The 60,948-nt window shown below is 43.0% G+C and overlaps 3 protein-coding genes across 12 annotated transcripts in view; 1 reads left to right on the plus strand and 2 right to left on the minus strand.

Moving 5' to 3' along the window:
- The window catches only part of bicdl2 (BICD family like cargo adaptor 2), a 23,100-nt gene extending 13,342 nt beyond the window's left edge, over window positions 1-9,758 (minus strand). Inside the window, exons 1-6 of one of the 4 annotated variants that reach the window (XM_036968077.2) lie at window positions 9,482-9,758; window positions 4,954-5,469; window positions 3,918-4,133; window positions 2,819-2,935; window positions 2,555-2,701; window positions 1,138-1,290 (exon numbers count right to left, since the gene is read on the minus strand). In XM_036968077.2, coding sequence (XP_036823972.2) covers window positions 1,138-1,290; window positions 2,555-2,701; window positions 2,819-2,935; window positions 3,918-4,133; window positions 4,954-5,235 — 915 coding nt within the window. In that variant the 5' untranslated portion in view covers window positions 5,236-5,469; window positions 9,482-9,758. Of the gene's footprint in view, window positions 1-1,137; window positions 1,291-2,554; window positions 2,702-2,818; window positions 2,936-3,917; window positions 4,134-4,953; window positions 5,470-9,459 lie in introns of all 4 variants that reach the window. The other 3 variants (XM_036968076.2, XM_090226288.1, XM_036968079.2) reach the window with 3 other exon arrangements.
- Window positions 9,759-31,589: 21,831 nt separating this feature from the next.
- hspb2 (heat shock protein family B (small) member 2) lies at window positions 31,590-47,505 on the minus strand. 2 transcript variants are annotated; one of them, XM_090226291.1, is made up of 4 exons: window positions 47,377-47,505; window positions 37,099-37,205; window positions 35,708-35,898; window positions 31,590-34,106 (listed from the first exon to the last, which is right to left on the minus strand). In XM_090226291.1, the coding sequence occupies exons 2-4, from the start codon at window positions 37,193-37,195 to the stop codon at window positions 33,891-33,893; spliced, it is 504 nt and encodes a 167-aa protein (XP_090082417.1). In that variant the 5' UTR covers window positions 37,196-37,205; window positions 47,377-47,505; the 3' UTR covers window positions 31,590-33,890. The 2 variants fall into 2 exon arrangements, with proteins under 2 accessions (XP_090082417.1, XP_036824089.1); XM_036968194.2 differs by lacking the exon at window positions 47,377-47,505 and having other exon boundaries at window positions 37,099-37,284.
- On the plus strand, window positions 46,275-60,287 carry fdxacb1 (ferredoxin-fold anticodon binding domain containing 1). Of its 6 annotated transcripts, XM_036968191.2 has the most exons (8): window positions 46,352-46,591; window positions 46,838-47,002; window positions 49,661-49,737; window positions 50,076-50,353; window positions 51,287-51,443; window positions 51,516-51,719; window positions 54,777-54,938; window positions 58,365-60,287. In XM_036968191.2, the coding sequence occupies exons 4-8, from the start codon at window positions 50,080-50,082 to the stop codon at window positions 59,731-59,733; spliced, it is 2,166 nt and encodes a 721-aa protein (XP_036824086.1). In that variant the 5' UTR covers window positions 46,352-46,591; window positions 46,838-47,002; window positions 49,661-49,737; window positions 50,076-50,079; the 3' UTR covers window positions 59,734-60,287. The 6 variants fall into 6 exon arrangements, with proteins under 6 accessions (XP_036824084.2, XP_036824086.1, XP_036824083.2 ...); XM_036968189.2 differs by lacking the exon at window positions 49,661-49,737 and having other exon boundaries at window positions 46,275-46,591; XM_036968190.2 differs by having other exon boundaries at window positions 46,364-47,002.
- The last annotated feature ends 661 nt before the right edge of the window (window positions 60,288-60,948 follow it).

Here is a 60,948-nt window from a genome sequence, read left to right on the forward strand (position 1 = left end):
TGTGAGTACCTGAGTCTGCTGTATCTCACTGGGCAGGGACAGAAGGGGTGTGTGTGAGTACCTGAGTCTGCTGTATCTCACTGAGCAGGGACAGAGGGTGTGTGAGTACCTGAGTCTGCTGTATCTCACTGAGCAGGGACAGAGGGTGTGTGAGTACCTGAGTCTGCTGTATCTCACTGAGCAGGGACAGAGGGTGTGTGAGTACCTGAGTCTGCTGTATCTCACTGAGCAGGGACAGAAGGGGGGTGTGTGAGTACCTGAATCTGCTGTATCTCACTGAGCAGGGACAGAGGGTGTGTGAGTACCTGAGTCTGCTGTATCTCACTGGGCATGGACAGAAGGGGTGTGTGTGAGTACCTGAGTCTGCTGTATCTCACTGAGCGGGGACAGAGGGTGTGCGAGTACCCGAGTCTGCTGTATCTCACTGAGCAGGGACAGAGGGTGTGTGAGTACCTGAGTCTGCTGTATCTCACTGAGCAGGGACAGAAGGTGTGTGAGTACCTGAGTCTGCTGTATCTCACTGAGCAGGGCCAGAGGGTGTGTGAGTACCTGAGTCTGCTGTATCTCACTGAGCAGGGACAGAGGGTGTGTGAGTACCTGAGTCTGCTGTATCTCACTGAGCAGGGACAGAGGGTGTGTGAGTACCTGAGTCTGGTGTATCTCACTGAGCAGGGACAGAGGGTGTGTTTTTTGTACCTGAGTCTGCTGTATCTCACTGAGCAGGGCCAGAGGGTGTGTGAGTACCTGAGTCTGCTGTATCTCACTGAGCAGGGACAGAGGGTGTGTGAGTACCTGAGTCTGGTGTATCTCACTGAGCAGGGACAGAGGGTGTGTTTTTTGTACCTGAGTCTGCTGTATCTCACTGAGCAGGGACAGAAGGGGTGTGTGTGAGTACCTGAGTCTGCTGTATCTCACTGAGCTGGGACAGAGGGTGTGTGAGTACCTGAGTCTGCTGTATCTCACTGAGCTGGGACAGAGGGTGTGTGAGTATCTGAGTCTGCTCTATCTCACTGAGCAGGGACAGAGGGTGTGTGAGTACCTGAGTCTGCTGTATCTCACTGAGCAGGGACAGAGGGTGTGTGAGTACCTGAGTCTGCTGTATCTCACTGAGCAGGGACAGAGGGTGTGTGTGAGTACCTGTGTCTGCTGTATCTCACTGAGCAGGGACAGAGGGTGTGTGTAAGTGTGTGTGTCGTCCAGACTGGTGTCCTCTTCCAGCCTCTGGACTCTCCGCTCTAGAGAACGGCTCAGTGTCCGCAACTCAAACACCACACTCTGTTCCAGCTCCAACTACACACACACACACACACACACACACACACACACACACACACACACACACACACACACACACACACACACACACACACACACACACACACACAGGCTTGGGTTAGCAGGGTTAGTTCCTCCCCCCACCCCCCCCATCCTACTCCCTGTCTCTTTCCCCAATGTCCCTCCCACCCCCCCCACCCTACTCCCTGTCTCTATCCCCAATGTCCCTCCCAATCCCCCACCCTACTCCCTGTCTCTTTCCCCAATGTCCCTCCCACCCCCCCACCCTACTCCCTGTCTCTATCCCCAATGTTCCTCCCACCCCCCTACCCTACTCATGTCTCTATCCCCAATGTTCCTTCCACCCCCCCACCCTACTCCATGTCTCTATCCCCAATGTCGTCCCCCCCACCTACCCATCCTACTCCCTGTCTCTATCCCCAATGTCCCTCTATCCCCAATGTCACACCCCCACCCTACTCCATGTCTCTATCCCCAATGCCCCTCCCACCCCCCCACCCTACTTCCTGTCTCTATCCCCAATGTCCCTCACACCCCCCACCCTACTCCCTGTCTCTATCCCCAATGTCCCTCCCACCCCCCCACCCTACTCCCTGTCTCTATCCCCAATGTCCCTCCCACCCCCCCACCCTACACCACACTCTGTTCCTGCTCCAACTACACACACACACACACACACACACACACACACACACACACACACACACACACACACACACACACAGGCTTGGGTTAGCAGGGTTAGTTCCTCCCACCCCCCCCCCCCCACCCTACTCCCTGTCTCTATCCCCAATGCCCCCCCACCCCCCCCACCCTACTCCCTGTCTCTATCCCCAATGTCCCTCTATCCCCAATGTCACCCCCCCACCCTACTCCATGTCTCTATCCCCAATGCCCCTCCCACCCTACTTCCTGTCTCTATCCCCAATGTCCCTCACACCCCCCACCCTACTTCCCTGTCTCTATCCCCAATGTCCCTCCCACCCCCCCACCCTACTCCCTGTCTCTATCCCCAATGTCCCTCCCACCCCCCCACCCTACACCACACTCTGTTCCTGCTCCAACTACACACACACACACACACACACACACACACACACACACACACACACACACACACACACACACACACACAGGCTTGGGTTAGCAGGGTTAGTTCCACCCCCCCCCCCTACTCCCTGTCTCTATCCCCAATGTCCCTCCACCTACATCCAAATTAAGCAATCCACCCAGTCCCTCCAAGACCCTGTGTTCTCACCTGGGCTTCTCTCTCTCTCAGATTGGTCTGTAGATCTGTCAGCCTGTCTCTCTGCCTCTCCCTCTCTCCTCTCAGCCTATCACAGTCCTCCTGCCACAGCCTCAACTGTTCCTCCATATTACCCAGCCTCTCCTTCAACACCCTGTTCTGAAGAGGAGAGGAGAGAGGGATGAAAGGAGAGGAGAGAGGGAGGAGTGTGTGTGTGTGTGTGTGTGTGTGTGTGTGTGTGTGTGCGTGCGTGCGTGCGTGCGTGCGTGTGTGTACCTCTGCTTGTGTGTTGTCTAGTTGTGTAGAACTAATGGTTTTGCTGAGGGAGGAGTCTTCCATCTCTTCTCGGAGTGAACGGAGTTCCACACGCAATGAGTGTTCTACTGACACCGCCTGGGGGAGTAGAACAGGATGGGGAGGGGGAGGACAGGGAGGGAGGGGGTGGGAGGAGCGGAGGGGGAGGGAGGGAGGAGAGGAGGGAGGGGGAGGACAGGGTGGGAGGAGAGGAGGGAGGGAGGGGGGAGGACAGGGAGAGGGGAGGACAGGGAGGAAGGAGAGGAGGGAGGGGGGAGGACAGGGAGGGAGGAGAGGAGGGAGGGGGGAGGACAGGGTGGGAGGAGAGGAGGGAGGGGGGAGGACAGGGAGGGAGGAGAGGAGGGAGGGGGAGGACAGGGAGGGAGGAGAGGAGGGAGGGGGGAGGACAGGGAGGGAGGGGGAGGGAGGGAAGAGAGGAGGGAGGGGGGAGGACAGGGAGGGAGGAGAGGAGGGAGGGGGGAGGACAGGGAGGAAGGAGAGGAGGGAGGGGGGAGGACAGGGAGGGAGGAGAGGAGGGAGGGGGGAGGACAGGGTGGGAGGAGAGGAGGGAGGGGGAGGACAGGGAGGGAGGAGAGGAGGGAGGGGGGAGGACAGGGAGGGAGGGGGAGGGAGGAGCGGAGGGGGAGGGAGGGAAGAGAGGGAGGGAGGGGGAGGGAGGAGCGGAGGGGGAGGGAGGGAAGAGAGGAGGGAGGGGGGAGGACAGGGAGGGAGAGAGGGAGGAGAGGCGAGAACGAGTTATATTGTGTTGTCTGTCTGACGTGTGATTAATGTAGGTGTGGTTGATTCAGCTGGCTGGTCTACATTCCATTCCACAGACCGTGGTCGAGTTCCTGTCTGACTACATTGAAGAAGTTGCATTGCATCAACCAATTGTGTGCCGCGCCACAGTTTGAAGCTTTTGAAGACATCTCCCAATGTCCTTGTGACCTGGACGAACGTCGACTATTCCATTGGATCTGGTGTGGCCACCCTGGTTAAACACCTTTCCAGGAGTTGAGATCTAGCAGGCGTCTACAATGTAGTCAGCCTGGAACTCATCTATGTGTGTGTTTGTCTGTACCTCTGCCAACTCTTCCACCAGGCGGTGGTTGTGATTGGCCAGCTCAGTCAGCTGTGTGTTCTCCTCCCGCTTCTGGCCCTGCCCCCGGCTGTGATGTCGGTCCAGCTCGGCCAGTAAGGAGGAGAGTTCAGAGGTTAGCTCCGCCTCTCTCTGTTGTGACGACAGCTCACATACCTCCAATCTCCTCCGGAGAACATGCTTCTCCTGCTGCAGGACCTGACACACACACACAACCACACACGCACACACATGCACACACATACACACACAACCACACACACACACACACACACATGCACACACATACACACACAACCACAAAAAACACTACATCTATACATCGTTGCTCCTAAAACACTGGTTCTCTCTTAGCTGTCTGTCTCTCTGTGTCAGTTATCTGCTCTCTGTCAGTTGTCTCTCCTCTACCTGTCTGTGTCAGTTGTCTCTCCTCTACCTGTCTGTGTCAGTTATCTCTCCTCTACCTGTCTGTGTCAGTTATCTCTCCTCTACCTGTCTGTGTCAGTTATCTCTCCTCTACCTGTCTGTGTCAGTTATCGCTCCTCTACCTGTCTGTGTCAGTTATCTCTCCTCTACCTGTCTGTGTCAGTTATCTCTCCTCTACCTGTCTGTGTCAGTTATCGCTCCTCTACCTGTCTGTGTCAGTTATCTCTCCTCTACCTGTCTGTGTCAGTTATCTCTCTTCTACCTGTCTGTGTCAGTTGTCTCTCCTCTACCTGTCTGTGTCAGTTGTCTATCCTCTACCTGTCTGTGTCAGTTGTCTCACCTCTACCTGTCTGTGTCAGTTGTCTCTCCTCTACCTGTCTGTGTCAGTTATCTCTCCTCTACCTGTCTGTGTCAGTTATCTCTCCTCTACCTGTCTGTGTCAGTTGTCTCTCCTCTACCTGTCTGTATCAGTTGTCTATCCTCTACCTGTCTGTGTCAGTTATCTCTCCTCTACCTGTCTGTGTCAGTTATCTCTCCTCTACCTGTCTGTGTCAGTTGTCTCTCCTCTACCTGTCTGTGTCAGTTGTCTCACCTCTACATGTCTGTCTCTCTGTGTCAGTGCCTCGGCCAGCTCCACATTCCTCTCCAACAGAGCCTGGCCCAACTCAGCAGCCAGGATCAGATCTGTCTCTAGACCCGCCTCCAGCTCTGCCTTTAACCCCGCCTTCCCCATGGAGCCACTCCCACCCTGGCAGCAGGAGGAGGAACTGGAGGAGGGATAAGCGAGAGAGAGAGAATGGGAGGAGGTGGAGGAGAGGGGGAAGAAGGAGTCTTCCAAGCTGGGGGAGGGAAGGCTGTCCTTTCTGGAGAACATCGGAGGAGCCACAGGGGTTGGAGGTTACACCACCTTGTTAGTGTCCGGGGTCAGAGAGCCCTACCCCTCATCTCTCAGTCCGCTACGCCTTAAACAACTTGATCGGGACTGGTCTGGTCTGGTTTGAACTGGTTTCGTTCTGGTCTGGGTCTGGTTCTGATCTGGACTGGTCTGATCTGGTCTGGGATAGGGTGGAGAGGTGAAGGCCCCCCTGGATTGGTTGGCTCTCTGAAACTAAAACAAACAGAAACAGTCCCTGATTGGCTGAATGGTGATGATGTGAAAGCTGATTGGCTGAATGGTGATGATGTGAAAGCTGATTGGCTGAATGGTGATGACGTGAAAGCTGATTGGTTAAATGGGGATGATGTGAAAGCTGATTGGCTGAATGGTGATGATGTGAAAGCTGATTGGATGAATGGTGATGATGTGAAAGCTGATTGGATGAATGGTGATGATATGAATTGTAAGACGTTATTACGTTTACTTAATACAATACTACCCCTATACTACCACTATACTACAATATTACCACAATACTGCTGTCATGTATTGTCATGTTGTGTCCTGTTCCTGTTCTTTCTCTTCACCCTGTCTCCCTCTGCTGGTCGTATTAGGTTACCTTTTCTTCCCCTCTTTCCCCCAGCTGTTCCTTGTCTTCTCTAACTACCTCGTTCACCCCTTTTCCCACCTGTTCCCTTTTTCCCTCTGATTAGGTCTCTATATCTCTCTCTGTTTCTGCTTCTGTCTTTGTCGGATTCTCGTTTGTGTTTCTCATGCCTGAACCAGACTATCGTCGTGTTTGCTGCAACCTTGTCCTGTCCTGTCGGAATCTGCCTGTTCATCTAACCTTGTCCTGTCCTGTCGGAATCTGCCTGTCCATCTGAGCCTACGTGTGTTTCGTCATTAAAGAAACTCTGTTTTGTTAATTCGCTTTTGGGTCCTCATTCACGCACCTGACAACTGCTGCTATACTACCACGAAACTACCACTATACTACAATATCTACACTATACTGCTACAATACTAACAGTATACTACAATATGATCACAATACTACTCCCTGCTACCACTATACTACGGTACTGCCACTATTCTACTACATTGCCACCACTATACTACAACACTACCGCTAATACACCACAATACTAACACTATTCTACTACAACACTACCACTATACTATTATACCAACACTATACTACTATGCTGACACTATACTACTATGCTGACACTATACTACAGCACTAACACTATACTACTATACTGACACTATACTAAAATACTGCCACTATGCTATTATACTGACACTATACTACAACACTACCACTACACTACTACACTGACACTATACTACAACACTACCACTACACTACAATACTACAACACTACCACTACACTACAACACTACCACTACACTACAACACTAACACTATACTACTACGCTGACACTCTACTACAGCATTACCACTACACTACAACACTACCACTATACTACAACACTACCACTACACTACAGCACTACCACTATACTACAACACTACCACTATACTACAACACTACCACTATACTACAACACTATCACTATACTACAACACTACCACTATACTACAACACTACCACTACACTACAGCACTACCACTACACTACAACACTACCACTACACTACAACACTACCACTATACTACAACACTACCACTACACTACAGCACTACCACTATACTACAACACTATGACTACACTACAGCACTACCACTACACTACAACACTACCACTATACTACAACACTACCACTACACTACAACACTACCACTACACTACAACACTACCACTATACTACTGCGCTGACACTATACTACAGCACTAACACTATACTACAGCACTACCACTATACTACACCACTACCACTATACTACAGCACTACCACTATACTACAACACTACCACAATACCACAACACAACCACTACACTACAACACTACCACTATACCACAACACTGCCACTATACTACAACACTACCACTATACTACAACACTACCACTATACTACAACACTACCACTATACTACAACACTGCCACTATACTACAACACTACCACTATGCTACAGCACTACCACTATACTAAAACACTACCACTATACTACAACACTACCACTATACTACAGCACTACCACTACACTACAACACTACCACTATACTACACCACTACCACTATACTACAGCACTACCACTATACTACAACACTACCACAATACCACGACACAACCACTACACTACAACACTACCACTATACTACAACACTACCACTATACTACAACATTACCACTATACTACAACACTACCAGTATACTACAACACTGCCACTATACTGCAACACTACCACTATGCTACAGCACTACCACTATACTACAACACTACCACTATACTACAACACTACCACTATACTACAACACTACCACTATACTACAACACTGCCACTATACTACACCACTACCACTATGCTACAGCACTACCACTATACTAAAACACTACCACTATACTAAAACACTACCACTATACTACACCACTACCACTATACTACAACACTACCACTATACTACACCACTACCACTCTACTACAACACTGCCACTATACTACTATGCTAACACTATACTACAACACTAGCACTATACTACAACACTACCACTATACTACAACACTACCACTATACTACTACGCTGACACTATACTACAGCACTACCACTATCCTACTACGCTGACACTATACTACAGCACTACCACTATACTACTATGCTGACACTATACTACAGTACTACCACTATACTGCTACACTAACACTATACTACAACACTACCACTATACTACAACACTACCACTATACTACTACAGCACTACCACTATACTACAACACTACCACTATACTACAACACTATGACTACACTACAACACTACCACTATAATACAGCACTACCACTATACTACAACACTACCACTATACTACAACACTACTGCTATACTACAACACAACCACTATACTACAACACTACCACTATACTACAACACTACTGCTATACTACAACACTACCACTATACTACAACATTACCACTATACTACTACACTGACACTATACTACAGCACTACCGCTATACTACAACACTACTGCTATACTACAACACTACCACTATACTACAACATTACCACTATACTACTACGCTGACACTATACTACAGCACTACCACTATACTACAACACTATCACTATACTACTACACTGACACTATACTACAACACATCGCTATACTACAACACTACCACTATACTACAACACATCGCTATACTACTGTGCTGACACTATACTATTATACTACTACAACGCTGCTGCAGTAATGCTGCAATACTACCACTATACTACTATGCTGACACTATACTATTATACTACCACAATACTACCACTATACTGCTGCAATACTACCACTATACTACTATGCTGACACTATACTATTATACTACCACAATACTACCACTATACTGCTGCAATACTACCACTATACTACTATGCTGACACTATACTATTATACTGCCACAATACTACCACTATACTGCTGCAATACTACCACTATACTACTATGCTGACACTATACTATTACACTACTACATTACTACCACTATACTGCTGCAATACTACCACTATACTACTATGCTGACACTATACTATTATACGGCTATAATACTACCACTATACGGCTGCAATACTACCACTATACTACTGCATTACTATAAATAGCAGTTTCAGTGGCATACCCTATCCACCTCCCCATTCCACAGTCACACCGATACACACCCTTCTCTAAAAGCTGGTTTGGGTTGCATAAGCAGACAGTATGGAACAGAGAGAACTGTACTGTCCTCTACACACACACTAACCGTTAACATCAAACACTAACCGTTAACACCAAACACTAACCGTTAACACCAAACACTAACCGTTAACACCAAGCACTAACCGTTAACACCAAACACTAACCGTTAACACCAAACACTAACCGTTAACACCAAACACTAACCGTTAACACCAAACACTAACCGTTAACACCAAACACTAACCGTTAACACCAAGCACTAACCGTTAACACCAAACACTAACCGTTAACACCAAGCACTAACCGTTAACACCAAACACTAACCGTTAACACCAAACACGAACTATTAACACCAAACACTAACCTGTGTGTGTTGTGTCTCCTACCTGCTCCTGCTGCTGTTGCTGCCAAACAACTTCTACTGCTCTTCCTGTTTGCCTCCTCAGGTGTGTGTGATTCATCGGGTTTCTGTGGGGCTGCCCCTCACCCTCTGCATACTAGTAGGTGGGAGTGGGATGTATGATGGGGGGTTACTCCACGTATTCATGTATTTATGTGGAAGTAGCAGCACTCTCTGATGTCCTAGTCAATTTTCACCATTGCGGACCAGAAAATATATATCATATCATATCTGCGTCTAAGGGAGCGGGGCATATGCAAATGAGGCTGGAAGCTCCACCTACAAGTGACACACAGAACAGTCAGTGATTGTTCTCTCTCTCTCTCTCTCTCTCTCTCTCTCTCTCTCTCTCTCTTTCTATGTCTTTCTCTCTCTCTCTCTCTCTCTCTCTCTCTCTCTCTCTCTCTACCTTCCTCTCCCTCTCTATACCTTCCTCCCTCTCTCTCTCTCTCTCTCTCTCTCTCTCTCTCTCTCTCTCTCTCTCTCTTTCTTTCTCCAACTCTCCTCTCTCTCTTTTCACATATCTCTCTCTCTGATGTTACCTCTCTCTCTCGCCCTCTCACCCCTTGATCACAATCTTGAGTTCAGAGATTGAGTTCTCTATCTCTCTCTCTGACTCTCTCACTCTCCCTCTCTCTCCTTTCTCTCTCCTTTCTCTCTCTCTCTCTCTCTCTCTCTCTCTCTCTGTGTCTTTCTCTCTACCTCCCCCCCTCTCTCTCTCGCTCTCTCGCTCTCCCGCTCTCTCTCTCTCTCTCTTTCTGTCTCTATGTTTCTGTCTTTCTCTCTGTCTTTCTCTCTACCTCCCTATCTCTCTCTCTGACTCTCTCGCTCTCTCTCTCTCTCTCTCTCTCTCTCTCTCTCCTTTCTCTCTCTCTCTCTCTCTCTCTCTCTCTCTCTTTCTTTCTCCAACTCTCCTCTCTCTCTTTTCACATATCTCTCTCTCTGATGTTACCTCTCTCTCTCTCCCTCTCACCCCTTGATCACAATCTTGAGTTCAGATTGCTTTATTGGCATGTAATACAAAGTGTAGATAATGGCAAAGCAGCATAGTGGTACAGCTCTTTCTGTCTCTCCTCACCTGTAGTGGTACAGCTCTCTCTGTCTCTCCTCACCTGTAGTGGTACAGCTCTCTATGTCTCTCCACACCTGTCCGCTCTGTCTCTCCTCACCTGTAGTGGTACAGCTCTCTCTGTCTCTCCTCACCTGTAGTGGTACAGCTCTCCCTGTCTCTCCTCACCTGTCCTCTATGTCTCTCCTCACCTGTAGTGGTACAGCTTTCTCTGTCTCTCCTCAATGGAACCATCATCATGTTGTTGTATATAACTGACAGTAATACACAGTGGAACCATCATCATGTTGTATATAACTGACAGTAATACATAGTGGAACCATCATCATGTTGTTGTATATAACTGACAGTAATACACAGTGGAACCATCATCATGTTGTTGTATATAACTGACAGTAATACACAGTGGAACCATCATCATGTTGTTGTATATAACTGACAGTAATACACAGTGGAACCATCATCATGTTGTTGTATATAACTGACAGTAATACACAGTGGAACCATCATCATGTTGTTGTATATAACTGACAGTAATACACAGTGGAACCATCATCATGTTGTTGTATATAACTGACAGTAATACATCGTGGAACCATCATCATGTTGTTGTATATAACTGACAGTAATACACAGTGGAGCCATCATCATGTTGTATATAACTGACAGTAATACACAGTGGAACCATCATCATGTTGTTGTATATAACTGACAGTAATACACAGTGGAACCATCATCATGTTGTTGTATATAACTGACAGTAATACACAGTGGAACCATCATCATGTTGTATATAACTGACAGTAATACACAGTGGAGCCATCATCATGTTGTTTATAACTGACAGTAATACACAGTGGAACCATCATCATGTTGTTGTATATAACTGACAGTAATACATAGTGGAACCATCATCATCAGGTTGTATATAACTGACAGTAATACATAGTGGAACCATCATCATGTTGTATATAACTGACAGTAATACATCGTGGAACCATCATCATGTTGTTGTATATAACTGACAGTAATACACAGTGGAGCCATCATCATGTTGTTTATAACTGACAGTAATACACAGTGGAACCATCATCATGTTGTTGTATATAACTGACAGTAATACACAGTGGAACCATCATCATGTTGTATATAACTGACAGTAATACACAGTGGGACCATCATCATGTTGTTGTATATAACTGACAGTAATACACAGTGGAACCATCATCATGTTGTTGTATATAACTGACAGTAATACACAGTGGAACCATCATCATGTTGTTGTATATAACTGACAATAATACACAGTGGAACCATCATCATGTTGTATATAACTGACAGTAATACACAGTGGGACCATCATCATGTTGTTGTATATAACTGACAGTAATACACAGTGGAACCATCATCATGTTGTTGTATATAACTGACAGTAATACACAGTGGAACCACCATCATGTTGTTGTATATAACTGACAATAATACACAGTGGAACCATCATCATGTTGTTGTATATAACTGACAGTAATACACAGTAGAACCATCATCATCATGTTGTTTATAACTGACAGTAATACACAGTGGAACCATCATCATGTTGTTGTATATAACTGACAGTAATACACAGTGGAACCATCATCATGTTGTATATAACTGACAGTAATACACAGTGGGACCATCATCATGTTGTTGTATATAACTGACAGTAATACACAGTGGAACCATCATCATGTTGTTGTATATAACTGACAGTAATACACAGTGGAACCATCATCATGTTGTTGTATATAACTGACAATAATACACAGTGGAACCATCATCATGTTGTTGTATATAACTGACAGTAATACACAGTGGAACCACCATCATGTTGTTGTATATAACTGACAATAATACACAGTGGAACCATCATCATGTTGTTGTATATAACTGACAGTAATACACAGTAGAACCATCATCATCATGTTGTTGTTTATAACTGACAGTAATACATAGTGGAACCATCATCATGTTGTTGTTTATAACTGACAGTAATACACAGTGGAACCATCATCATGTTGTTGTTTATAACTGACAGTAATACATAGTGGAACCATCATCATGTTGTTGTATATAACTGACAGTAATACACAGTAGAACCATCATCATCATGTTGTTGTATATAACTGACAGTAATACACAGTGGAACCATCATCATGTTGTGTATAACTGACAGTAATACACAGTGGAACCATCATCATGTTGTTGTATATAACTGACAGTAATACACAGTAGAACCATCATCATCATGTTGTTGTTTATAACTGACAGTAATACACAGTGGAACCATCATCATGTTGTTGTATATAACTGACAATAATACACAGTGGAACCATCATCATGTTGTTGTATATAACTGACAGTAATACACAGTGGAACCATCACCATGTTGTTGTATATAACTGACAGTAATACATAGTGGAACCATCATCATGTTGTTGTATATAACTGACAGTAATACACAGTGGAACCATCATCATGTTGTATATAACTGACAGTAATACACAGTGGAACCATCATCATGTTGTATATAACTGACAGTAATACACAGTGGAGCCATCATCATGTTGTTTATAACTGACAGTAATACACAGTGGAACCATCATCATGTTGTTGTATATAACTGACAGTAATACATAGTGGAACCATCATCATCAGGTTGTATATAACTGACAGTAATACATAGTGGAACCATCATCATGTTGTATATAACTGACAGTAATACATCGTGGAACCATCATCATGTTGTTGTATATAACTGACAGTAATACACAGTGGAACCATCATCATGTTGTATATAACTGACAGTAATACACAGTGGAACCATCATCATGTTGTTGTATATAACTGACAATAATACACAGTGGAACCATCATCATGTTGTTGTATATAACTGACAGTAATACACAGTGGAACCATCACCATGTTGTTGTATATAACTGACAGTAATACATAGTGGAACCATCATCATGTTGTTGTATATAACTGACAGTAATACACAGTGGAACCATCATCATGTTGTATATAACTGACAGTAATACACAGTGGAACCATCATCATGTTGTATATAACTGACAGTAATACACAGTGGAGCCATCATCATGTTGTTTATAACTTACAGTAATACACAGTGGAACCATCATCATGTTGTTGTATATAACTGACAGTAATACATAGTGGAACCATCATCATCAGGTTGTATATAACTGACAGTAATACATAGTGGAACCATCATCATGTTGTATATAACTGACAGTAATACATCGTGGAACCATCATCATGTTGTTGTATATAACTGACAGTAATACACAGTGGAACCATCATCATGTTGTATATAACTGACAGTAATACACAGTGGGACCATCATCATGTTGTTGTATATAACTGACAGTAATACACAGTGGAACCATCATCATGTTGTTGTATATAACTGACAGTAATACACAGTGGAACCATCATCATGTTGTTGAATATAACTGACAATAATACACAGTGGAACCATCATCATGTTGTTGTATATAACTGACAGTAATACACAGTGGAACCACCATCATGTTGTTGTATATAACTGACAATAATACACAGTGGAACCATCATCATGTTGTTGTATATAACTGACAGTAATACACAGTAGAACCATCATCATCATGTTGTTTATAACTGACAGTAATACACAGTGGAACCATCATCATGTTGTTGTATATAACTGACAGTAATACACAGTGGAACCATCATCATGTTGTATATAACTGACAGTAATACACAGTGGGACCATCATCATGTTGTTGTATATAACTGACAGTAATACACAGTGGAACCATCATCATGTTGTTGTATATAACTGACAGTAATACACAGTGGAACCATCATCATGTTGTTGTATATAACTGACAATAATACACAGTGGAACCACCATCATGTTGTTGTATATAACTGACAATAATACACAGTGGAACCATCATCATGTTGTTGTATATAACTGACAGTAATACACAGTAGAACCATCATCATCATGTTGTTGTTTATAACTGACAGTAATACATAGTGGAACCATCATCATGTTGTTGTTTATAACTGACAGTAATACACAGTGGAACCATCATCATGTTGTTGTTTATAACTGACAGTAATACATAGTGGAACCATCATCATGTTGTTGTTTATAACTGACAGTAATACACAGTGGAACCATCATCATGTTGTTGTTTATAACTGACAGTAATACACAGTGGAACCATCATCATGTTGTTGTATATAACTGACAGTAATACACAGTAGAACCATCATCATCATGTTGTTGTATATAACTGACAGTAATACACAGTGGAACCATCATCATGTTGTGTATAACTGACAGTAATACACAGTGGAACCATCATCATGTTGTTGTATATAACTGACAGTAATACACAGTGGAACCATCATCATGTTGTTGTATATAACTGACAGTAATACACAGTAGAACCATCATCATCATGTTGTTGTTTATAACTGACAGTAATACACAGTGGAACCATCATCATGTTGATGTATATAACTGACAGTAATACACAGTGGAACCATCATCATGTTGTATATAACTGACAGTAATACACAGTGGGACCATCATCATGTTGTTGTATATAACTGACAATAATACACAGTGGAACCATCATCATGTTGTTGTATATAACTGACAGTAATACACAGTGGAACCATCACCATGTTGTTGTATATAACTGACAGTAATACATAGTGGAACCATCATCATGTTGTTGTATATAACTGACAGTAATACACAGTGGAACCATCATCATGTTGTATATAACTGACAGTAATACACAGTGGAACCATCATCATGTTGTATATAACTGACAGTAATACACAGTGGAGCCATCATCATGTTGTTTATAACTGACAGTAATACACAGTGGAACCATCATCATGTTGTTGTATATAACTGACAGTAATACATAGTGGAACCATCATCATCAGGTTGTATATAACTGACAGTAATACATAGTGGAACCATCATCATGTTGTATATAACTGACAGTAATACATCGTGGAACCATCATCATGTTGTTGTATATAACTGACAGTAATACACAGTGGAACCATCATCATGTTGTATATAACTGACAGTAATACACAGTGGGACCATCATCATGTTGTTGTATATAACTGACAGTAATACACAGTGGAACCATCATCATGTTGTTGTATATAACTGACAGTAATACACAGTGGAACCATCATCATGTTGTTGTATATAACTGACAATAATACACAGTGGAACCATCATCATGTTGTTGTATATAACTGACAGTAATACACAGTGGAACCACCATCATGTTGTTGTATATAACTGACAATAATACACAGTGGAACCATCATCATGTTGTTGTATATAACTGACAGTAATACACAGTAGAACCATCATCATCATGTTGTTTATAACTGACAGTAATACACAGTGGAACCATCATCATGTTGTTGTATATAACTGACAGTAATACACAGTGGAACCATCATCATGTTGTATATAACTGACAGTAATACACAGTGGGACCATCATCATGTTGTTGTATATAACTGACAGTAATACACAGTGGAACCATCATCATGTTGTTGTATATAACTGACAGTAATACACAGTGGAACCATCATCATGTTGTTGTATATAACTGACAATAATACACAGTGGAACCATCATCATGTTGTTGTATATAACTGACAGTAATACACAGTGGAACCACCATCATGTTGTTGTATATAACTGACAATAATACACAGTGGAACCATCATCATGTTGTTGTATATAACTGACAGTAATACACAGTAGAACCATCATCATCATGTTGTTGTTTATAACTGACAGTAATACATAGTGGAACCATCATCATGTTGTTGTTTATAACTGACAGTAATACACAGTGGAACCATCATCATGTTGTTGTTTATAACTGACAGTAATACATAGTGGAACCATCATCATGTTGTTGTTTATAACTGACAGTAATACACAGTGGAACCATCATCATGTTGTTGTTTATAACTGACAGTAATACACAGTGGAACCATCATCATGTTGTTGTATATAACTGACAGTAATACACAGTAGAACCATCATCATCATGTTGTTGTATATAACTGACAGTAATACACAGTGGAACCATCATCATGTTCTGTATAACTGACAGTAATACACAGTGGAACCATCATCATGTTGTTGTATATAACTGACAGTAATACACAGTGGAACCATCATCATGTTGTTGTATATAACTGACAGTAATACACAGTAGAACCATCATCATCATGTTGTTGTATATAACTGACAGTAATACACAGTGGAACCATCATCATGTTGTTGTATATAACTGACAGTAATACACAGTAGAACCATCATCATCATGTTGTTGTTTATAACTGACAGTAATACACAGTGGAACCATCATCATGTTGTTGTATATAACTGACAGTAATACACAGTGGAACCATCATCATGTTGTATATAACTGACAGTAATACACAGTGGGACCATCATCATGTTGTTGTATATAACTGACAATAATACACAGTGGAACCATCATCATGTTGTTGTATATAACTGACAGTAATACACAGTGGAACCATCATCATGTTGTTGTTTATAACTGACAGTAATACATAGTGGAACCATCATCATGTTGTTGTATATAACTGACAATAATACACAGTGGAACAATCATCATGTTGTTTATAACTGACAGTAATACACAGTGGAACCATCACCATGTTGTTGTATATAACTGACAGTAATACATAGTGGAACCATCATCATGTTGTTGTATATAACTGACAGTAATACACAGTGGAACCATCATCATGTTGTATATAACTGACAGTAATACACAGTGGAACCATCATCATGTTGTATATAACTGACAGTAATACACAGTGGAGCCATCATCATGTTGTTTATAACTGACAGTAATACACAGTGGAACCATCATCATGTTGTTGTATATAACTGACAGTAATACATAGTGGAACCATCATCATCAGGTTGTATATAACTGACAGTAATACATAGTGGAACCATCATCATGTTGTATATAACTGACAGTAATACATCGTGGAACGATCATCATGTTGTTGTATATAACTGACAGTAATACACAGTGGAACCATCATCATGTTGTATATAACTGACAGTAATACACAGTGGGACCATCATCATGTTGTTGTATATAACTGACAGTAATACACAGTGGAACCATCATCATGTTGTTGTATATAACTGACAGTAATACACAGTGGAACCATCATCATGTTGTTGTATATAACTGACAATAATACACAGTGGAACCATCATCATGTTGTTGTATATAACTGACAGTAATACACAGTGGAACCATCATCATGTTGTATATAACTGACAGTAATACACAGTGGGACCATCATCATGTTGTTGTATATAACTGACAGTAATACACAGTGGAACCATCATCATGTTGTTGTATATAACTGACAGTAATACACAGTGGAACCATCATCATGTTGTTGTATATAACTGACAATAATACACAGTGGAACCATCATCATGTTGTTGTATATAACTGACAGTAATACACAGTGGAACCACCATCATGTTGTTGTATATAACTGACAATAATACACAGTGGAACCATCATCATGTTGTTGTATATAACTGACAGTAATACACAGTAGAACCATCATCATCATGTTGTTGTTTATAACTGACAGTAATACATAGTGGAACCATCATCATGTTGTTGTTTATAACTGACAGTAATACACAGTGGAACCATCATCATGTTGTTGTTTATAACTGACAGTAATACATAGTGGAACCATCATCATGTTGTTGTTTATAACTGACAGTAATACACAGTGGAACCATCATCATGTTGTTGTTTATAACTGACAGTAATACACAGTGGAACCATCATCATGTTGTTGTATATAACTGACAGTAATACACAGTAGAACCATCATCATCATGTTGTTGTATATAACTGACAGTAATACACAGTGGAACCATCATCATGTTGTGTATAACTGACAGTAATACACAGTGGAACCATCATCATGTTGTTGTATATAACTGACAGTAATACACAGTGGAACCATCATCATGTTGTTGTATATAACTGACAGTAATACACAGTAGAACCATCATCATCATGTTGTTGTTTATAACTGACAGTAATACACAGTGGAACCATCATCATGTTGTTGTATATAACTGACAATAATACACAGTGGAACCATCATCATGTTGTTGTATATAACTGACAGTAATACACAGTGGAACCATCACCATGTTGTTGTATATAACTGACAGTAATACATAGTGGAACCATCATCATGTTGTTGTATATAACTGACAGTAATACACAGTGGAACCATCATCATGTTGTATATAACTGACAGTAATACACAGTGGAACCATCATCATGTTGTATATAACTGACAGTAATACACAGTGGAACCATCATCATGTTGTTGTATATAACTGACAGTAATACATAGTGGAACCATCATCATGTTGTATATAACTGACAGTAATACACAGTGGAACCATCATCATGTTGTATATAACTGACAGTAATACACAGTGGAACCATCATCATGTTGTTGTATATAACTGACAGTAATAAACAGTGGTACCATCATCATGTTGTTGTATATAACTGACAGTAATACACAGTGGAACCATCATCATGTTGTATATAACTGACAGTAATACACAGTGGAACCATCATCATGTTGTTGTATATAACTGACAGTAATAAACAGTGGAACCATCATCATGTTGTTGTATATAACTGACAGTAATACACAGTGGAACCATCATCATGTTGTATATAACTGACAGTAATACACAGTGGAACCATCATCATGTTGTTGTATATAACTGACAGTAATACACAGTGGAACCATCATCATGTTGTATATAACTGACAGTAATACACAGTGGAACCATCATCATGTTGTTGTATATAACTGACAGTAATACATAGTGGAACCATCATCATCAGGTTGTATATAACTGACAGTAATACATAGTGGAACCATCATCATGTTGTATATAACTGACAGTAATACATCGTGGAACCATCATCATGTTGTTGTATATAACTGACAGTAATACACAGTGGAGCCATCATCATGTTGTTTATAACTGACAGTAATACACAGTGGAACCATCATCATGTTGTTGTATATAACTGACAGTAATACACAGTGGAACCATCATCATGTTGTTGTATATAACTGACAATAATACACAGTGGAACCATCATCATGTTGTTGTATATAACTGACAGTAATACACAGTGGAACCACCATCATGTTGTTGTATATAACTGACAATAATACACAGTGGAACCATCATCATGTTGTTGTATATAACTGACAGTAATACACAGTAGAACCATCATCATCATGTTGTTTATAACTGACAGTAATACACAGTGGAACCATCATCATGTTGTTGTATATAACTGACAGTAATACACAGTGGAACCATCATCATGTTGTATATAACTGACAGTAATACACAGTGGGACCATCATCATGTTGTTGTATATAACTGACAGTAATACACAGTGGAACCATCATCATGTTGTTGTATATAACTGACAGTAATACACAGTGGAACCATCATCATGTTGTTGTATATAACTGACAATAATACACAGTGGAACCATCATCATGTTGTTGTATATAACTGACAGTAATACATAGTGGAACCATCATCATGTTGTTGTTTATAACTGACAGTAATACACAGTGGAACCATCATCATGTTGTTGTTTATAACTGACAGTAATACACAGTGGAACCATCATCATGTTGTTGTATATAACTGACAGTAATACACAGTAGAACCATCATCATCATGTTGTTGTATATAACTGACAGTAATACACAGTGGAACCATCATCATGTTGTGTATAACTGACAGTAATACACAGTGGAACCATCATCATGTTGTTGTATATAACTGACAGTAATACACAGTGGAACCATCATCATGTTGTTGTATATAACTGACAGTAATACACAGTAGAACCATCATCATCATGTTGTTGTTTATAACTGACAGTAATACACAGTGGAACCATCATCATGTTGTTGTATATAACTGACAATAATACACAGTGGAACCATCATCATGTTGTTGTATATAACTGACAGTAATACACAGTGGAACCATCATCATGTTGTTGTATATAACTGACAGTAATACACAGTAGAACCATCATCATCATGTTGTTGTTTATAACTGACAGTAATACACAGTGGAACCATCATCATGTTGTTGTATATAACTGACAGTAATACACAGTGGAACCATCATCATGTTGTTGTATATAACTGACAGTAATACATAGTGGAACCATCATCATGTTGTACATAACTGACAGTAATACACAGTGGAACCATCATCATGTTGTATATAACTGACAGTAATACACAGTGGAACCATCATCATGTTGTATATAACTGACAGTAATACACAGTGGAACCATCATCATGTTGTTGTTTATAACTGACAGTAATACACAGTGGAACCATCATCATGTTGTTGTTTATAACTGACAGTAATACACAGTGGAACCATCATCATGTTGTTGTATATAACTGACAGTAATACACAGTAGAACCATCATCATCATGTTGTTGTATATAACTGACAGTAATACACAGTGGAACCATCATCATGTTGTGTATAACTGACAGTAATACACAGTGGAACCATCATCATGTTGTTGTATATAACTGACAGTAATACACAGTGGAACCATCATCATGTTGTTGTATATAACTGACAGTAATACACAGTAGAACCATCATCATCATGTTGTTGTTTATAACTGACAGTAATACACAGTGGAACCATCATCATGTTGTTGTATATAACTGACAATAATACACAGTGGAACCATCATCATGTTGTTGTATATAACTGACAGTAATACACAGTGGAACCATCATCATGTTGTTGTATATAACTGACAGTAATACACAGTAGAACCATCATCATCATGTTGTTGTTTATAACTGACAGTAATACACAGTGGAACCATCATCATGTTGTTGTATATAACTGACAGTAATACACAGTGGAACCATCATCATGTTGTTGTATATAACTGACAGTAATACATAGTGGAACCATCATCATGTTGTACATAACTGACAGTAATACACAGTGGAACCATCATCATGTTGTATATAACTGACAGTAATACACAGTGGAACCATCATCATGTTGTATATAACTGACAGTAATACACAGTGGAACCATCATCATGTTGTTGTATATAACTGACAGTAATACACAGTGGAACCATCATCATGTTGTATATAACTGACAGTAATACACAGTGGAACCATCATCATGTTGTTGTATATAACTGACAGTAATACACAGTGGAACCATCATCATGTTGTATATAACTGACAGTAATACACAGTGGAACCATCATCATGTTGTTGTATATAACTGACAGTAATACACAGTGGAACCATCATCATGTTGTAAATAACTGACAGTAATACACAGTGGAACCATCATCATGTTGTTGTATATAACTGACAGTAATACACAGTGGAACCATCACCATGTTGTTGTATATAACTGACAGTAATACATAGTGGAACCATCATCATGTTGTTGTATATAACTGACAGTAATACACAGTGGAACCATCATCATGTTGTATATAACTGACAGTAATACACAGTGGAACCATCATCATGTTGTATATAACTGACAGTAATACACAGTGGAACCATCATCATGTTGTATATAACTGACAGTAATACACAGTGGAACCATCATCATGTTGTTGTACATAACTGACAGTAATAAACAGTGGAACCATCATCATGTTGTTGTATATAACTGACAGTAATACACAGTGGAACCATCATCATGTTGTATATAACTGACAGTAATACACAGTGGAACCATCATCATGTTGTTGTATATAACTGACAGTAATAAACAGTGGAACCATCACCATGTTGTTGTATATAACTGACAGTAATACACAGTGGAACCATCATCATGTTGTTGTATATAACTGACAGTAATACACAGTGGAACCATCATCATGTTGTATATAACTGACAGTAATACACAGTGGAACCCTCATCATGTTGTTGTATATAACTGACAGTAATACACAGTGGAACCATCATCATGTTGTATATAACTGACAGTAATATACAGTGGAACCATCATCATGTTGTTGTATATAACTGACAGTAATACACAGTGGAACCATCATCATGTTGTATATAACTGACAGTAATACACAGTGGAACCATCATCATGTTGTTGTATATAACTGACAGTAATACACAGTGGAACCATCACCATGTTGTTGTATATAACTGACAGTAATACATAGTGGAACCATCATCATGTTGTTGTATATAACTGACAGTAATACACAGTGGAACCATCATCATGTTGTTGTATATAACTGACAGTAATACATAGTGGAACCATCATCATGTTGTTGTATATAACTGACAGTAATACACAGTGGAACCATCATCATGTTGTATATAACTGACAGTAATACACAGTGGAACCATCATCATGTTGTATATAACCGACAGTAATACACAGTGGAACCATCATCATGTTGTTGTATATAACTGACAGTAATACATAGTGGAACCATCATCATGTTGTATATAACTGACAGTAATACACAGTGGAACCATCATCATGTTGTATATAACTGACAGTAATACACAGTGGAACCATCATCATGTTGTTGTATATAACTGACAGTAATACACAGTGGAACCATCATCATGTTGTTGTATATAACTGACAGTAATACACAGTAGAACCATCATCATCATGTTGTTGTTTATAACTGACAGTAATACACAGTGGAACCATCATCATGTTGTTGTATATAACTGACAGTAATACACAGTGGAACCATCATCATGTTGTTGTATATAACTGACAGTAATACACAGTGGAACCATCATCATGTTGTATATAACTGACAGTAATACACAGTGGAACCATCATCATGTTGTTGTATATAACTGACAGTAATACACAGTGGAACCATCATCATGTTGTTGTATATAACTGACAGTAATACACAGTGGAACCATCACCATGTTGTTGTATATAACTGACAGTAATACACAGTGGAACCATCACCATGTTGTTGTATATAACTGACAGTAATACACAGTGGAACCATCATCAGGGCGTGACACTGTCTTTATTAATGTATATATTATAATATACATTCAGTCTTTATTCATGTAGATATTCTTAAATACATACTGCCTATATTAATGTTGTCATGACTTCCGCCGAAGTCGGGTCCTCTCCTTGTTTTGGCAGCGCTCGGCGCCTCGGCGCTCGGCGCTCGGCGCTCGGCTTCGCCGGTCTTCCAGCCATCATCGATCCACTTTTTATTTTCCATGCGTTTTCTTTTTGTCTTGTTTTTCCTCACACCTGGTTTCAATTCCCTCAGTCATTTGTTGTGTATTTAACCCTCTGTTTCCCCCATGTCTTTGTGTGGGATTGTTTACTGTAAGTGCTTGTGCACATGTTGTTTGGTGCGCAACGGGTTTTTGTACCCAATTTTTATTTTTATGCCGTGGGTTTTGCTATTAAACGGCTCCGGCTAATTACCAAGTTCTGCTCTCCTGCGTCTGACTTCCCTGCCACCGATTACGCACCCCTTACAAATGTAGATATTATCATATAGACACTGTCTTTATTAATGTAGATATTATTATATAGATACTGTCTTTATTCATGTAGATATTATAATATAGACACTGTCTTTATTAATGTAGATATTATTATATAGACACTGTCTTTATTCATGTAGATATTATAATATAGACACTGTCTTTATTAATGTAGATATTATTATATAGATACTGTCCTTATTAATGTAGATATTATTATATAGATACTGTCTTTATTAATGTAGATATTATCATATAGACACTGTCTTTATTAATGTAGATATTATTATATAGACACTGTCTTTATTAATGTAGATATTATTATATAGACACTGTCTTTATTCATGTAGATATTATTATATAGACACTGTCTTTATTAATGTAGATATTATTATATAGACACTGTCTTTATTAATGTAGATATTATTATATAGATACTGCCTTTATTAATGTAGATATTATTATATAGACACTGTCTTTATTAATGTAGATATTATTATATAGATACTGTCTTTATTAACGTAGATATTATTATATAGACACTGTCTTTATTTATGTAGATATTATTATATAGATACTGTCTTTATTAACGTAGATATTATTATATAGACACTGTCTTTATTTATGTAGATATTATTATATAGATACTGTCTTTATTAATGTAGATATTATTATATAGATACTGTCTTTATTTATGTAGATATTATTATATAGATACTGTCTTTATTAATGTAGATATTATTATATAGACACTGTCCTTATTAATGTAGATATTATTATATAGACACTGTCTTTATTAATGTAGATATTATTATATAGACACTGTCTTTATTAATGTAGATATTATTATATAGACACTGTCTTTATTAATGTAGATTTTATTATATAGACACTGTCTTTATTAATGTAGATATTATTATATAGATACTGTCTTTATTAATGTAGATTTTATTATATAGACACTGTCTTTATTAATGTAGATATTATTATATAGACACTGTCTTTATTAATGTAGATATTATTATATAGACACTGTCTTTATTAATGTAGATATTATTATATAGATACTGCCTTTATTAATGTAGATATTATTATATAGACACTGTCTTTATTCATGTAGATATTATAATATAGACACTGTCTTTATTAATGTCGATATTATTACATACATATTGTCAATATTAATAAAGACTGTATGTAATAATATGTACATACATGAAGACTTTATACTGGCGGATTATAATGTTATCTACAACGGGATTGAAGGAGTTTCCACATATGCAGAGAACTTGTTGGCTGCTTTTCCTTCACTCTGCGGTCCAACTCATCCCAAATCACCTCAATGGGGTTGAGGCCAGGTGATTGTGGAGGCCAGGTCATCTGATGCAGCACTCCATCACTCTCCTTGGTCAAATAGACCTTACATAGCCTGGAGGTGTGGTTTGGTCATTGTCCTGTTGAAAAACAAATGATAGTCCCACTAAGCACAAACCAGATGGGATGGTGTATTGCTGCAGAATGCTGTGGTATCCATGCTGGTTAAGTGTGCCTTGAATTCCAAATCAATCAAGACAGTTTCACCAGCTAAGCACCCCCCACACCATAACACCTCCTCCATGCTTCACGGTGGGAACCACACATGCGGAGATCAAAAATCTCAAATTTGGACTAATCAGACCAAAGGACAGATTTCCACCGGTCCAATGTCCATTGCTCATGTTTCTTGGCCCAAGCAAGTCTCTTCTTATTATTGGTGTCCTTTAGTAGTGGTTTCTTTGCAGCAATTTGACCATGAAGGTCTGATTCACACAGTACTCTGAAAAGTTCATTTTGAGATTTGTCTGTTACTTGAACTCTGTGAAGCATTTATTTGGGCTGCAATTTCTGAGGCTGGTAACTCTAATGAACTTATCCTCTGCAGCAGAGGTAACTCTGGGTCTTCCTTTCCTGTGGCGGTCCTCATGAGAGCCAGTTAACCCTAATGAACTTATCCTATGCAGCAGAGGTAACTCTGGGTCTTCCATTCCTGTGGCAGTCCTCATGAGAGCCAGTTTCATCATAGAGCTTGAAGGTTGTTGTGACTGCACTTGAAGAAACTTACAAAGTTCTTGAATTTTTACATATTGACTGAACTTCATGTCTTAAAGTAATGATGGACTGTCCTTTCTGTTTGCTTATTTGAGCTGTTCTTGCCATAATATGGACTTGGTCTTTTACCAAATAGGGCTATCTTCTGTATACCCCCCTACCTTGTCACAACACAACTGATTGGCTGAAACCTATTAAGAAGGAAATAAATTCCACAAATTCACTTTTAACAAGGCACACCAGTTAATTGAAATGCATTCCCGGTGACTACCTCATGAAGCTGGTTGAGAGAATGCCAAGAGTGTAAAAAGCTGTCAAGGCAAAGGGTGGCTATTAGAAGAATCTCAAATAGGAAATATATTTTTGATTTGTTTACACTTCTTTGGTTACTACATGATTCCATATGTGTTATTTCATAGTTTTGATGTCTTCACTATTATTCTACAATGTAGAAAATTGTAAAAATAAAGAAACCCCTTGAATGGGTAGGTGTGTCCAAACTATTGACTGGTACTGGATTTAGGTATTTTAGCTGAAATTTGTATTTTCAAAATACAAAATACTTTTTTATACCATTTTTAAAAAAGTGGTTTACAATTTTGGGTCCCCCTTTTACCCTGCATCGGTATCAGAAATCTGATGGCATTATGGTGTGATAAGTTAACTACATGTAAATGTACAGAAAACGTAAAAATTATCAATTGCAAAGCATGCTGTGTAATATTCTAATGAGCTCCACCCCAAAACAAGGCCAATAATAATACCCAGTGTGCTTTGCACTTGATTTCGGCATGCTTATTTTCACATATACAGCCGAAACAGTTAGAAAGAGTTTGTGCATGTCTTATGATGACATTTTGTGACGTTTTTGTTCGTTTTGGACTTAGTGAGTTTTTTTTTCGTCTGTTCATTTTTTCTAGAGGCAAGTCGAAGTTAGGACCCAAAGTCCACGCTCCTTCGGCTGTGATTGGTCAACAGTTGGGATTCTTCAACAGATTCTTCCACATTCAACAACAGATTACTTGTTTTCATGCACATTTTTTTCTTTGAGAAACACCAAACATCTTAGTTAGTAAAATGACCCTTGGCAAAAACGTCAAAATTAATGACAGATTTCTTGAGTTATTTTAAATCCACACAGACACACATCCTCGCTGCAGAGAGCCAGACTACAGAAATCACAGATATCCCCTTAGTCTTTAAACTTGACTTTTATTATTCACAGAACCAATCTAAAAAGATCACAAAACAATTGTATCGACTAGCGACCCGCTTGGACAGTTATGTGCCTGTGTTCTGATATTCTGTCGGCCAATCAAAGGAAGGAAATGTTTCGGCGCCTGGCATCCTTGGGTTGGTGCAACGGCTGGATGGCTGGGGAGGGCGCTGGGCACTACAGGTTTGATGTGTTGCCATGTTTGCATTGTTCTGCCTCTTTCACATCTTAACAGAGTGTTGAATTGGGAGTAATTTGGTGGAGGCTAAGACCAAACAGTAGCATGTGTGAGTTCCGGTTAATAAACCATTCAATTCGAGAACTCAATCCTTGTTTATTCATTTATTTATGATCTATGGAGATCATTAGACTATATTCTAGTTTAAGAAACAACACTATTGTTTATTGCAAAAAACAATAGGTATATGTTATTGTAAACTAGAGCATCACTAAGCAACAATATAAATCTTCAGAAATGTCTAAATATTATGCAGCGAAAACAGACAAATATATCCAAATGGGATTGTAGAAACCACATTGTGGGCCTGATAGAACACATCAATGGGATTGTAGAAACCACATTGTGGGCCTGATAGAACACATCAATGGGATTGTAGAAACCACATTGTGGGCCTGATAGAACACATCAATGGGATCGTAGAAACCACATTGTGGGCCTGATAGAACACATCAATGGGATTGTAGAAACCACATTGTGGGCCTGATAGAACACATCAATGGGATTGTAGAAACCACATTGTGGGCCTGATAGAACACATCAATGGGATTGTAGAAACCACATTGTGGGCCTGATAGAACACATCAATGGGATTGTAGAAACCACATTGTGGGCCTGATAGAACACATCAATGGGTATTGTAGAAACCACATTGTGGGCCTGATAGAACACATCAATGGGATTGTAGAAACCACATTGTGGGCCTGATAGAACACATCAATGGGATTGTAGAAACCACATTGTGGGCCTGATAGAACACATCAATGGGATTGTAGAAACCACATTGTGGGCCTGATAGAACACATCAATGGGATTGTAGAAACCACATTGTGGGCCTGATAGAACACATCAATGGGTATTGTAGAAACCACATTGTGAACCTGATAGAACACATCAATGGGATTGTAGAAACCACATTGTGGGCCTGATAGAACACATCAATGGGATTGTAGAAACCACATTGTGGGCCTGATAGAACACATCAATGGGATTGTAGAAACCACATTGTGGGCCTGATAGAACACATCAATGGGTATTGTAGAAACCACATTGTGAACCTGATAGAACACATCAATGGGATTGTAGAAACCACATTGTGGGCCTGATAGAACACATCAATGGGATTGTAGAAACCACATTGTGGGCCTGATAGAACACATCAATGGGATTGTAGAAACCACATTGTGGGCCTGATAGAACACATCAATGGGATTGTAGAAACCACATTGTGGGCCTGATAGAACACATCAATGGGATTGTAGAAACCACATTGTGGGCCTGATAGAACACATCAATGGGTATTGTAGAAACCACATTGTGGGCCTGATAGAACACATCAATGGGATTGTAGAAACCACATTGTGGGCCTGATAGAACACATCAATGGGATTGTAGAAACCACATTGTGGGCCTGATAGAACACATCAATGGGATTGTAGAAACCACATTGTGGGCCTGATAGAACACATCAATGGGATTGTAGAAACCACATTGTGGGCCTGATAGAACACATCAATGGGTATTGTAGAAACCACATTGTGAACCTGATAGAACACATCAATGGGATTGTAGAAACCACATTGTGGGCCTGATAGAACACATCAATGGGATTGTAGAAACCACATTGTGGGCCTGATAGAACACATCAATGGGATTGTAGAAACCACATTGTGGGCCTGATAGAACACATCAATGGGTATTGTAGAAACCACATTGTGAACCTGATAGAACACATCAATGGGATTGTAGAAACCACATTGTGGGCCTGATAGAACACATCAATGGGATTGTAGAAACCACATTGTGGGCCTGATAGAACACATCAATGGGATTGTAGAAACCACATTGTGGGCCTGATAGAACACATCAATGGGATTGTAGAAACCACATTGTGAACCTGATAGAACACATCAATGGGATTGTAGTAACCACATTGTGGGCCTGATAGAACACATCAATGGGTATTGTAGAAACCACATTGTGAACCTGATAGAACACATCAATGGGATTGTAGAAACCACATTGTGAACCTGATAGAACACATCAATGGGATTGTAGAAACCACATTGTGAACCTGATAGAACACATCAATGGGATTGTAGTAACCACATTGTGGGCCTTGATTAATATCCACCATGTTAGATCAGCATCGCTGAATGGGCACCAATGATGGCGACTTATGCCCCACAGCCTGCTATCCCCTACAGTCTGCTATCCCCTACAGTCTGCTATCCCCTACAGTCTGCTATCCCCCACAGCCTGCTATCCCCTACAGTCTGCTATCCCCCACAGTCTGCTATCCCCTACAGTCTGCTATCCTCCACAGTCTGCTATCACCTACAGTCTGCTATCCCCCACAGTCTGCTATCCCCTACAGTCTGCTATCCCCTATAGTCTGCTATCACCCACAGTCTGCTATCCCCCACAGTCTGCTATCCCCTACAGTCTGCTATCCCCCACAGTCTGCTATCCCCTACAGTCTGCTATCCCCTATAGTCTGCTATCACCAACAGTCTGCTATCTCCCACAGTCTGCTATCCCCTATATTCTGCTATCCCCCACAGTCTGCTATCCCCTACAGTCTGCTATCCCCCACAGTCTGCTATCCCCTACAGTCTGCTATCCCCTATAGTCTGCTATCACCAACAGTCTGCTATCTCCCACAGTCTGCTATCTCCCACAGTCTGCTATCCCCTACAGTCTGCTATCCCCTACAGTCTGCTATCTCCCACAGTCTGCTATCCCCCACAGTCTGCTATCACCTACAGTCTGCTATCACCTACAGTCTGCTATCCCCCACAGTCTGCTATCCCCTACAGTCTGCTATCCCCCACAGTCTGCTATCACCTACAGTCTGCTATCCCCCACAGTCTGCTATCCCCCACAGTCTGCTATCACCTATAGTCTGCTATTCCCCACAGTCTGCTATCCCCACAGTCTGCTATCACCTACAGTCTGCTATCCCCCACAGTCTGCTATCCCCCACAGTCTGCTATCACCTACAGTCTGCTATCCCCCACAGTCTGCTATCCCCCACAGTCTGCTATCACCTACAATCTACGTTCCTTGTACTGTCCCCCACGGTCTACGGTCCTTGCTCTATCTCCCACGGTCTACCTTCCTTCTACTGTCTCCCACGGTCTACGTTCCTTCTAGTATCCCCCATGGTCTACGGTCCTTGTTCTATCTGCCACAGTCTCCTATCCCCCACAGTCTACTAACCCCCACAGTCTCTGTTCCTTCTGCTTTCCCCCACGGTCTTCATTCCTTGTTCTTTCCCCCACGGTCTGCGTTCCTTGTTCTATCTCCCAAGGTCTGCGTTCCATATATTTCATTCCAAGTGGTATTGGGGTTGATCCATGACAGAGGACACTGGGGGGTATTGGGGTTGATCCTAGAGGGTGTTGGGGTTGATCCATGACAGAGGACACTAGGGGGTATTGGGGTTGATCCTATAGGGTGTTGGGGTTGATCCATGACAGAGGACACTGGGGGGTATTGGGGTTGATCCTAGAGGGTGTTGGGGTTGATCCATGACAGAGGACACTAGGGGGTATTGGGGTTGATCCTAGAGGGTGTTGGGGTTGATCCATGACAGAGGACACTAGGGGATATTGGGTTTGATCCTAGAGGGTATTGGGGTTGATCCATGACAGAGGACACTAGGGGGTATTGGGGTTGATCCATGACAGAGGACACTAGGGGGTATTGGGGTTGATCCATGACAGAGGACACTAGGGCGTATTGGGGTTGATCCATGACAGAGGACACTAGAGGGTATTGGGGTTGATCCATGACAGAGGACACTAGGGGGTATTGGGGTTGATCCTAGAGGGTGTTGGGGTTGATCCTAGGGGCAATTGGGGTTGATCCTAGAGGGTATTGGGGTTGATCAATGACAGAGGACACTAGAGGGTATTGGGGTTGATCCTAGAGGGTGTTGGGTTGATCCTAGAGGGTATTGGGGTTGATCCTAGAGGGTGTTGGGTTGATCCTAGAGGGTGTTGGGGTTGATCCTAGAGGGTGTTGGGGTTGATCCTAGAGGGTGTTGGGGTTGATCCTAGAGGGTGTTGGGGTTGATCCTAAGGAGAATTGAGGTTGATCCTAAGGGGAATTGGGGTTGATCCTAGAGGGTGTTGGGTTGATCCTAGAGGGTGTTGGGGTTGATCCTAGAGGGTGTTGGGGTTGATCCTAGGGGGAATTGGGGTTGATCCATGACAGAAGACACTGGGGGGTATTGGGGTTGATCCTAGAGGGTGTTGGGGTTGATCCATGACAGAGGACACTAGGGGGTATTGGGGTTGATCCTAGAGGGTGTTGGGGTTGATCCATGACAGAGGACACTAGGGCGTATTGGGTTTGATCCTAGAGGGTATTGGGGTTGATCCATGACAGAGGACACTAGGGGGTATTGGGGTTGATCCATGACAGAGGACACTAGGGGTATTGGGGTTGATCCATGACAGAGGACACTAGGGCGTATTGGGGTTGATCCATGACAGAGGACACTAGAGGGTATTGGGGTTGATCCATGACAGAGGACACTAGGGGGTATTGGGGTTGATCCTAGAGGGTGTTGGGGTTGATCCTAGAGGGTGTTGGGGTTGATCCTAGAGGGTGTTGGGGTTGATCCTAGAGGGTGTTGGGGTTGATCCTAGAGAGTGTTGGGGTTGATCCTAGGGGGAATTGGGGTTGATCCATGACAGAGGACACTGGGGGGTATTGGGGTTGATCCTAGAGGGTGTTGGGGTTGATCCATGACAGAGGACACTAGGAGGTATTGGGGTTGATCCTAGAGGGTGTTGGGGTTGATCCATGACAGAGGACACTAGGGGATATTGGGGTTGATCCATGACAGAGGACACTAGGGCGTATTGGGTTTGATCCTAGAGGGTATTGGGGTTGATCCATGACAGAGGACACTAGAGGGTATTGGGGTTGATCCATGACAGAGGACACTAGGGGGTATTGGGGTTGATCCTAGAGGGTGTTGGGGTTGATCCTAGGGGCAATTGGGGTTGATCCTAGAGGGTATTGGGGTTGATCCATGACAGAGGACACTAGAGGGTATTGGGGTTGATCCTAGAGGGTGTTGGGTTGATCCTAGAGGGTATTGGGGTTGATCCTAGAGGGTGTTGGGGTTGATCCTAGAGGGTGTTGGGGTTGATCCTAGAGGGTGTTGGGGTTGATCCTAGAGGGTGTTGGGGTTGATCCTAGGGGGAATTGGGGTTGATCCATGACAGAGGACACTGGGGGGTATTGGGGTTGATCCTAGAGGGTGTTGGGGTTGATCCATGACAGAGGACACTAGGAGGTATTGGGGTTGATCCTAGAGGGTGTTGGGGTTGATCCATGACAGAGGACACTAGGGGATATTGGGGTTGATCCATGACAGAGGACACTAGGGCGTATTGGGTTTGATCCTAGAGGGTATTGGGGTTGATCCATGACAGAGGACACTAGGGGGTATTGGGGTTGATCCATGACAGAGGACACTAGGGGGTATTGGGGTTGATCCATGACAGAGGACACTAGAGGGTAATGGGGTTGATCCATGACAGAGGACACTAGGGGGTATTGGGGTTGATCCTAGAGGGTGTTGGGGTTGATCCTAGGGGCAATTGGGGTTGATCCTAGAGGGTATTGGGGTTGATCCATGACAGAGGACACTAGAGGGTATTGGGGTTGATCCTAGAGGGTGTTGGGTTGATCCTAGAGGGTATTGGGGTTGATCCTAGAGGGTGTTGGGGTTGATCCTAGAGGGTGTTGGGGTTGATCCTAGAGGGTGTTGGGGTTGATCCTAGAGGGTGTTGGGGTTGATCCTAAGGAGAATTGAGGTTGATCCTAAGGGGAATTGGGGTTGATCCTAGAGGGTGTTGGGTTGATCCTAGAGGGTGTTGGGGTTGATCCTAGAGGGTGTTGGGGTTGATCCTAGGGGGAATTGGGGTTGATCCATGACAGAGGACACTAGGTCGTATTTTGGTTGTGTCTGTGTGTCGTCACTAGGTTGTCTTGTCGGTGTGTGTGTGTATGATATGCGTGTGTGAAGAGGGCGGGTCGGGGGTTGTCCGGGGAGCGGAGACAGAGAGGATGCCGTCGTGTGATAGGTCGACGAAGAGCAGTAGAGGGTCGACACCCACAGGAAGTATGTAGGTCCTCGTAAACGACCGACTGATGAACCCGTGGACATCTTGTCTCTGGGAGTGGTTACCACTGACCTGACACACACACACGCACAAACACACACCACAACGAACCAAGGAAGAGGGAGAGAGAGAGACAGGTCTTTAACTCCAGAAGGTTTGATTAGGGGTTTGAGGTCAGGGGTAACAGGTCATGTTAATCAGGGGAATAGAGCATGATAGAGGTATTTTTAGCGTGGGCATCGCCATTGAGGACCATTTTGAAGTCTCGCTCGGATGCAACCCCTTCACGGGGTGGGGGCAATTAGTTGACCAGAGTGGCCAACACTGGGACAACCACTCAATAAGTTGACTAGAGTGGCCAACAATGGGACAACCACTCAATAAGTTGACTAGAGTGGCCAACAATGGGACAACTCCTCAATATGTTGACCAGAGTGGCCAACACTGGGACAACCACTCAATAAGTTGACTAGAGTGGCCAACACTGGGACAACCACTCAATAAGTTGACCAGAGTGGCCAACACCGGGACAACTCCTCAATAAGTTGACCAGAGTGGCCAACACTGGGACAACCACTCAATAAGTTGACTAGAGTGGCCAACACTGGGACAACCACTCAATAAGTTGACCAGAGTGGCCAACACTGGGACAACCACTCAATAAGTTGACTAGAGTGGCCAATACTGGGACAACCACTAATACGTTGACTAGAGTGGCCAACACTGGGACAACCACTCAATAAGTTGACCAGAGTGGCCAACACTGGGACAACCACTCAATAAGTTGACTAGAGTGGCCAACACTGGGACAACCACTCAATAAGTTGACTAGAGTGGCCAACACTGGGACAACTCCTCAATAAGTTGACTAGAGTAGCCAATACTGGGACAATCACTAATAAGTTGAGTAGAGTGACCAACACTGGGACAACCACTAATAAGTTGAGTAGAGTGGCCAACACTGGGACAACCACTCAATAAGTTGTCTAGAGTGGCCAACACTGGGACAACTCCTCAATAAGTTGACCAGAGTGGCCAACACTGGGACAACCACTCAATAAGTTGACTAGAGTGGCCAACACTGGGACAACCACTCAATAAGTTGACTAGAGTGGCCAACACTGGGACAACTCCTCAATAAGTTGACCAGAGTGGCCAACACTTGGACAACCACTCAATAAGTTGACTAGAGTGGCCAACACTGGGACAACCACTCAATAAGTTGACCAGAGTGGCCAACACTGGGACAACTCCTCAATAAGTTGACCAGAGTGGCCAACACTGGGACAACCACTCAATAAGTTGACTAGAGTGGCCAACACTGGGACAACTCCTCAATAAGTTGACTAGAGTGGCCAACACTGGGACAACCACTAATAAGTTGACTAGAGTGGCCAACACTGGGACAACCACTCAATAAGTTGACTAGAGTGGCCAACACTGGGACAACCACTCAATAAGTTGACCAGAGTGGCCAACACTGGGACAACCACTAATAAGTTGACCAAAGTGGCATTCAAAGCCACCTAGTCTTAGAGCATTTCATATTATTCTGTAAGTAAATCAGACACTCCATTACGTGTGATACTTTATATTGTGTTTCATATGGTATGTATTAATTTGTTGATGTCCATCAACCATTTCGTTAGAGGTCAGGGGTTAGAAGTCTTTACCTCCAGTAGGTTGTCGACAGTGCGAACAGTGACTTCATCAGGAGTGAACTGACACACGTCCAATCGAACGGTCCACTTCCCTGGCTCCGCCTCTATATCAGAGAAGCCCCGCCCTAGCTGCTTGGTGATTCTTGGACGGACATAGTAACCATGGTACAGGGTGGGGGTGAGGAGGTCCTGGGGGGTAAGAGCTGGGGGAGGAGTCAGATATCAGAATCATACAGCTGGGGGAGGAGTCAGATAATAGAATCATATAGCTGGGGGAGGAGTCAGAGAAAAAAATCATATAGATGTGGGAGGAGTCGAATAATATAATCATATAGCTGGGGGAGGAGTCAAATAATAGAATCATATAGCTGGGGGAGGAGTCAGATAATAGAATCGTATAGATGTGGGAGGAGTCAGATAATAGAATCATATAGCAGGGGGAGGAGTGAGATAATAGAATCATATAGATGGGGGAGGAGTCAGATAATAGAGTCATATAGATGTGGGAGGAGTCAGATAATCGAATGATATAGCAGGGGGAGGAGTGAGATAATATATCATATAGATGGGGGAAGAGTCAAGTAATAGAATCATATAGCTGCGGGAGGAGTCAAATAATAGAATCATATAGCTGGGTCAGGAGTTAGATAATAGAATCATATAAATGGGGAGGAGTCAAGGTTTACAGTAGTTTGATAGTTCTCTCAGGGCTGGGGGGGAAGAGATTTACAGTAGTTTGATTGTTCTCTCAGGGCTGGGGGGGGAAGAGATTTACAGTAGTTTGATAGTTCTCTCAGGGCTGGAGGGAAAGAGGTTTACATTAGTTTGATAGTTCTCTCAGGGCTGGGGGGGGGGTAAGAGATTTACAGTAGTTACTATAAAACCCAGTGCAGCTGTTCTAGGATGGTGTGTGGGTCAGAAAACATACCTCAGGCTACAAGGCTTAGGAGAAACTCACCCCTGTTATTTTTCTGCCTCTCCTCTAATCAGACATGTTTTTCCATACCCAGTCTCTATGCAGGCTTTACAGCCCTGTGTGTGTGTTCCAGGCTGCCATAGGTTATTATGGAACCCTGTTCAGCTGGACGTTCTATTTATACACACAGTCCTTCTGAGGAGCGGGGTTCCCTAGTTCAGGGGAAAACAATATTGGACATTCATCTCTGTTTGTTTTGGATTTATAGTGACTAGTGACACACACACACACACACACCACTCATTACTAGTACTGAGATATAGCATGTTAGCTACAGACAGTGATCCAGTGATAGTTTTATAGCGTAGCTTTCGCTAGATCACAAACTAAATACACCTCTGATTTAAAAACACACAGAGAGACAAAGACAGACAGAGAGCGACAGAGAGACAGACAGAAAGCGACAGAGAGAGGGAGAGGTTCCTACCCTCTCCAAAGTTCTGGTCGTAGATCCTTCTGGGAGAGTTCAGTTCACACTGAGTACTCATGGGATATGCATGAGGCACTGTCCGCTCCGCCATCATGACTCAATGACTGACAGAAGGAGAAAGAGAGAGTGAGGCAGATGGAGGGAGGGAGTGAGGGAGTGAGTAAGGGGATAGAGAGTGAGGGTATGAACGAGGACAGGGAGAGGAGAGGGAACAGGGGGAGTTTATCCAAAAGAATGTTTGGCTCCACGGAGATTGATAAAAAGGCTACAAATAGAGTACACACACACATTCTACTCCATTTAGCTCATACACAGACTGATGGCAGACTAATAACAGACTAATAACAGACTAACAACAGACTAATAACAGACTAATAACAGACTAACAACAGACTAATAATAGACTAATAATAGACTAACAACAGACTAATAACTAATAACAGACTAATAACAGACTAACAACAGACTAACAACAGACTAATAACAGACTAACAACAGACTAATAACAGACTAATAACAGACTAATAACAGACTAATAATAGACTAACAACAGACTAATAACTAATAACAGACTAATAACAGACTAATAACTAATAACAGACTAATAACAGACTAATAACAGACTAATAGCAGACTAACAACAGACTAATAGCAGACTAATAACAGACTAACAACAGACTAATAGCAGACTAATAACAGACTAATAACAGACTAATAGCAGACTAACAACAGACTAACAGCAGACTAATAACAGAATAATAACAGGCTGACAACAGACTAATAACAGACTAATAACAGACTAACAACAGACTAACAACAGACTAATAACAGACTAATAACAGACTAACAACAGACTGACAACAGACTAACAACAGACTAATAACATACTAATAGCAGACTAATAACATACTAATAACAGACTAACAACAGACTAATAACATACTAATAACAGACTAACAACAGACTGACAACAGACTAATAACAGACTAATAACAGACTAATAACAGACTGACAACAGACTAATAACAGACTAATAACATACTAATAGCAGACTAATAACATACTAATAACAGACTAACAACACACTAATAACATACTAATAACAGATTAACAACAGACTAATAACAGACTAACAACATTAAATTAATGTTTCCAGAGCTGTAGGAGCTGTGTCTACTATGCTTGTTTCAGGACCAGGCAATTGTTTTGCTTGCCGAGGATTATACAGTAGGATTGAAGTGGCTTCCTTAGACACTATATAAAAGATCCATCATATCTGGCCCTGATCCCTCTCTGAATCGTGGCATTGTACGCTTCAGCAGGATTCTCTCTCTTCACAACTGGCTATGTGATTATTGCAGCTCAATGGGTGTAACTTTTGTTGACAATTTCAACACCTTTTGGAAACAAAACACGTTGTATAAGGACGATGGGAACCACCCAAATCATTTGGGTTCCTGGATCCTTTCACAGAATTATAAGGCTGCATTGAGGCAATGACTTATCAATGACTCAAGCCCAGCTCAGTTAATCCCTACCATTGTGATGCAGAGATGTCATAATGCTTCAGCAAATGCACATTAAACCAGGGGAGTTAGTAGACACAATGTAGTCTGAGGACCAAGGTGCTGAATACCTCTGCTGATCCTACAGCTATTGTAAGCAGTAATCATGAGCCTATGAACCAGATTTACACTGTTAGAACGGAGGCGGTGTGCCCTAGTAGGAAGTCCACTGTGTGCAGCTCACCCTGCACTAACAGAAATAACATGAGCATGTGTAACAGCTGTCGTTGGTGGAAGAAGGTGAGGACCAAGGTGCAGCGTGGTACGTGTTTGGCATTTTATTAAATATAACTGAACACTAGATAACCAAGTAACAAAAGGCACAACCGAAACAGCTCCGTCAGGTGCAACACACACTAAATAGAAAATAACTACCCACAACCCATAGTGGGAAAACAGGCTGCCTAAGTATGGTTCTCAATCAGAGACAACGATAGACAGCTGTCCCTGATTGAGAACCATACCCGGCCAAAAACAAAGAAATACAAAAACATATAAAAAAGAACATAGAACGCCCACCCTAGTCACACCCTGGCCTAACCAAAATAGAGAATAAAAGCCGCTCTTTGGCCAGGGCGGGACAGCATGTCTACTTCTGCTAAGCTTCCCAATAAAGCAATTAAAACAATCAAACGTCCCAGAAAAGTGCTAAAAATAGTCAATGAACAAGGTTCCTGAAATCAGTAACATGCTAGTAACAGATTACATTCATATTCTGACTATCTCTGAAACTCACTTAGATAACACCTTTGATGGTACAGTCGTAGCAATACATGGTTATAACATCTACAGAAAAGACAGAAATGCCAAAGGTGGAGGTGTTGCTGTTTATATTCAGAACCACATTCCTGTAAAGATTAGAGACGATCTCATGTTAAATACTGTTGAAGTCATATGGCTACAGATTCATCTGCCTCACCTAAAGCACATTCTCATGGGAAGCTGCTATAGACCAAGTGCTAACAGTCACTATCTGGATAACATGTGTGAAATGCTTGATAATGTATGTGATATCAACAGAGAGGTATATTTTCTGGGTGATTTAAATATTGACTGGCTTTTATCAAGCTGCCCACTCAAGAAAAAGCTTCAAACTGTAACCAGTGCCTCCAACCTGTTCTGTAGTGATTCATATGTTGTTGATGTAAAGAATATTTGCTGGTCTGTGGTGTGTAATGAGGAGCAACCAGATGCTGCTGGTCTGTGGTGTGTAATGAGGAGCAACCAGATGTTGCACTTGACACATTTATGAAATTGCTAATTCCAGTTACTAATAAGCACACACCCATTTTACAAATGACTGTAAAAAACTGTTTTTCCCCTTGAATTGATGAGGAGTTGAAAAATTGTATGGTTGAGAGGGAGATGTATGGCAAATAAGTCTGGCAGCCCAACTGATTGGCAAACGTACTACAAATTAAGAAATCATGTGACTAAACTGAATACAAAGAAGAAGAAACTACACTATGAAACAAATATAAATTATATAAAGAATGATAGTAAAAAGCTCTGCAGCACCTTAAATGAAATTTTGGGCAGAAAGGTAAACTCAGCTCCATGATGTTTTTATTTGTATTTATTTAACCTTCATTTAACTAGGCAAGTCAGTTAAAACCTCTTTGGGCTAGGGGGTGGTATTTTCATGTCCGGATGAAAACGTGCCCAAAGTAAACAGCCTGCTACTCAGGCCCAGAAGCTAGGATATGCATATTATTAGTAGATTTGGATAGAAAACACTCTGAAGTTTCTACAACTGTTTGAATAATGTCTGTGAGTATAACAGAACTGATTTGACAGGTGAAACCCCGAGCACAATCGATCCAGGGAAAAAAAGTTTTGAGGTCAATCTGTTTTCTATTCGATTTCTATGGTGGTGAGTAATAGTGGTATATAGATGTTAGTTGGTGGTGTGTAATAGTGGTATATAGATGGTGGTGTGTAATAGTGGTATGTAGATGGTGGTGTGTAATAGGGGTATATAGATGGTGGTATGTAATAGTGGTATGTAGATGGTGGTGTGTAATAGGGGTATATAGATGGTGGTGTGTAATAGTGGTATATAGATGGTGGTATGTAATAGTGGTATATAGATGGTGGTGTGTAATAGGGGTATATAGATGGTGGTGTGTAATAGTGGTATATAGATGGTGGTATGTAATAGTGGTATATAGATGGTGGTGTGTAATAGGGGTATATAGATGGTGGTGTGTAATAGTGGTATATAGATGGTGGTATGTAATAGTGGTATATAGATGGTGGTATGTAATAGTGGTATATAGATGGTGGTATGTAATAGTGGTATATAGATGGTGGTATGTAATAGTGGTATATAGATGGTGGTATGTAATAGTGGTATATAGATGGTGGTGTGTAATAGTGGTATATAGATGGTGTGTAATAGTGGTATATAGATGGTGGTATGTAATAGTGGTATATAGATGTTAGATGGTGGTGTGTAATAGGGGTATATAGATGGTGGTGTGTAATAGTGGTATAGAGATGGTGGTGTGTAATAGTGGTATATAGATGGTGATGTGTAATAGTGGTATATAGATGGTGGTGTGTAATAGTGGTATATAGATGGGGGTATATAGATGGTGGTGTGTAATAGTGGTATATAGATGGGGGTATATAGATGGTGGTGTGTAATAGTGGTATATAGATAGTAGTATGTAATAGTGGTATATAGATGGGGGTATATAGATGGTGGTGTGTAATAGTGGTATATAGATAGTAGTATGTAATAGTGGTATATAGATGGGGGTATATAGATGGTGGTGTGTAATAGTGGTATATAGATGGGGGTGTGTAATAGTGGTATATAGATAGTAGTATGTAATAGTGGTATATAGATAGTAGTATGTAATAGTGGTATATAGATGGGGGTATATAGATGGTGGTGTGTAATAGTGGTATATAGATAGTAGTATGTAATAGTGGTATATAGATGGGGGTATATAGATGGTGGTGTGTAATAGTGGTATATAGATAGTAGTATGTAATAGTGGTATATAGATGGGGGTATATAGATGGTGGTGTGTAATAGTGGTATATAGATGGGGGTGTGTAATAGTGGTATATAGATAGTAGTATGTAATAGTGGTATATAGATAGTAGTATGTAATAGTGGTATATAGATGGGGGTATATAGATGGTGGTGTGTAATAGTGGTATATAGATAGTAGTATGTAATAGTGGTATATAGATGGGGGTATATAGATGGTGGTGTGTAATAGTGGTATATAGTTGGTGGTGTGTAATAGGGGTATATAGATGTTAGTTGGTGATGTGTAATAGTGGTATATAGATGGTGGTGTGTAATAGTGGTATATAGTTGGTGGTGTGTAATAGGGGTATATAGATGTTAGTTGGTGATGTGTAATAGTGGTATATAGATGGGGTGTGTAATAGTGGTATATAGATAGTAGTATGTAATAGTGGTATATAGATGGGGGTATATAGATGGTGGTGTGTAATAGTGGTATATAGTTGGTGGTGTGTAATAGGGGTATATAGATGTTAGTTGGTGATGTGTAATAGTGGTATATAGATGTTAGTTGGTGGTGTGTAATAGTGGTATATAGATGGTGTGTAATAGAGGTATATAGATGGTGGTGTGTAATAGTGGTATATAGATGGTGGTGTGTAATAGTGGTATATTGATGGTGGTGTGTAATAGAGGTATATAGATGGTGGTGTGTAATAGTGGTATATAGATGGTGGTGTGTAATAGTGGTATATAGATGGTGGTGTGTAATAGTGGTATATAGATGGTGGTGTGTAATAGTGGTATATAGATGGTGGTGTGTAATAGTGGTATATAGATGGTGGTGTGTAATAGTGGTATATAGATGGTGGTATGTAATAGTGGTATATAGATGGTGGTGTTTAATAGTGGTATATAGATAGGGGTATGTAATAGTGGTATATAGATGGTGGTGTGTAATAGTGGTATATAGATGGTGGTATGTAATAGTGGTATATAGATGGTGGTATGTAATAGTGGTATATAGATGTTAGTTGGTGGTGTGTAATAGTGGTATATAGATGTTAGATGGTGGTGTGTAATAGGGGTATATAGTTGGTGGTGTGTAATAGTGGTATATAGATGGTGGTGTGTAATAGTGGTATATATATGGTGGTGTGTAATAGTGGTATATAGATGGTGGTATGTAATAGTGGTATATGGATGGTGGTGTTTAATAGTGGTATATAGATAGGGGTATGTAATAGTGGTATATAGATGGTGGTATGTAATAGTGGTATATAGATGGTGGTATGTAATAGTGGTATATAGATGGTGGTATGTAATAGTGGTATATAGATGGTGGTATGTAATAGTGGTATATAGATGGTGGTATATAGATAGTGGAGTGTAATAGTGGTATATAGATAGGGGTATGTAATAGTGGTATATAGATGGTGGTATGTAATAGTGGTATATAGATGGTGGTATGTAATAGTGGTATATAGATGGTGGTGTGTAATAGTGGTATATAGATGGTGGTGTTTAATAGTGGTATATAGATAGGGGTATGTAATAGTGGTATATAGATGGTGGTATGTAATAGTGGTATATAGATGGTGGTATGTAATAGTGGTATATAGATGGTGGTATGTAATAGTGGTATATAGATGGTGGTATGTAATAGTGGTATATAGATGGTGGTATGTAATAGTGGTATATAGATGGTGGTATGTAATAGTGGTATATAGATGTTAGTTGGTGGTGTGTAATAGTGGTATATAGATGTTAGATGGTGGTGTGTAATAGGGGTATATAGATGGTAGTGTGTAATAGTGGTATATAGATGGTGGTATGTAATAGTGGTATATAGATGTTAGTTGGTGGTGTGTAATAGTGGTATATAGATGTTAGATGGTGGTGTGTAATAGTGGTATATAGATGGTGGTATGTAATAGTGGTATATAGATGGTGGTGTGTAATAGTGGTATATAGATGGTGGTGTGTAATAGTGGTATATAGATGGTGGTGTGTAATAGTGGTATATAGATGGTGGTGTGTAATAGTGGTATATAGATGGTGGTGTGTAATAGTGGTATATAGATGGTGGTGTGTAATAGTGGTATATAGATGGTGGTATGTAATAGTGGTATATAGATGGTGGTATGTAATAGTGGTATATAGATGGTGGTATGTAATAGTGGTATATAGATGGTGGTATGTAATAGTGGTATATAGATGTTAGTTGGTGGTGTGTAATAGTGGTATATAGATGTTAGATGGTGGTGTGTAATAGGGGTATATAGATGGTAGTGTGTAATAGTGGTATATAGATGGTGGTATGTAATAGTGGTATATAGATGTTAGTTGGTGGTGTGTAATAGTGGTATATAGATGTTAGATGGTGGTGTGTAATAGTGGTATATAGATGGTAGTGTGTAATAGTGGTATATAGATGGTGGTGTGTAATAGTGGTATATAGATGGTGGTGTGTAATAGTGGTATATATATGGTCGTATGTAATAGTGGTATATAGATGTTAGTTGGTGGTATGTAATAGTGGTATATAGATGTTAGATGGTGGTGTGTAATAGTGGTATATAGATGGTCGTATGTAATAGTGGTATATAGATGTTAGATGGTGGTGTGTAATAGTGGTATATAGATGTTAGTTGGTGGTATGTAATAGTGGTATATAGATGTTAGATGGTGGTGTGTAATAGTGGTATATAGATGGTCGTATGTAATAGTGGTATATAGATGTTAGTTGGTGGTATGTAATAGTGGTATATAGATGTTAGATGTAATAGTGGTATATAGATGGTGGTGTGTAATAGTGGTATATAGATGGTGGTGTGTAATAGTGGTATATAGATATTAGTTGGTGGTATGTAATAGGGGTATATAGATGTTAGAGGGTGGTGTTTAATAGTGGTATATAGATGGTGGTATGTAATAGTGGTATATAGATGGTGGTGTGTAATAGTGGTATATAGATGGTGGTGTGTAATAGTGGTATATAGATGGTCGTATGTAATAGTGATATATAGATGTTAGTTGGTGGTATGTAATAGTGGTATATAGATGTTAGATGGTGGTGTGTAATAGTGGTATATAGATGGTCGTATGTAATAGTGGTATATAGATGTTAGATGGTGGTGTGTAATAGTGGTATATAGATGTTAGTTGGTGGTATGTAATAGTGGTATATAGATGTTAGATGTAATAGTGGTATATAGATGGTGGTGTGTAATAGTGGTATATAGATGGTGGTATGTAATAGTGGTATATAGATGGTGGTGTGTAATAGTGGTATATAGATGGTGGTGTGTAATAGTGGCATATAGATGGTGGTATGTAATAGGGGTATATAGTTGGTGGTGTGTAATAGTGGTATATAGATGGTGGTGTGTAATAGTGGTATATAGATGGTGGTGTGTAATAGAGGTATATAGATGTTAGAGGGTGGTGTTTAATAGTGGTATATAGATGGTGGTATGTAATAGTGGTATATAGATGGTGGTGTGTAATAGTGGTATATAGATGGTGGTGTGTAATAGTGGTATATAGATGGTCGTATGTAATAGTGATATATAGATGTTAGTTGGTGGTATGTAATAGTGGTATATAGATGTTAGATGGTGGTGTGTAATAGTGGTATATAGATGGTCGTATGTAATAGTGGTATATAGATGTTAGATGGTGGTGTGTAATAGTGGTATATAGATGTTAGTTGGTGGTATGTAATAGTGGTATATAAATGTTAGATGTAATAGTGGTATATAGATGGTGGTGTGTAATAGTGGTATATAGATGGTGGTATGTAATAGTGGTATATAGATGGTGGTGTGTAATAGTGGTATATAGATGGTGGTGTGTAATAGTGGTATATAGATGGTGGTATGTAATAGGGGTATATAGTTGGTGGTGTGTAATAGTGGTATATAGATGGTGGTGTGTAATAGTGGTATATAGATGGTGGTGTGTAATAGAGGTATATAGATGGTGGTGTGTAATAGTGGGATATAGATGGTGGTATGTATTAGTGGTATATAGATGTTAGTTGGTGGTGTGTAATAGTGGTATATAGATGTTAGTTGGTGGTGTGTAATAGTGGTATATAGATGTTAGATGTAATAGTGGTATATAGATGGTGGTATGTAATAGTGGTATATAGATGGTGGTGTGTAATAGGGGTATATAGATGGTAGTGTGTAATAGTGGTATATAGATGGTGGTATGTAATAGTGGTATATAGATGTTAGATGGTGGTATGTAATAGTGGTATATAGATGGTGGTGTGTAATAGGGGTATATAGATGGTGGTATGTAATAGAGGTATATAGATGGTGGTATGTATTAGTGGTATATAGATGTTAGTTGGTGGTGTGTAATAGTGGTATATAGATGTTAGTTGGTGGTGTGTAATAGTGGTATATAGATGTAGATGTAATCTTGGCTATTTTTTGTCCTTTCCCCTTTCTTTTTATTTTTGTATCACAAAATGCAACCTGGCCGATCACACACTCCTGCACAGCAGCTGTAAGCATGCACAAATAAATGTCCTAACGCCTTGATACCAAAGAAGGAGAAGAAGGATTTGACGCCATGATACCAAAGAAAGAGAGGAAGGATTAGGTAAGGGGTATGGTTACGGTAAGGAGTTAATTTTAGGGTTAGGTTATGGACGTCCCAAGGAACCTTCTATACCATTAGTTTTGTTTCCGTCCATACTACTGTAAGTGTGACACCGACCGTATTGTTTTGCACATTCTACTCGTGCCGACCGGCTCCACTGCTGATGACAAAATAACATGAATCTTATGATCGATAATTACCCCAACTCGATGTTTCCCCTGCTGATTATTATTGACGATAAACCGTTTTTCATTGATGAGCGGCAGTGAGGCAGAGGCTAATGGGGACAGAACGTCACTGTTCAAATCTACCGGGAGGAAACGTGAGTTGCTTTGCCAATGTTAGCAACATTATTATATTACATACATTGGCAAGCTAGATCAATGCGAGTAGACAGACAAATGGCTAAGTTAGCAACTCTTCTTTCTGAAAGCCTCGTCTCGTGCATTGAGCTATGGAATAACTAGTGGGGGGCGTCCCTATAGTCTGAAGAGGCTTCCTCACATTGGGAGCATCTCAATTGTATTTCCTTGATACCCCGAGTGTCCCTCTTCTTCTCTTCTCAAAGCACATTGGAGCAGAAGATCTGAGGATCCTGACTACTTCATTCCAGTGTTCTGTCAAAACGGCCTCTGAGGAAATGCTTTTGAGAGGGTTTGAGAACAATGGCTGTCTTCTGCGCTGACCTGACAAACATCAGGATGGACACCAAACTTTGGTGCAATTTTCAGAGGTAGGCGGTACATTTTCACAACTAAGTACAAAACTCAAAGCAGATCATCAACAATGCAGTTGATTCAAAACTCATTTTAAATTGACTTAGTACAATACACCAAATCAGTCACTTTTCCACCAAATTTAGTGTTTCATCTAGAAATACATGTTTCACATTGCAATACATGTTCATATAAAGTAATTGCCTTTCACAATGCTCACATTACCTTTGGCTATGATTGTCTTCTCTTTTGTTGAAATACATTTTACTATTACTTAATCCGACTGTTCTTAATTGATGATCACTTAAGCATTTAAAAAAAAAATCTAACTTTATTTGTCACATGCGTCGAATACAACAAGTGTAGGCTTTACCGGGAAATGTTTACTTACCAGCCCTTAACCAACAGTGCAGCTCAAGAAGAAGAACATATTTACCAAGTAGACTAAAATAAAAAGTAACACAATAAGAATAACAATAACGAGTCTTTAAACAGGGGGCACCGGTACCGAGTCAGTGTGCAGGGGTACAGGCTAGTTGAGGTAATCTGTACATGTAGGTGGAGGCGGAGTGACTAAGCATATGTAACAACCAACCAGCGAGTAGCAGCAGTGTACAAAAGGGAGGGGATGGGTGGTGGTGTCATTGTAAATTGTCCAGTGGCGAATTTATACATTTTTCAGCAGTCTTATGGCTTGAGGGTAGAAGTTGTTGAGGAGCCTTTTGGTCCTAGACTTGGTGCTCCGGTACCGCTTGCCATGTGGTAGCAGAGAAAAGTCTATGACTTGGGTGACTGGAGTCTCTGACAGTTTTATGGGCTTTCCTCTGACACTGCCTGGTATAGAGGTCCTGGATGGCAGGAAGCTTGGCCCCAGTGATGTACTGGGCCATTCGCACTACCCTCTGTAGCGCCTTATGGTCAGATGCCGAGCAGTTGCCATACCAGGCGGTGATGCAACCGGTCAGGATGCTCTCGATGCTGCAGCTGTAGAACCTTTTGAGGATCTGAGGACCCATGCTAAATCAGTCTCCTGAGGGGGGAAAAGGTTTTGTCGTGCCCTCTTCACGACTGTCTTAGTGTGCTTGGACCATGTTAGTTTGTTGGTGATGTGGACACCAAGGAACTTGAAGCTCTCAATCTGCTCCACTGCAGCCCCGTTGATGAGAATGGGGGCGTGCTCGGTCCTCCTTTTTCTTGTAGTCCACAATCATCTATCTTCTTAGTCTTGCTCACATTGAGGGAGAGGTTGTTGTCCTTGCACCACAATGCCAGTTTTCTGACCTCCTCCCTATAGGCCGTCTCATCGTTGTCGGTGATCAGGCCTACCACTGTTGTGTCGTCAGCAAACTTAAGGATGGTGTTGGAGTCTTGTTTGGCCACGCAGTTGTGGGTGAACAGGGAATACAGGAGGGGACTAAGTACACACCCCTGAGGGGCCCCAGTGTTGAGGATCAGTGTGGCAGACGTGTTGTTGCCTACCCTTACCACCTGGGGGTGGCCCGGCCTGTCAAGAAGTCCAGGATCCAGTTGCAGAGGGAGGTGTTTAGTCCCAGAGTCCTTAGCTTAGTGATGAGCTTCGTGGGCATTATGGTGTTGAACACTGAACTGTAGTCAATGAACAGCGTGATTGATGTGTGGATCTGTTGTGCCGGTATGAGAATTTAAGTGGGTCTAGGGTGTCCGGGAGGATGCTGTTGATGTGAGCCATGACCAGCCTTTCAAAGCATTTCATGGCTACCGACGTGAGTGCCACGGGGCGGAAATAATTTAGGCAGGTTACCTTCGCTTCCTTGGGCACAGGGACTATGGTGGTTTGCTTGAAACATGTAGGTATTACAGACTTGGTCAGGGAGAAAATGTCAGTGCATGTCAGTGCATGCTTTGAGTACACGTCCTGGAAATCCGTCTGGCCTAGCGGCTTTGTGAATATTGGTCTGTTTTAAATGTTTTGTTCACATTGGCTGCCAAGAGCATTATCACACAGTCATCCAGAACAGCTGGTGCTCTCATGCATACTTCAGTGTTGCTTGCCTCGAAGCGAGCATAAAAGTAATTTAGCTTGTCTGGAAGGCTCGCGTCACTGGGCAGCTCGCGTCTGGGTTTCCCTTTGTAGTCCGTAATAGTTTTCAAAACCTGCCACATCTGACGAGCATCAGAGCCGGTGTATTAGGATTCAATCTTAATCCTGTATTGACCGATTAATCGGCCGATGTTTTTACAATTTATTTGTAATAATGACAATTACAACAATACTGAATGAACACTTATTTTAACTTAATATAATACATCAATAAAATCAATTTAGCCTCAAGTAAATAATGAAACATGTTCAATTTGGTTTAAACAATGCAAAAACAAAGTGTGGGGAAGAAAGTAAAAGTGCAATATGTGCTATGTAAGAAAGCTAACATTTCACTTCCTTGCTCAGAACATGAGAACATATGAAAGCTGGTAGTTCCTTTTAACATGAGTCTTCAATATTCCCAGGTAAGAAGTTTTAGGTTGTAGCTATTATAGGAAATTATAGGACTATTTCTCTCTATACCATTTGTATTTCATTAACCTTTGACTATTAGATGTTTAGTTGTTTAGATGTCTTTATAGGCACTTTAGTATTGCCAGTGTAACAGTATAGCTTCCGTCCCCCTCCTCGCTCCTCCCTGGGCTCGAACCAGCAACACAACAACAACAGCCACCATCGAAGCAGCGTTACCCATGCAGAGCAAGGGGAACAACTATTAGAAGGCTCAGAGTGAGTGACGTTTGAAACGCTATTAGCGCGCGCTAACTAGCTAGCCATTTCACTTCGGTTACACCAGTCTCATCTCGGGAGTTGATATGCTTGAAGTCATAAACGGCGCAATGCTTGACGCACAACGAAGAGCTGCTGGCAAAACGCACGAAAGTGCTGTTTGAATGAATGTTTACGCGCCTGCTTCTGCCTACCACCGCTCAGTCAGATACTTAGATACTTGTATGCTCAGTCAGATTATAGGACACGCTAGATAATATCTAGTAATATCATCAATCATGTGTAGTTAACTAGTGATTATGATTGATTGTTTTTTGACTGTCCGTCCGTCGGTGCAGAGTGATGACGTCATCAGAAGGTAGGGAGGCGGTGCTTCTGGTTGGAGAGGGGAACTTCTCGTTCTCTGCCGCTCTGAGCCGGATCGTCGCCACGGAGACAAATGACATCACCTCAGGGACCGATGACATCACAAGGGAGACCGATAACATCACCACGGGGACCGATGACATAGCCGGTGGGAGGGGTTTGAGGATCACAGCCACCTGTCTCCAGACCAAAGAGGAGGCGCTACGACACCACGGCTCCGCCCACAACATACACACAATCACACACTCAGGTAGCTCTGCCCACAACATACACACAATCACACACTCAGGTAGCTCCGCCCACAACATACACACAATCACACACTCAGGTAGCTTTGCCCACAACATACACACAATCACACACTCAGGTAGCTCCGCCCACAACATACACACAATCCCTCACTCAGGTAGCTCCGCCCACAACATACACACAATCACTCACTCAGGTAGCTCCGCCCACAACATACACACAGTCACACACTCAGGTAGCTTTGCCCACAACATACACACAATCACACACTCAGGTAGCTCTGCCCACAACATACACACAATCACACACTCAGGTAGCTCCGCCCACAACATACACACAATCACTCACTCAGGTAGCTCCGCCCACAACATACACACAATCACACACTCAGGTAGCTCCGCCCACAACATACACACAATCACACACTCAGGTAGCTCCGCCCACAACATACACACAATCACACACTCAGGTAGCCCCGCCCACAACCGCACCATTAAAGATTGTGGATAAATGAAGACGACTCAAGCCATTTACAGATTTGTGTTAATGGTTTCTGTCTGTGTAAGTGGGTGTTGCTTTTCTTCATAACATCTGGCTTGGAGAGAGGGTATTGCTGCTTCTGGTCTACTTATTGCCCCACCTATCCTTTCTCTGCCGTCTCTGGGGCACCCCCTCCACGGTTCCGGGGCAATAAGAAGACCAGTGTGGCCCGCCTCAATCAAAAAATATAATGTCTCACTTTCTCTTCCGTCTCTGACACCATCACACACTCCAATTAGAGACAGTTTTGTTTCTGAATGGACAATATGATGTCCTTATATACAGTTGGTCTAATGTCTGTGTGTGTGTGTGTGTGTGTGTGTGTGTGTGTGTGTGTGTGTGTGTGTGTGTGTGTGTGTGTGTGTGTGTGTGTGTGTGTGTGTGTGTGTGTCAGGTGGGGAGGTGCTGTTTGAGGTGGATTGTACGCGTCTGTCAGAGTGTGTGTGTCTGCGTGGTCGACAGTTTGACCGCGTCATCTTTAACTTCCCTCACTGCGGTCGGAAGAGTGGCGTGAAGAAGAACAGGCTGCTGCTCAAACACTTTTTCCTCAGGTGAGACACACACACACACACACACACACAACACTGTTGAATCTCATCTCACCTCTAAGTGTGTGTGTGTAGCTGTGTGGGGGTGCTGAAGGAGGAAGGGGAGGTGCTTGTGTCTCTGTGCAACGGGCAGGGCGGGACTCCAGCCGACCGGCCAATGAGAGAGTGGCACAACAGCTGGCAGGTGGTCGCCATGGCAGCAGAGGCAGGGCTTATCCTGAACGAGGTCCGCCCCTTCGATGGCGAGAAACCTGACAGTTACCAATCCACCGGGTACAGGTGAGCTGATGGCGTCTCGGAGTAGGAGTGCTGATCTAGGATCAGATCAAAATGAATGAGAGGATATGGACATCGTGGCAAACCAACCAATCAATCAAATGTATTTACAAAGCCCTTTACCCAGCCTAAAAGTCCACAGAGCAGATACCGGGCCTAAAAGCCCACAGAGCAGATACCCACAGAGCAGATACCCAGCCTAAATGCCCACAGGGCAGATACCCAGCCTAAATGCCCACAGGGCAGATACCCAGCCTAAAAGCCCACAGAGCAGATACCTGGCCTAAAAGTCCACAGAGCAGATACCGGGCCTAAAAGCCCACAGAGCAGATACCGGGCCTAAAAGCCCACAGAGCAGATACCGGGCCTAAAAGCCCACAAAGCAGATACCGGGCCTAAAAGCCCACAGAGCAGATACCCGCCCTAAAGCCCACAGAGCAGATACCGGGCCTAAAAGCTGACAGAGCAGATACCCACAGAGCAGATACCCAGCCTAAATGCCCACAGGGCAGATACCCGGCCTAAAAGCCCACAGAGCAGATACCCGGCCTAAAAGCCACAGAGCAGATACCCAGCCTAAAAGCCCACAGAGCAGATACCGGGCCTAAAAGCCCACAGAGCAGATACCGGGCCTAAAAGCCCACATAGCAGATACCGGGCCTAAAAGTCCACAGAGCAGATACCGGGCCTAAAAGTCCACAGAGCAGATACCCGCCCTAAAGCCCACAGAGCAGATACCGGGCCTAAAAGCTGACAGAGCAGATACCCGCCCTAAAGCCCACAGAGCAGATACCGGGCCTAAAAGCTGACAGAGCAGATACCCACAGAGCAGATACCCAGCCTAAATGCCCACAGGGCAGATACCCGGCCTAAAAGCCCACAGAGCAGATACCCAGCCTAAAAGCCACAGAGCAGATACCCAGCCTAAAAGCCCACAGAGCAGATACCGGGCCTAAAAGCCCACAGAGCAGATACCGGGCCTAAAAGCCCACATAGCAGATACCGGGCCTAAAAGTCCACAGAGCAGATACCCGCCCTAAAGCCCACAGAGCAGATACCGGGCCTAAAAGCTGACAGAGCAAATACCCACAGAGCAGATACCCAGCCTAAATGCCCACAGGGCAGATACCCGGCCTAAAAGCCCACAGAGCAGATACCCGGCCTAAAAGCCCACAGAGCAGATACCCAGCCTAAAAGCCACAGAGCAGATACCCAGCCTAAAAGCCCACAGAGCAGATGCCGGGCCTAAAAGCCCACAGAGCAGATACCCAGCCTAAAAGTCCACAGAGCAGATACCGGGCCTAAAAGCCCACAGAGCAGATACCGGGCCTAAAAGCCCACAGAGCAGATACCGGGCCTAAAAGCCCACAGAGCAGATACCCACAGAGCAGATACCCAGCCTAAAAGTCCACAGAGCAGATACCCGTCCTAAAAGACCACAGAGCAAATGCCGGGCCTAAAAGCCCACAGAGCAGATACCCAGCCTAAAAGCCCACAGAGCAGATACCGGGCCTAAAAGCCCACAGAGCAGATACCCACAGAGCAAATACCCAGCCTAAAAGCACACAGAGCAGATACCCGGCCTAAAAGCCCACAGAGCAGATACCCTGCCTAAAAGCCCACAGAGCAGATACCCGTTCTAAAAGCCCACAGAGCAGATACCCGGCCTAAAAGCCCTCAGAGCAGATACCCACAGAGCAGATACCCAGCCTAAAAGCTCACAGATCAGATACCCAGCCTAAATGCCCACAGAGCAGATACCCAGCCTAAAAGCCCACAGAGCAGATAACCACAGAGCAGATACCCAGCCTAAAAGCCCACAGAGCAGATATCCAGCCTAAATGCCCACAGAGCAGATACCCGGCCTAAAAGCCCTCAGAGCAGATACCCACAGAGCAGATACCCAGCCTAAAAGCTCACAGAGCAGATACCCAGCCTAAAAGCTCACAGAGCAGATAACCAGCCTAAATGCCCAGAGAGCAGATACCCAGCCTAAAAGCCCACAGAGCAGATACCCACAGAGCAGATACCCAGCCTAAAAGCCCACAGAGCAGATATCCAGCCTAAATGCCCACAGAGCAGATACCCGGCCTAAATGCCCACAGAGCAGATACCCGGCCTAAATGTCCACAGAGCAGATACCCGGCCTAAATGCCCACAGAGCAGATACCCGGCCTAAATGCCCACAGAGCAGATACCCGGCCTAAATGCCGACAGAGCAGATACCCGTCCTGAAAGCCCACAGAGCAGATACCCGTCCTGAAAGCCCACAGAGCAGATACCCGGCCTAAATGCCCACAGAGCAGATACCCGGCCTAAATCCCAAAGAGCAGATACCCGTCCTGAAAGCCCACAGAGCAGATACCCAGCCTAAATGCCCACAGAGCAGATACCCGGCCTAAATGCCCACAGAGCAGATACCCAGCCTAAATGCCCACAGAGCAGATACCCAACCTAAATGCCCACAGAGCAGATACCCAACCTAAAAGCCCACAGAGCAGATACCCAGCCTAAAAGCCCACAGAGCAGATACCCAGCCTAAAGGCCCACAGAGCAGATACCCAGCCTAAAAGCCCACAGAGCAGATACCCAGCCTAAAAGCCCACAGAGCAGATACCCAGCCTAAAAGCCCACAGGGCAGATACCCAGCCTAAAAGCCCACAGGGCAGATACCCAGCCTAAAAGCCCACAGAGCAGATACCCAGCCTAAAAGCCCACAGGGCAGATACCCAGCCTAAAAGCCCACAGGGCAGATACCCAGCCTAAAAGCCCACAGGGCAGATACCCAGCCTAAAAGCCCACAGGGCAGATACCCAGCCTAAAAGCCCACAGGGCAGATACCCAGCCTAAAAGCCCACAGAGCAGATACCCAGCCTAAAAGCCCACAGAGCAGATACCCAGCCTAAAAGCCCACAGGGCAGATACCCAGCCTGAAAGCAGAAGGCAATGCAGCAGCAAACATACCTCACTGGTTGTTAAAGAACGTAGAAAACATTGAATTGAGGTGAAGGCACCCAAGAGGAAGGGTTTTGTTGACTGTGTGTTTGTGTGTGTTGTCAGGAGCCAGGATAAGTGTTTCCATGCAGAGCAGGGCGTGACTCATGTGTTCAGTCGTAGTGTGGCCTGCAGCGCCCCCCAGAGGAAGGACATGAAGCAGCACATTCTGGGAGGACGACCATTGACCTACCACATACCTGCTGAACTTTCACATTACATACACAGGTACACACACACACACACACTGACCTACCACATACCTGTAGGGTGACCACATTTAAAATCCCCAAATGTGGGACAACAGGATGATTTTGTGGGACAACAGGATGATTTTGTGGGACAACAGGATGATTTTGTGGAACAACAGGATGATTTTGCGGGACAGTGTTGCCTACATGAATAAAAACAGATGAATATCATTATGGTTCCTCCAACGTCTGGCACTGCCCACACACACTGCCCACACACACTGCCCACACACACTGTCCACACACACTGCCCACACACACTGCCCACACACACTGCCCACACACACTGCCCACACACACTGTCCACACACACTGCCCACACACACTGCCCACACACACTGCCCACACACACTGTCCACACACACTGCCCACACACACTGCCCACACACACTGCCCACACACACTGTCCACACACACTGCCCACACACACTGTCCACACACACTGCCCACACACACTGCCCACACACACTGTCCACACACACTGCCCGCACATACTGCCCACACACACTGCCCACACACACTGCCCACACACATACTGCCCACACACACTGCCCACACACACACTGCCCACACACACAATGCCCACACACACTGCCCACACATACTGCCCACACACACTGCCCACACACACTGCCCACACACACTGCCCACACATACTGTCCACACATACTGTCTCAAGTTAGGCATACCTCATTTCAAATTTCATCATCACTGTCCATCCTGAATGATAATTTTTCACCTATTTTCCAGGGAAATGTCCAAACTGTGTCTGCATGCCAGTCATTTGATATCAATTTGTTTCATTCAAACTAGAGATACCAAACCAACGTTCACATGTTCAGGCTATCCTATCCACTGGCAACATTTATTTTTAAAGAGCTGAAGAAAGGCACATCATTTTCCTTCATATGAAAGTGCCACCTAGTTGCCATTGAAATGCATTGGGAGCTCATTTAAATATTGCTGTAGCACAAACAGTATTAATGCCTTCACTACTATTTTCTCCAGCATTCTAAGTTGGGCCCTCCTGTAGGCTTTTTAAAAGGCGTTTTCATGTTAAGAGCTTCAAATATTTCAGCTTTAAATAGTTTCCGCTGCCAATAGTCTGGGTAGTCATTTGATTAGATGTTCAGGAGTTTTATGGCTTGGGGGTAGAAGCTGTTCAGAAGCCTCTTGGACCTAGACTTGGTGCGTCAGTACCGCTTGCCGAGCGGTAGCAGAGAGAACAGTCTATGACTAGGGTGGCTGGAGTCTTTGATAATTTTTAGGGCCTTCCTCTGACACCGCCTGGTGTAGAGGTCCTGGATGGCAGGACGCTTAGCCCCAGTGATGTACTGGGCCGTTCGCTCTACCCTCTGTTATGCCTTGCGGTCGGAGGCCGAGCAGTTGCCGTACCAGGAAGTGATGCAACCCGTCAGGATGAAGTCAAATAATAATAGTGGTAATTACATGGTAATTGTCCATTAAGATAAACTGTGACTTGCTTCAGCTCTTTAAAAGTACTTTTGCAGTGTATTTGTACTATTCTTCCTGGGGTTTGTCATGGATCCCCATTAGTTCCTGTCAAGGCAACAGCTACTCTTCCTGGGGTTTATCATGGATCCCCATTAGTTCCTGTCAAGGCAACAGCTACTCTTCCTGGGGTTTATTATGGATCCCCATTAGTTCCTGCCAAGGCTATCTATAATAAACCCTAGGAAGAGTAGCTGCTGCCTTGGCAGGAACTAATGGGGATCCATAATAAACCCCAGGAAGAGTAGCTGCTGCCTTGGCAGGAACTAATGGGGATCCATAATAAACCCCAGGAAGAGTAGCTGCTGCCTTGGCAGGAACTAATGGGGATCCATAATAAACCCCAGGAAGAGTAGCTGCTGCCTTGGCAGGAACTAATGGGGATCCATAATAAACCCCAGGAAGAGTAGCTGCTGCCTTGACAGGAACTAATGGGGATCCATAATAAACCCCAGGAAGAGTAGCTGCTGCCTTGGCAGGAACTAATGGGGATCCATAATAAACCCCAGGAAGAGTAGCTGCTGGCTTGGCAGGAACTAATGGGGATCCATAATAAACCCCAGGAAGAGTAGCTGCTGCCTTGGCAGGAACTAATGGGGATCCATAATAAACCCCAGGAAGAGTAGCTGCTGCCTTGGCAGGAACTAATGGGGATCCATAATAAACCCCAGGAAGAGTAGCTGCTGCCTTGGCAGGAACTAATGGGGATCCATAATAAACCCCAGGAAGAGTAGCTGCTGGCTTGGCAGGAACTAATGGGGATCCATAATAAACCCCAGGAAGAGTAGCTGCTACCTTGGCAGGAACTAATGGGGATCCATAATAAACCCCAGGAAGAGTAGCTGCTGGCTTGGCAGGAACTAATGGGGATCCATAATAAACCCCAGGAAGAGTAGCTGCTGCCTTGGCAGGAACTAATGGGGATCCATAATAAACCCCAGGAAGAGTATCTGCTGCCTTGGCAGGAACTAATGGGGATCCATAATAAACCCCAGGAAGAGTAGCTGCTGCCTTGGCAGGAACTAATGGGGATCCATAATAAACCCCAGGAAGAGTAGCTGCTGGCTTGGCAGGAACTAATGGGGATCCATAATAAACCCCAGGAAGAGTAGCTGCTGCCTTGGCAGGAACTAATGGGGATCCATAATAAAAACAAATACAAACAACAATTATTTTTTATTTAACTAGGCAGGTCAGTTAAGAACAAATTCTTATTTACAATGAGTCGATGATCGGAGATTCGATCTAGCAATCTTTTGGGTACTGGCCCAACGCTTTAACCACTAGGCTACCTGCCGCCCCAAATAATCAAGAGTCAAAACAACCACACATTGAACATTAACAATAAGCATAGAGGACAGGTTGGTCTGTCAGACACTGTCCCTCATCTTATGGCAGGCAGCAATGTAGTGGTCTGTCAGACACTGTCCCTCATCTTATGGCAGGCAGCAATGTAGTGGTCTGTCAGACACTGTCCCTCATCTTATGGCAGGCAGCAATGTAGTGGTCTGTCAGACACTGTCCCTCATCTTATGGCAGGCAGCAATGTAGTGGTCTGTCAGACACTGTCCCTCATCTTATGGCAGGCAGCAATGTAGTGGTCTGTCAGACACTGTCCCTCATCTTATGGCAGACAGCAATGTAGTGGTCTGTCAGACACTGTCCCTCATCTTATGGCAGGCAGCAATGTAGTGGTCTGTCAGACACTGTCCCTCATCTTATGGCAGACAGCAATGTAGTGCCCTGCCAATCCACAGCTCTCTGCATCCTCCCCCCAACAGGGGGATAAGTTTTATATTTTTAACAGTCACACAAGTTCTAAAAGAATAAAGACATTTCAAATGTCATTATGTCTTTATACAGTGTTGTAACTCTCTCTCTCTCTCTACAGGGGTTTTCTCTCGAATTCTAATCATCCCGTCAGGCTGGTTCAGGACTTTCTGGTTCAGGCCCTGGAGAGGGAATGGCCTGTCTCCATGGTTACAGAGCCCCTCCCCCTGCTCATACACTCCTCCCCCCAGAGACTAAATGCATGTTGCCCTGAGATACAAGACACACACACACATTGCTACTGGCTACACCCCTCCCACACACACACCACTTCACACACACCCTCAGATGATCACAAATACATAGACACTCTACTGGCAGACACACACATAACCTACGACTCAGAGGATGAGGGAAGGGAGAGAGAGTGTAGCAGCCGTTTTAAGGAGTGTGTAGGTGAGGGAGAGGAGTGTGTAGGTGAGGGAGAGGAGTGTGTAGGTGAGGGAGAGGAGTGTGTAGGTGAGGGAGAGGAGTGTGTAGGTGAGGGAGAGGAGTGTGTAGGTGTTGGGGGATACGTGCTGCGTCCTTCTCTACTGCCTCAGATGGAGATACTGAGAGAGGAGAGAGAACACAGAGAGAGAGAGGAGGTTCTGCATGGTGTGAGCGGCCTAGTCTTTCAGAGAGTTCACATCAGTCCCTGGTCCCCCCCTGCCTTCCACCAGCTCCTCCTCTGGGGAGCATGGCCCAAAGCCTCTCAGTCAATCCCTGACCTGGGGCGGAGTTTGGAGCGTCTGCTGACCCCCTATGGGCTTTCCCTGGCTGAGGAGCAGGGGTCTCTGTGGCTGGCAGCCGAGCCGATGGGACGGCTAGGCCGGCTGTGGGCTGATGACCTCACTGATGGCGTCAGTGTGTGTCTGAACCTTGACCTCCTGGCGTCACTGGTCTACTCCCTACCTGACTGGCGCCTGCTCTGGTCACCTGACCCCCGCTTCCTCAACCACTTCCTGCTCCGCCCATTGCCAGAGCAACCGTTCCATCCCTTCTCCCTGTTTCCACAGAGCTTTGTTTATGACATCAGCTTCTGGGCGGGGCCAGACTGGCAGGAGGCAGCGTTTCATGCTCTAGTCAGGGAGGCCAGTAGAGAGATGGTAGAGAACGTTACGCTCATCGACACCTACACACCCAACACACAGACCGACACACACCCTGACATAACACACACCTACACACCCAACACACAGACCGACACACACCCTGACATAACACACACCTACACACCCAACACACAGACCGACACACACCCTGACGTACCACACACCTACACACCCAACACACAGAACGACACACACCCTGACGTACCACACACCAGCTACTGTTACAGACTCACCTATCGCTCACACACACATGCCCTCTCACACACGTGCGCGCTCAAACTCCACACACACCTGCAAAGCCTGCTATCCACACGCATGCATCTCACCGTCAGGTAGTGTATGTCTGTCTGGGAGAGATGAGTGCAGTGTTGTAATATGCTGTTGGTGTCAGGATGGTGTTGATGTCAGGATGGTGTTGGTGTCAGTACGGTGTTGGTGTCAGGATGGTGTTGATGTCAGCATGGTGTTGGTGTCAGTACGGTGTTGGTGTCAGGATGGTGTTGATGTCAGGATGGTGTTGGTGTCAGTACGGTGTTGGTGTTGTGTTGATGTCAGGATGGTGTTGATGTCAGGATGGTGTTGATGTCAGGATGGTGTTGATGTCAGGATGGTGTTGGTGTCGGGATGGTGTTGGTGTCAGTACGGTGTTGGTGTTAGGATGGTGTTGATGTCAGGATGGTGTTGGTGTCAGTACGGTGTTGGTGTTGTGTTGATGTCAGGATGGTGTTGATGTCAGGATGGTGTTGATGTTGTGTTGGTGTCAGGATGGTGTTGGTGTTGTGTTGTGGAATTATGTTTGTGTCATTGGACTCCACACTTACCCTGTAAGGTCAAAGTGGAATGATGTTTTTCAAAATTTTGACAAATTAATAAAAAATGAAAAGCTGAAATGTCATGAGTCAATCAGTATTCAACCCCTTTGTTATGGCAAGCCTAAATACGTTCAGGAGTACACATTTGCTTAATAAGTCACATAATAAGTTCCACGTAAGTGGGCTCCCTAGTGATGCAGCGGTCTCAGGAACTACATCTCAACGCTAGAGGGCTCCCTAGTGGTGCAGCGGTCTCAGGAACTGCATCTGAACGCTAGAGGGCTCCCTAGTGGTGCAGCGGTCTCAGGGACTGCATCTCAACGCTAGAGGGCTCCCTAGTGGCGCAGCGGTCTCAGGGACTGCATCTCAATGCTAGAGGGCTCCCTAGTGGTGCAGCGGTCTCAGGGACTGCATCTGAACGCTAGAGGGCTCCCTAGTGGTGCAGCGGTCTCAGGAACTGCATCTCAACGCTAGAGGGCTCCCTAGTGGTGCAGCGGTCTCAGGAACTGCATCTGAACGCTAGAGGGCTCCCTAGTGGTGCAGCGGTCTCAGGGACTGCATCTCAACGCTAGTGGTGCAGCGGTCTCAGGGACTGCATCTCAACTCTAGAGGGCTCCCTAGTGGTGCAGCGGTCTCAGGGACTGCATCTCAACGCTAGAGGGCTCCCTAGTGGTGCAGCGGTCTCAGGGACTGCATCTGAACGCTAGAGGGCTCCCTAGTGGTGCAGCGTTCTCAGGAA

Source organism: Oncorhynchus mykiss, chromosome 29 (assembly GCF_057628025.1).
Source record: "Oncorhynchus mykiss isolate SJ-2025 chromosome 29, ASM5762802v1, whole genome shotgun sequence".
NCBI classification, from domain to species: domain Eukaryota; kingdom Metazoa; phylum Chordata; class Actinopteri; order Salmoniformes; family Salmonidae; genus Oncorhynchus; species Oncorhynchus mykiss.

Coding starts and splice junctions, on each gene's coding strand:
- fdxacb1 (XM_090226290.1), top strand. CDS start 46,525: ATGAGCGGCAGTGAGGCAGAGGCTAATGGGGACAGAACGTCACTGTTC. Junction 51,444..51,515: donor CTCAAACACTTTTTCCTCAG/GTGAGACACACA, acceptor GTGTGTGTGTAG/CTGTGTGGGGGTGCTGAAGG. Junction 51,720..54,776: donor TACCAATCCACCGGGTACAG/GTGAGCTGATGG, acceptor GTGTGTTGTCAG/GAGCCAGGATAAGTGTTTCC.
- hspb2 (XM_090226291.1), bottom strand. CDS start 37,195: ATGATGGCGGAGCGGACAGTGCCTCATGCATATCCCATGAGTACTCAG. Junction 35,899..37,098: donor CGACCAGAACTTTGGAGAGG/GTAGGAACCTCT, acceptor CTCCTCCCCCAG/CTCTTACCCCCCAGGACCTC. Junction 34,107..35,707: donor CTGTCGACAACCTACTGGAG/GTAAAGACTTCT, acceptor TGTGTGTGTCAG/GTCAGTGGTAACCACTCCCA.